This window comes from Arvicola amphibius, chromosome 12, assembly GCF_903992535.2.
Source record: "Arvicola amphibius chromosome 12, mArvAmp1.2, whole genome shotgun sequence".
NCBI lineage: Eukaryota > Metazoa > Chordata > Mammalia > Rodentia > Cricetidae > Arvicola > Arvicola amphibius.
The window spans coordinates 128309700-128381788 of record NC_052058.2 but is presented as its reverse complement, the minus strand read 5'-3'; positions in this window follow the sequence as shown (position 1 = coordinate 128381788).

Below are 72089 nucleotides of genomic sequence, written 5' to 3'. Positions count from 1 at the left end.
TCCCCACCAACGTTCTAAGCCAGCTAATAAAGTAGAGATGGTTCTCCTCCCACCCACAGAAGAGAAAACCAGCCGAAGTGAGATCCGTCAGCCTTCTTACTGTTTCCCCAGCTGTTAGAAACCCAACTGGCATTTAGGTCACGGGCTGAAGACTTCAAAGCTCTTCGTTCCATTTGTTGACCGTATTTGAACTGCTCTCTCCCTACTAAAACACATTTGGAGGGAACATTAGATCCATTCTGCTCAGAGAGTGTGCACCAAGGACCAGTAGCACCCACCCACGAGTCCGTGCTAAAATGTAGAACCTAGACCCCACTACAGACTCACAAATCAGACCCTGCACTTGAACAAGATCCCAGGATGTGCCAACACCTACTAAAGCTTGCAAAACAAACTGGAGATCTGACTTTGGGTCGGCAACTGCTGGCATACGTCTTAGCAGAGGGCAGGATGCAGACGTGATCTGAATCCTTGGCCATGAACCAGATTCCAAACACTGAATCCTAAGATTCTCCTTTATTCCCTAGGTTGATGTTCTTTGGACTTTAGGGAGATGATAAGGGAGCCAGCAGCTATTCTTAGAATCCCTTAATGTCAGGTCTGAAGAAATGGCTCAGTGATTAAAAGGATTGGCTGCTCTTCCAGAGGTCCTGAGTTCAATCCCCAGTAACCACAAGGTGGCTCACAACCATCTATAATGGTAGCTGATGCCCTCTTCTGGAATAAAGTTGATAGAACACACATATACATAAGGGCACACATATACATAAAATAAATAGATAAATAAATCATTAGCACACAGTAGGACATGGCCTTGGGCACACAGATCTTGCTTTTATCAAGACTTATAACAGGCCCAGAATGTAGCTGGTTATTTAGGACAGTGGAGGGTTAGATTAGCAATCACATGAGCCTTTGATGAACTAAAAGAAAGGACAGCAACAGAAACAGAGCTATGCATCAAGTCCCCTTCAGATACTGAACTTGTTTAGGACAATGACTTTCAAATGATGAGGTCCATAGGATGAAGGGGATTGTAAAACAGTTCTCTGGGGCTAAGAGATCTATCTCAGCAGTTCAGAGTGTTGAGTTCTCAGCACCCATGTCAGGCAGCACACAAATGCCTGTAACTCCAGCCCCAGGAGTCTGATACTGTCTACAGTGTGCCTGAATGCACGTGTGCACGTACACAGGCACATAAATAAAAACAAAATGAAACTGAAAATTTTTAAAGGGTCCCTGATCTGGAATGGCTCCTTATCTCTTGAGAGAGAGAGAGAGAGAGAGAGAGAGAGAGAGAGAGAGAGAGAGAGTCCAGAAACCATGAGAGGCAGCTAATGCCCCATGTGGTGCTTCCTGCCGTCCTTGGCAGCCCTGTGGTTCCAACAGCACCAGCTGACAAGGATTGTGATGCTGGTGACAGTAGCCAGCAGGATAAACTGCCTACTCTGTGTGGTCTAAGCTGACCTCATGCCACCTCCGGAGGGTGGCCTGTTGCTGTCACCCTCTCTTAACACTGAGGAGAAGTGAAAAGATTTGCCCTAAGCTTTCTGCTTAAAGAACAGCAGGGGCTGGGTTCCCAGCCAAGCCTCCGTAGCCCCTTCCTTTCCACAGCCCCATCCCTCTTGCTACCCAGATCCTGTCTGTTGTCTGTTGTCCATTTGGCTGAGCCATCTCAGTGACAGGTTTTGGAACTGGCTAACTCTCAGCAGCTGCCAAGTAGACTTTGTCTCGTCTTTCTGTTTGGTGAATTTGAGACAGAGCTGTCTTTATTGTCTGTCTCCAGGCTGGCCCTCCTTAGTACTGAGTGCAGATCACAGGTACAACCAGTCTAGCCAAAGTGTGTGTGTGTGTGTGTGTGTGTGTGTGTGTGTGTGTGTGTGCTGTGCATGCTACTTGTGTACATGCTATATGGCCAGAAGTTAGCTTCATTCCTTTGGTGCTATACATTTGTTTTATTTGTATGTATGTATGTATGTATGTATGTATGTATGTATGTATAGTTTTTGGAACTCATTCTGTAGACCAAGCTGGCCTTGAACTCACAAAGATCTGCCTGCCTCTGCCTCCCAAGAACTGAGATTAAAGGTGTGTGCCACCGCTGCCCTGCTTACATTTTATTTTTGGAGAAAGGGTCTCTTGCTGGCCTGGCCTCACTCGGTTAGACTGACTGGCCAATAAGCCCTGGATATACTGATCTCTGGCCCCTCCCCTTCTGGGATTACATGTGTGTACCACCACACCAGCTTTGTACATTGGGCAGAGCATCATGCATTTTTTAATTTTAATAAATTAAATTCTATTAGCATCTAAAGACTCTAGAATCAATGACTTTATCTTGCTTAATACAATATTCCAAAAATTTAAAATTAAGCTTGACATACTGTGGGTGTTTAATAATAAATGCTTGGTGGATATATAGTGAGGCGCTGACTGGAAAAAAAAAGGTAAAAATTAATAAATAAGCTAATGGATGAATATTTAAATATGAATTAAAACAAATCAGGAGTCCTGATATTTTCATCGTCTCCCCTATGTCTTGTGTCTGTGGTGTTCAGTAGCCTGATAATCTACAAAGCCACAGTACTAGTCTTGTAAGCCCAGGCTTCGTAAGGTCAAGCAGAGCAGTCTCCCTAAGGTCAGACAGAGCAGTGCTCTGCAGTCTCGGTATATACAGCTATGTGCAGGAGATGTGTGTATATAAGAAGAAGCTTTATTTTCTACTTTTTTCCAAAATTATCTGACCCAAGAAGATAACCTTCTGTGGGAAAGAAGGCAGACCCTCCTCCATCCTGAATCTTGCTGGATGATTTGCTCAGGAGTTCCAGACTGCCACAGTGCCAAAGGGTCTGAAGGAAACACTGGTTCTGAGGGAGTGTCCTCCTAAACTGGGGAACTTTAGACACAGGGCGCTTCGGGGTTTTACCTCATGTTAATTCCAGTTACAGGCAAAACATTCAAGTCCACAGGCTTGTGGGGGGGGGGCAAAATCTGTTCCAGAGGAAACAGTACATGGGGTAACCTGATTCCCCTCAAGGCTTTTGAAACATTTTTCAGTATTTTTTTCAGGCCACACTGAACAAAATCGATGGATCAATTTTTCTTGTGTTCTCTTTCCAGTTTGATATACTTTAGTCAATGCAGCTCAAACATTCTTCTCCACAGTCCCACGAAATCTTTATTCTAATTATATTTAATCATAATTTTATTTCATCTTATAAACTGTGTATTCTTTTCTACATCCATTGGCATAACTTCTGCACCCATCTGGTGACAACCTTTAGCTACCGAGTTAAAAAGACGCTTAGAGTTCAAACCATTTTCTTCATTCTTCTCTGGGGGAAGGCAGCAAAGGGATTGAAGCCCACAGAGACATGCAGCCATGTGGAAAGCCATTATCTGCTGCCATTTTGATTCAAGATCAAATGTCATGGACATTTGAAGCCTTTTCACTACATCTGAACGTGATGCAATCAGTGTCTCCCCTGAAAAGTTATCAAGAAGCAGACAGGCTACAAACGCTCAGGCCTGAATGGTTCTCTTGAAAGAGGTCTCCCTGTGTTCAGCTGATAATCAACCCACTGGCCACATTGAGGCAGCCACCACCACCGTGGGGAACCCACTGTTGCCCTTCTGATAGGAGCGCATAATCCCATCAGCGCCGATGGGAGGTATGTGCCTGCTTCACTGGAGACAATAGGCCCACAGAAAGGGACACTGTTCCCAGCAACTGAGGGAGTAAACACGATTGGCTATTCCCAGCCACCATCCATGAAGGCCTTGCTGAACTCTCAGCCCTTTCTTTGTCAGCTTGCAGAATGGGAGACTCAGCCTGCCTTGCCTTACTGCGTGGCTGCCACCCACCTTCCCTGAGCACAACTCTCCCAAAGTCCCACCAAGACTGGCCTCTCACCCCTTGCTTCTTCTAGAGATAAGCCAGGGTCCCGTGTGCCGAAACTGTGACCTGCGTTTCCATGACAGGGGAGAAGCCAGGTTGTTCAGTCTTTACAAAGAACTCAAAGCAGTCCCAGCAATACGAATTACAACCACCTACTGGGCACGCGTTGCTTGTGGGCAGTAAGCATCTTTGAATATACTTGCGCATTTTGCCACGAAGTCTGCAAGCAGTTCTGTAAGGCCACTGCTGTCACCCCCATGAGATAAGGCAAAACTGGTCAAGTGGCAGGTGATAAATACATCGGGTGAACTACAACATCTGGACACAGAGACTGTGTCCCAGGAGGCAGACACATGGACTGTGGCTTTGGGCTCAGGATGATGATAGGGTATCAGAGCTAAGTCACCTTCAGGGCCTGATAGACCCCACATTCTGTCATCTACTATATCACATTCTCTACCCAAAAAATGTGACCTGAGTTTCCATAGCATGGCCAGAGCTGAACTCTTCTATAAGATAGGGAAGGGGAGATGGAATGGCGGTGGGGCTGAGATGCAGGGACGGGGGTGTGAACATAGATTTGGGTGCCAGTCACGTGGTCCAGCTTTGGGGAGCACAGGGAGCTGATATTAGGATCATCTTGGCAAGCTGGATGTCTTTGGGGCTATCAATAGCAGCAGGCTGAGGCCAGGACTCCTCAGCTGTGCCCTTGGGCTCCACTCCGGCTGGGTGATGGTCCCCAGATCTCCTTGTCCCATTGGAGAAAGGACTTAGTCCTCAGGCATCAGGCTGACTGCAGGGTCCAGACTGACATGGGACATGCTAAAATGACATGTCATAGGGATTTGTGGGCCTCGCTGGAGCTATTTCCCCCAGGGGGGTCTTTTTATTTAGTTCCAATTGGACCCTGTGATTGGTCTCATCCCTGGGCCAGCTGGTGTCCAGGCTCCATATGGCAATGGCTAGGAAAATGCCATGTTCCAACTGAAATATACTCTGCGGTCCTAGGGGTCAGTCTGTAATTTGCCTCTGGCTGGAAAAGGGCTTTGATTTTTTTTTTTTTAATGAAGCTAGGAAGTAATTTCTCCACTCTGGATTTGCTATAGGATGGGTCCCCATTAATTTAGAGAGACATAGCATGGAAAAGACAGGCGGGGCCTCAGAAGCCAGCAAGGCTCAAGATGGGTTTAGTGTGGGGATCCTTACAACCTAGCCTTGACATATGGTCTCAGCCTCTGTCACACTGTAGCTAATGTGCTGCTGTCCAGCTCTTAGTAAGTCCTTCCGACACAGAAGTACTAATAGCTGCACTTTAAGGGATACAGTCTATCTGCCACATACCGTTCTTGGCATTTTTTACCACATGGGTGCCCTCCAAGGGAGGAATTGTGATTGTACCCATTTTATAGATGGAGCAAAACAAGCCACGGAGAGTAAAAGAATACATCCACAGCCCCATAGGCAATACACTATTGCAACAAAGGTTACTCTGGGGCCCAAGCTCTTACACTTTTTGCCCTGGGCCTTGTTTAAGAGGGGCGGTCACCTCTGGGCTATTCCCCGGGAGGCAAACTTTGCTTAGTGTTCTACAGATTCTGTCTGCTTTCTGAAATACTCATTAGAGCCACTTTCGAGGTAAGGACCAGACAACAGCCTGAGAATCAGGAATTCAGGTCATGGTCCTCTGTGCACTGGAAGTCGAACTGCCAGGAGATGCCCAGCTCAGACCCTGAGCTCCTCTTTGCTCTTCTGGTCCCTCTGTGCTTCCCTAACACCTGCGACGGCCTCTCTGACATGACAGGAAGTCATCCCTCTTTAGTAAGTGCTCTTTTTCGTTGATCAAGATTGGCCAGAGAAAGATGGTCCCTTCCCAGAAGTTTGTGCTTCCTTCTAGATCAGTGATCCTCAGTTCGTTGGTCGTCACCTCTTTGGGGGTGACATATCAGACATGCTGCATAGCAGATATTTACATTATGATTAATAATGGTAGTAAAATTACAGTTGGGAAGTAGCAATAATGAAATAATGTTATGGTCGAGGGTCACCACAACATGGGAACTGTATTAAAGGGTCGCAGCATTAGAAAGGTTGAGAACCACATCACATGTTTCCACCCTTAGTCCCTGGATCTCAGGAACAAGGAACCATGTCTGGAGCTGCTAGTGCCAACTAACATTAAATGGTCACTACTGTCTATAATAATACACTGCACTGTTGTTGGTTGTGTGTGTACATGTGGCCATGAACGTGTGCACAGAGGCCAAAGGCAGACGTCTGGTGTCTTCATTAATTACCCTTCACCTTTAAAAATGTCATTACAGTTTTATTAATTATTCATCATGTATGTGTGTATGTGTGTGTGCATGTGTGTATGTGTGTGTGCATGTGTATGTGCATGTGTGTATGTGTGTGCATGTGTGTGCATGTGTACGTGCATGTGTGTATGTGTGTCTGCATGTGTATGTGCATGTGCGTATGTGTGTGTGCATGTGTGTGTGTGTATGTGTGTGCAGCACACATGCCTCTGCACAGTCATAAGACAGGGTTCAGGGGTAGCAGTGTAGAAAGCTGTGCCCATACAGGTCACATTCAAATCTCAAGTACCAGATACTTACGATTCCTGCGCTAGTGTTGCAAGCAGGCACCGAGACCTGAGCTGCACTCTGTCTCCCTAGACAGAGAAAATCAAGGCCAGACCAGGCTTGGTCGGGCGCTACTGTACTCTGGTGCACTTGGGGAACCTGCTCCCTGGAAGGCCTGGATCTCCTGTGAATCCTCATCTTACCCCTCACCCCTGACTGCACTCTGCCACCTGGCCCAACTGGAGATGGTGACAGAAAAGCAGAGGCAGTTAGATGAGGGAACACCCCCCCTCCCCCCCGCTTTGGAAGTGGGCAGAACTGGAAGAGAGCTGCCATAAAGACTTCCATGTGGGTCCTCCCAACTCCGTCAGAATCCGGGTCACTGAGACCCTACAGAGGGTAAAACTCACTGCTGTGGTCCAGCTCCTTCCCTAGTAGGGGTCCCCAGAAAGACAATCCTGGCACCCTCAGTGTGGAGCACAGTGGTAGGGGTTGAGCCGCGAGGCAGGAGCAGTACTGGCTGCTGGGCAACACAGCAACCCTGCAGTAGCCCAGCCGCCCCCCTCCAGCCACCAGGAGGGTAGTAACTTCGTGGAATCGGAGGGAGGGGTTGGTTGCCCTGGAAACCAACTCTGGTGTCTAAACTCCAGCGCTAATCACCCCAGGCCTTCAGAAGGGGACTCTATTGTTGAAGCTGCCTTGAGAAGGTGAATGCTCTCTTTCTGTCTCTCTTTCTCTTCTCCCTTTCTTTCTCTGCTGAAAATTACTTTAGCCATCTCCACTGTTTTGGTTTCTCCTTTCTCTTGTCCTCCATCTCTCTCTGTCTAGCATAAGAAGCAACAACTTAAATACACTTTACTTTCTGAAATTCCAGGCGCAATCCTTTACTCACATATAAATAAAGACTCTAGATGCTTCCATCAGAACTTCTGTCTCACCCTTAGCTCAGGATCTGGGGGACTAACTGAGACAGGCCATAACTGACACTTAGATTCTAAAAGCTGGGTGTTTGGAGTGGGAGGTGTAGAGTCAGAGGCAAGTACATGTGAAAGACATCCTATTGCCTTTCAGTTAACATTAGCCTTAGCGTAGCTGATCCCTAAAGCAGCTTCTCCTGCCCTGCATACATCAAGGACAGTTTAGGATCCCACTGTCACTCTGCTCAACTCTCCAGGTTAGCTGAGACCCACGGCCACCCAGGATGACAAGGTTACAAAGCAATTGCAGAGACCCATGGAAGCCAGAAGCAGATCCATGGAAACAGAACCTGGAAGATGTTGGGATGCTTGCCATCCTCGTGTGTCCACCCCCAAATGGATGTTAGTGTCTGTCACACCAAAGCCAGGCCTGACCACGAACGACATGCAGAGCTGCTGACAGGAAACGGCTTCTTCCTGGGTTGTCTAGTTGCAGACTCTGGATTCATTCTTTGAAGCCAGCCTCTCTTTTTCCTGCCCTCATGCTGCTATTCCAGGCCTTTCCTTGGTTGCAGGTGTCTAAAACAGTTCTCACATTGCACACTGGGTACTCGGGTGTAGAGTGGGGGGCATGGGGTTTCCAGCTGCTTTCTGTCTTTGCTACTTCCTGGCTTCCCAAGCTTCCATCCGTGTTGCCTGTCCTTGGCATCCTTTATTAAGGAAGCAGTAGGGAAGATGGAGAGCCAGGGAAGAAGTAAGATTCCATCCATTCTTTTTTTTTTATCTACATTTGATTTGTTCAATTCAAACTCAGGGACTTGTGGATATCAGGCAAGTGTTCTACCACTGAGTCACACCCCTAGATCCTATACATTTTTATTAGCTCCAATATTTTCACTTTGGAAAAAAAATAAAATATCCTTAATTGATCATGATGGTGGTTGTGGTGGTGATGATGGTGGTGATAGTGGGTTTGGTGATGGTGTTAGGCTGCAAATGGACTTTTATACAAGGAAGGAACTGGATTTTAAGGTATTTCTGAGCTCCAGGTCCATGTATTTTTAAGCAAAGCAATGGTATTCTGAATGATACAAGCTGAGGTGCCTGGAGCTTGGTAGGTGTACAAGGAAATTGTGGGGATGGAGAAGGGTAGTCAGCATGGGTGTCAGTCGTCTCTGACTGAGTAAGAGACGGGAACATTCAGCCTTCAAGTGCCCACCACCTGCTGCAAGTGGCCCATTTGTCGTAGCAGAGGAGTTTAGTCAAGGGGACCTTGGCTTTGGATTCAGTCTCAGGTCCTGGCTCTCTGACGCCTGTTTTTCCTCTAGGTATCTCAGTTCACGGAGTGCACTTAGCAACGGTGTATGCTGCCTGACAGGTTTATCCCTTATCCAAGGGAAAGGAGACAGCTGGAGGATGCGGTCGCTGCCCTTCGTCTCCAACAGCAAGCACTTCTGTGAGCCCTGCTCTGTGCCCAGCCTCATTCCAGGAGGCCAAACTATATGCTAGGAAAGAGAAAGGTCCATTTCCATCCTAGCCAAGAGACAGACTATCACTTGCTCTGGTCTAGGCCACCACTGCAGGAATGGGGCTTTATGAACCATGTAAGGCCACGCAGAGTGGCTCATGCCTCTAATATCAGTGCTTAAGAGGCAAAGGCAGGAGAATCCGTGCAAGTTCAAGGCCAGCCTGAGTTACAAAGCAAATTTGAGGTCAGTCAGGGCTACATGTCAAGAGATCCCTTTGCAAACAAACAAAACCAGTGAATCCTATTATTCCGGGCCTTAGTTTCCCTTCATGGCCAGAGCATGCATGCCCTTGCTATCACACAATAATATATATCACAGGTAATAAAGTCAAAACCATTCCAGACGATCTCCTCTTCGCTTGTGGGTTTGTTGTTGCTGGCTTGTGCTGTGTGGTTGGTTGTTTTAAGACAGGTTCCAGAATTTTGCATTTTTAGCCCAAGGTGACCTCAAATTTATGACCTCAGCCTCTTGAGTGCTGGATCACGAGCATGTGTGTGAGTACTCCAAGCTAAACATTCCAGTTTGTCTACACTCCTCCAAGATACTGTTTTGAATTAAGGTAGCTTTCTCCTCCTTTCCTGCATCTGAGCTGGGGCCACAGATAAGAAAGGTCGTCTACCTCTCTTTAAATCGTTGCTTCCCGGAGCAAGAAAGGTCTCTCCCTTCATCACCTGCAGTCACCGTCTTGTTTCTAAATGGCACCAGGAGGGGCATTTCTTATCTTCTGAAAAATGTGGGCTGAGTTCCCAAAGCTGAGGATGAATATTTACTTTCTAAAGACAAGGGCTGGGCTACCCTCATCAGACTGGCTGAGAGGTGGCGAAAACCAGCCAGGCTCCTGCCTGCAGGGGTGGCTTGTGAGAAGGGAGGTGCGCAGATGTTCTGTAACAGCCGAGAGAGAATGGAGACTTTGGGGATGGGTGTGATGTGTTGGAGAAGTATACTTAGTTAAACTAGATGTCTAACAAGGAGCGGTACCATGCATCTGAAATCCCAGCTGTTGAGAGACTTCTGCAGGAGGATCTTGGGCTTGAGACCATAGGGGTTACAGAGTAAGACTCTGGACACTGTCCCTGTTTACTCCTGGTTGGGTATTTGCTGGACCCTTGGAAATATTTAACATTCCTCCCTCAGCTTGAATTATCTCCTGGCATTGATAGAATTTGGGGGTCACCTAATGAAGATCCCTGATAAATGTGGCTACTTCCAACTGTAGAGCAAAGTAAGCAGGCACCATGGGAGTGATCTGACAGAAAGTGTGTGGACAGAAAGTGACAGTGACTGGTGACCAAGCTGAGCCCACTGGGGTGACTCACCTTGGAGGCTCCCAGACAAGCTGAGGGCTCTCTAGACACAGAAATGCGTGCAAGCCATGCAGGCAACAACCCAGCGGAACGAAAGGCTATGCCGCAACCCCTCCTGCGCCCCCCAAAAATACACGGTATGTACACAAGCACCCAACCTGCTCCCCAAGCTACCTCGCTTGGGGCACCAGAAACCCAGCAGGTAACAATACTGTTATGCCTATGAAATCTACCCTTCTCTGTACCCACTGTCTGTGTCCCCTCCCCCTTCTGCTCGGGACAACAAAAGAAGGAGGCACAGTAAGACATCAGGCCAGCCTTCTGGTCTGCCGCAGATGGCAGCTTGCAGCCGCCCAGACAACTCACAGGGTTGGACAGGAGCTCTGAGTTGAAGGTTAGACTGAACTGGACTTTTATCTCATCCCCCAAATCCGATTGTTCTCAGACCTGAATCCAACCAAGAAAACCCAGACCCTACAAAGGATCTTGTCTAGAAACAGGTAAGGGGAATTCACACAATGGTCCCTAAAGGAAGAACACTGTTGTTTCCAGTATGCGTTTCATAAAACTGCCCTTGGAAAGGAAACCGGTGGCTGAGAAATCCCCCGTTATCCCCGGGCTCTCTGTTGTCTAAGTGGAAAGGACAGGGAAAGGGGTACACACCTAACTGTGTGCAGGCTGGGCTAGAGCCTAGTATTCAAGCCTCACTCGTTCCTCCTGGTAATCTGATGCAGTCCTGGCCATTTCCTCCCCGATGATGGAGCAGAAAGTCCCCTGGAGGTCAATGGACTAAGCCAAGGTAGTGGGTGCATAGTAAGTTCTAGGACAGAGACTTTGGTACGCAGCCCTGACCACTCAGGGACTGAGACTACATATCCATTCACCATCGTCTGCAGCCACCCCATCTTCAAGCACCCCCAAAGAGAGCTCCTTTCTTCTCACATGACCCATGGCTTCTCAGAGATTAGCATGGCCCACTCCTATCACTCTTCTTACTGTGAGTCCCTTGAGAACACGATGCGGGGAGGGGCTAGCAGGCTTATTTGGAATCGCAGTCTTATTCTCTACCCATGTAAACCAGACTGTGAGTGCCATAGGGGAGGAACCATAGGGACCTTCTTGGAGATCCCAGAAAACAGGCTCTAGAAGGCAGTGTCTGAAGCCAAGCTAGCCTTACTAGCTATGCCTGAGTCATGCAAGTCCCCTTTGCTGTGTTGCGGCCCCAGGTGGCTGTCCCTGGCCAGCCAAGAACATCCACACTCACCCATCTCTTCATCTACTCCCCTCCTGGTCTCGGTACCCATCAAGTTCACAGTCCCCCTATCTCCTCATCCACCCCACCTCAACCGCACCCCCCGCCTCAGCACCCACCAGGTGTGCGCTTTCTCAGCTTTCCGAGTTGTCTGCTACTGGAGCTCAAGAGGTTGCACACAGGGTTTAAGAATAGCAGCTTTAGCAGATGTCTTGTCAAAACAGAACGAGAAACTGTGAAGTAGTCTGTGAAGCCAGCCAGGTCCTGCTTCCTGTTTCTGCAGGAAGGCAGCGGGTGGGAAAACACCCAGCCTTTCTCTCTTGAAGCACGCTGAACTTCCAGAACTATTCTGGGTTCGAGTTATTGTCCTCCTTACCCTTGTCCCCCTCCTCTCTGCTTTCTCCCCTCCTCTCCTCTCCTCCCCTCCCCTCCCCTCCCCTCCCTTCTCCTCTCTTCTCCTCTCCACTTCTCCCCTCTCCTCTCTTCTCCCCTCATTTCCTCCCCTCCCCACCCCTCTCCTTCCCCTTCCCCTTCCTGTCCTCTCCTCTCCTCTCCTCCCCTCCCCTCCCCTCCCCTCTTTTCTCCTCCACTGAGGATGGTAATCCAGGATTCTACTGCCCCACATTCTGGGAACTCCTGAGTCCCTTGGGTCCTTTACCCTATGTCTGTGGACTAAGAAAAGTGAATTACTGATGAGGGGCCACGCTCCTGTGGCTAAGCTAGAGTAGCCCAGATCGTGATAAAGGCAGCACAGAGCAGAACCCTGTGGAGAGCAGGTGGCAAGGAAGGGGTTGGAGAAAGGCTGGGTGGCCATTTGCCACTCCCTGGGGCTGGAAAGGGCAAGAGCCAGAGTGACAGAAATCCTGGAGCAGATGGAGCCACCGGAGGGTGCAAGATGTCCCCTGGGAGTTCACAGTTCATAGTCACTGAGGGTTCAGGCCCTCCCTTGGCCTCTCTTTGACCCAGCCTCTAGAAAACTGGAGCAGGGCCAACCTGCCTGGGGGTGCTAAGAGCCCAGCACCTGCCTCAGTCGGCCTGGGGCCGAGACTTTCAACCAATCTTTCTCCTCTGCCTTGGCTTGCCTCTTCCCTCTCAGCCTCCCTCCTCCCCTCAACTTTCCTCCTCCTCTTCAGCCTCTTCTAGGGCCACCCTGGCATATCAGAGCCTGAATCCCATATGGACCAGAGATCTGCTCATCACAAGGCCGAGAAGGAACTGCTTCATGCCGTGAAGGATAAGCAGAAAACATTGTTTTTCAGGCTCATATACATACATATATATATGTATGTATATAATTGGTATTTGGAAGAGAAAATGGGAAGATAAAAAATAGCCAATTTCTGCACTGTTTGGAAGAGCTGTGCATTCATTGGCCAGTAGCGTGCCGCGAGGCACTTCCCCTGAAAACGGCTGTCTCTGGAGGGCTGTTTCCCCGGCCACAGCTCTCCCCACAAAGGCATTTCCCAGCTCTGTGGTGTGAACGCTGCAGAGTGAGTGGGGGGGGGGCGGCAGGGAAGGGGTATCGGTGTTGAGACCACTCTGCCTACGACAGTGGAATGAACACAGAGGGAGAACTCTCTTCTGTTGTTTATCATGTCCGAGGCAAGAACAGAAGGGAGGAGAGAGGATAAGAAAGGGAAGGGGAGAAAAGCATGGGAGGGGGGAGAGAAAAGATAGGAAGGAGAAGAGAAAAAGAAGCAAAGAGCCCTAGATTTTGAGCTCCGTGTATTCATTGTGACTCCCACATGCTCTTCATGGACACATTTATGCAAGGACATGCCCCTTGGTAAAAAAAAAAAAAAAAAAAAAAAAAAAAAAGGCTGTCCCTGCCCACTGAATGAAAGACTTGAAAGGGACCCAGGAGGGCCACCTGTCTCCTTCACGGCCAGCTCTGTCCAGTACATGGCTCTCCTCTTAGAGTCTCCCCCAGAAAGCTCAACCCAGGCACCTGGGGTCTGAGACACAAGAGGCCAACAACCCTTTCCCACACATGCATCCCAACTGAGAGACCTCACTTGTTAATTTCACTGCTGGAAGAACTTAGTTGTCAGGGGAGACATGAGCAGTTAGGTCCTGGAATTTGGACCAACCCTTGCTCAAGGGGAAATGGTGGACAGTGCACCCTGATCCACCGAATCCCCCTTCCCAGGCATGGATAGTCAGGTGAGGGCCTACATCAGACACACACTGGCTCCCCACAGCGCTGTGGGAGAGGAAGGACGATGTCTTCTAGCACAGCACAGTGTCCAGCAAACGCTGAGGTGGAGATGCAGGAGTTTCAGTCTCCAGCCTGAGAGCATTTCCGGTGAGCTCGGGCACCGCAGATTGAGTATAGCCTGCTAGTCAGCCATGCCCCTTCTGGGGGCAAACACAACTCCAGTGCTCCCAGGCGGGAGCTTGGAAGTAGTGCCAGCCTGACTGTGGTGCCAGCCAGTGGGAAATTATCCCATGCCCCCAGAGCAGCAAAGCCCTGAGGGGATTCGGCAGAGTGGTGCTGCCCCCTGCTGGCAGGTGCAGGCTGAGCCAGCGGGTGTGCTGGGCTATCTCCAAAGCCCAGCTGATAAAAAATAGGAGGCCTGAGTCCAAAGGTTTCTGGGTTTTGGCAATGAGGAAAGAGTGGAGAGTTTCATACTGACAACCTCCATGAGTTCCTTCTCATTTTAAAACCTGTCCTTCACTACAGAGAAACCCTTTCTGGAAATTTAAAAAAACAAAAAATATGGAGAATAAAAAATAAAATAAAATAAACTTGTCCTTCAAGATCAGGAGATAAGTGTTGGGGGCACCAGTGAGAGAGTGGCGGCTGCTGTAGAGTCTATTTGTAGCAGACTTACTATGCCTGTAATAAACATGAACTGGTTTGTCTTAAATTCTAATCTGACGAGTTGTCTTTTGTCAGAGAATTGCTAAATTTTGTTTTCATGCTGAGCTAATTTTATTGTTATTTAAATGTTTTCGTTGTGGCTATTCCTTACACCCTGGGCTCGTTCCATAGGGACATTTTTTTATATACAAATATTAATACGCATGGAGCATATTCATCCCACACCCCGCCCTCACCCTTTCGCTCCTCGAGGCAGGTCCCCTCATTCCCTATACAGTCGCACTTTTACTTAGGTTATCTACACACATGGCTTTACTTATCTATATTAAATCTAGGAATCTTGTAAGAAAGGGAACACTGTCTTCCTGAGACCGGCTCAATTCAGCTATTATAATGACTCCAGTTGCATCCAACCGTTCTGTAAGAACAAGACTGTTCTTCTCTATGGCTAGAATAACTTCCGTTGTGTATACAAACCACACTTCCTTAGCCATCCCCCTGTTGCTGGACACCTAGGCTGGTTGCATAGTTTCATGCCTGTGCATGGGGTGACAGTAAGCATTGCTGTGGAATTGTCTATAGGATGAGTCAGTTTGGATCCTTTGGATAAATACCCGGGAGTTCTGTGGCTGCGTCATGTGGCAGATTTGCTTTTAGTTTCCTTAAAGATTTTTACTTACTAGAGTGTTGTATCTATGTGGAGTATGCGTGCATAAATGCAGGCCCCTTGCAGAGTCCTGAAGGAGGCTTCAGATCCCTGGAACTGGAGCTGCAGGCAGCTGTGAGCGACCCAATGTGGATGCCCGGGACAGAACTTAGGTCCTGTACACAGCAACTACTCACCTTTAATCACAGAGCCGTCTCCCTAGCCACTAGTTTTGGTTTTAAAGGAATTCCCACACCTATTCCCGTAGAAGCTGCCCTGGTTTACACTCCCACCGCCAGTACCTAAGGAGGTCCCTTTACTCCATGTCCTTGTCAGCCTTTGTTGTCGCTAGCATTTGCTTTCTCCACATCTGCTACCTGGTGGGGTCTCCGTGTCGTTTTCATTGCGTTTCTCTGTTGGCAGGCGAGGCGGAGCACTCTTCCAAATGTCTAGTGCAAATGTGAGCTTCATCTTTAGAGAGCTCTGGTCTCTCCCCGAGCTCCTTTACTGTTGGCTTTATCTGACTGTTGTTTAGTTTCTGGAGGATTTTTGCATATTCTAGCTAATTCTCCTCTGCTGGATGTGCAACTTGCAAAAGTATTCTGAAAGCTGCCTCTTTAGCTCGTTATGCTGTATGGAAGTCCTCTCACTTTGGGAGGTCCCGTTTGCCAGTTGTTGGCGTTATGTCCCAAGCAACTGGAGTCCTGTCAGAAAGCCCTAGCCTGTGTATGTCTTAAGGTATTTCCCTGTTATGTCCTTTCCAATGATACATGGTTGTTTAGAATCGAATTTCCCAAGAAATGGCTTCTGCGATAGAGATTCGCACACAGGACATTGGCACCACCCATGAAGGGTGAGCCAGTGACACAGGGAAGCAGGAGAGGGTGGGCTGTGGTGCATCTGTAACTGGTCCCTGACAGCGTAGAACTGGATGGAGATGCCCAGTGTCCTCTGCTTAACAGAGGGACTGACTGCGTTGGCATATTCCACATCACCCGAGGTAAGAAGACCCCTTCAGTCAGGCCAACACACAGTGGGGAGAGACTAGAACACAAGTGAGTGGGGAGGAGGCTGTGTCCTTCAGGGGTCTGGGTGGCACACCACAGCACGCACTCCAGTGACTTTGTGTGCTTAGGAAGGGACACATAGCCATGCTCCCTAACCTGTAGGAGTATTACACACAAGTCCTCTTGAAGGCGAATGGGAATCCTGCAGCCCAGATGAGCTAATTCCAGAGAGTGGGGGCACTCACTGTCCATGTGGGGGCAGCACTGAGTCAGTGTGACTGAGGAGCTGTAGTCTGCCTGACACGGAGCGGTTGGGCCTAAGGGATATTGTGGGGGACTCTGAGGGTGGCTGGTCCTTGACAAAGGGCCTTATAACAAGCTTGTGAGTATACACCCCGGAGTTAGCTTACTATTTAAAACCCACACGACATTCGTTGTGTAACTCAAACTTTCTGGGCCTCAGTTTCCCCCTAGTAATGATACAAAGAGCAATTTGATTAACATGTCATTTTCTGTTGCACAAGCACTCTCAAAATAAAGGTCTTTTCAGCTCACGATTCTGCAATTTGGACAGGGACCAGGGTGTGGCAACTTAGTCTTTAGTGGAGCCTAGCTGGGGGGGTCAGAAGGGGTGGGTGACCGGGAGGCCAACCTCAGGTTCAAGTCCTCAGCTCGGGGCCCTGGTGGCTGTCTCCCTGGCAGGGTGGCGGGACGCCTTGCCTGTGGTTCTGAGCTTTGAGAGAGCGGAAGGAGGAGCCGGCCTTAAGCTCCTGTGTAAGAAGCGGGTACAGCTTTCACCATTCTCCAAGTCAGAGCGAGCTCCACAGTCAGACCAGGCTGGAGGCCGAAAGAGATGGGACCATCTTTACCAGCAACGGCAGGCATTGCAGGGAGCGGTGCTGCAACCAGGCTCCTGCAGCAGATCAGAGCTGAGCCTGGCACCCAGGGGCCCATCTGTGTACCCAGCATCATAGCTGAAGAGACCAAGAGCCCTCTGACACAGGGTCACATGGGGCTGTTATCTAAGTCCAAAATCTCAAACGTCAAAAGCCATTCACTTATCATACCGCATCACCAGCCGTGAGCTCTTAGCCAAGGCACTGAACCCTTCTGAGCCCCCATTACTCCTGTGATAGCAGCAGGCGTCATGGAGACAATATGGGAACACTACAGATGCCAGTGGGGAAGCACCATGGTGGACAGTCTCCCCATGACCACCAGGACTGATTCAGCTGATCTGGCTAGGCAGGTGTCCCCTTCCGCCCTTGTTGTTGCGTGTGCGTCCACCCTGAAGCTATGGCCTGGAAGAAGGCAGCTTTCCTGACTAGGACAGGACGACCCTTCACTTAATGCCATAGAAGTAGCTGCACTCTCTGCTAGAGCCTCCAAAAAGCCCCGGAGGAATCCAAGAAGGGCATCTTAACCAGCGTGCTTTGCAGAAGTACAGGTTAGTTGGAGGCTATCAGTTGGAGCCTTGTTCATATGAAACTGTCTCTTACTGCAAGGATGTGCATTTGTGTTGACCTCTCCTGGCTCCAGCCAGTCAGCTGGGGAACTGAGGGAGCAGCAGGAGGGACCGTGGGTCCCCATCCACCAGCAAGCCTTCCAGTAGCAGTCACTAAGAGGCGTGCAGGACAGGCCCCTAGCTCCCAGGGGCCTGGTTACACAGAGGAGACTCCAGCCCTCCCTCTCCCTTTCCCAGACTATCTCCCTGGTGAGTCCCCAGGGCCCCTTCCCAGTAATCCACATGGTGCCAGAATCCTGTCCCTAGAGGGCAGGAGGCTAGGCCACTGGAGTCTGCCTTCCACCCCTGGAATCTCTATTCCCCAACTGGCTCTTCCTCGGCATTCCTCACTCTCGTTCCGTCCTGGTACTAACAGGATCTGTGTCTTTATTGAATTTGTTCCTCATCAGAATCGCATCTGGTGACTTCCTGATTAGCTCTCTGTTGAAGCTGGCTTTGTGGCTTTGCTCAGATTTGGCGATGGTAAAAAATATCCTATAGTAAAATCACCTCTGTGTTCTCACTGTGTTGACTTCCTTTGCTCCCAAACTCTCAAGACAGGTGGAGAAAAAAAAAAGCCTGGATGTGTTTCTGAAAAGTCCAAGAACCGCTCACAGGCTTTAGAAGGTGCCATGGTACCAGTTCTACAGCCACAGACACCTGTCCCCAACTTCAGGAAAATGTGACTTTTAAGCTAGAATGGCTGAGACTGGGCTCTGAGGGCATGCCTGGGTTCAAATCAAAGATTTTCTGAGCCTCAATGCCTTCATCTCTATGGTGAGCAAGCCAAGTGTATACCTGAAAGGTGACCTGCGTAGCTCAGCTGGGAAAGAATACCTGTCGACACCCTGGCCCAAGCACCTTCCAGGGCGCATCCTCCACAGCGTAATGGCTATGACGAGCAAATGGCACTCTGGGAAACCAAATGTGTGCAGAGCGAGCCTGCTACCACGTAAATACCAGTAAAGAATAGCTAGCACATGACCAAGGGCCAGTCCCCCTGTCTGGGTTTGCATATTCAGGTACCACCAGGAAGCAGGAGCAGGCTGGGAACGAGAGAAGTGGGCCTGACAGAAGGTGTGTCACACTGATCCTTGCAATGGATGGCCCTCCCCTGGGAAGGGGTTCCCACGGTAAATCAGTTTGGGATACTTTGGGTGCCACAGTTTGAATCTGTGATGTAGAAATGTCCTATTGGACTGATGTTTTAGGAAATTGCTTGTGGTACTACTTTATATTGTTATTTGCGTGTGTGTGTGTGTGTGTGTGTGTGTTTGCATATGTGCATGCACCACAGGTATTCCGGTGCTAAAAGAAGCCAGAAAAGGGCACCGGATACTCTGGAGTGAGAGTTACAGCTGTGAACCATCAATTGTCAGGAACTGACCTTGGGTTTTTGTTTTCTTTTGTTGTTTTCGTTGTTGAGAGAGGGTTTCTCTGTGTAGCCCTCCTGTCCTGGAACTTGCTTTGTAGACCAGGTTGGCCCAGAACTCAGAGATCCACCTGCCTCTGCCTACCCAGTGCTGGGATTAAAGGTGTGCACCACTACCACCCGGCTGACCTTGGGTCCTCTGGAAGAGCATCGAGTGCTCTTAACTGCTGAGCCATTGCCAGCCCAGAGGCTGTGGGACCGTCATGGGGGACCTGTGAAGGTTATACTAGGGCCACACTGCCTGTCACACTCTGCTTCCCTTTCTACTCGGATGTGAGCAGCCTCTGTCTTGGGTGGCTGCTGCTACCGCTGGGGACTGAATTGCCCTCCTGGACCGAAACCCTGACTCGGAATAGCTTCTTCTTCCATCAGGTTGATTTTGTTGGGTATTTTGGTCACAGGCATGAGAAAGTAAATGAGACACTGGGTTAAACAGAATAGAAGCCTTCAGTCTAGACTTCTCAGGGCCTTTAGAAGGTGCTGCTGTGGGGATGTATCAGCAGGCAGGAGAGGCCGTCTGCGTGGGGCTTCTGCAAACGTCCCCACCACCGACCCTTTCCACTGGATGTAACTGGCCAATTCTGGGGCAGCATCTCACCCACCTTCCCGGCCTGACCTTCAGTCTCTGAGGTCAGTCAGGGATGTGTGTCAGATAGATGACACAGGACATGGAGTTCTGTCCCTTCATTGTTGACGTTCACAATTATGTCTGATTCTATGTGATTTGTGGCATGGCCTAGTCTGGGTGTGGATATCCCTGTGTGGCCAGAGTGGCCCTAGGCAGGACATCAGGGAAAGGAGACAATGACCGGCCCCTCTGTTATTTAGAGACCAGGAAACTGCCCTGGCTCTTGTTCACTGAACCCAACCTTGGTGTAACACATGTAGGGTCTAGCAAAAGCCACTTCTTTCGTTTGCTCTTCCAACCCTTTTCTTGACAGCGGCAATTTTTCTACCCATCTTGCAGATTTCTGTGTGGAAGTTAGCTAGTAAAAAGTAGCAAACCCTCTCTCAAGTGATGGGTAGGAGCCTGTGCCAAGACCATCCCTACCGACTATCCGTCCTCACGGCATCAGTCCATAGGAAACCCCACAGCACCCTCTTATGGGGCAAAGCATAACAACCCCCCCTCTAGAATGGTGGGAAATCTCGCTGGCAATCAGAGTCACTCCTGAGGACTTCCTACAAGCTTTAGGACATCACTAGGGGCCGTTTGTCTTTAGGACAGAGCAGTCTTAGCACAGTCTCTGATTCTGAGAGCGCTGCTGGACTTCGCTTGACCTCTGCCATCGCCGTCACTTAATACTTTTCTTCTTTATCAGCCTCAAGTTTCTGTGGCTGTAGAGCTTGGCTGACAAACCAGCAACAGGATAGGATGCTAACCCGTGACAAAACGAGGGGCCAACCAGAGCAGGCTGGCCTGAGGAGACGCGGGGTTCAGGAACAACGGGGCCAGGCAAAGGTCAGCAATCTGTAAGGGAAGCACCAAGGGGCCCAAGCTGGCAAGGATTCATCAGCCTGAGTCCCCAGATGCTGTCCCGTTGTAGACTAGGGTGAAGTCCTGCTAAGGTGCTTTACATACATAGAGGTGACAGTCACCTGGCATCTGGGCACAGCAGGAAGTGGGATCCTAGACAGCTGAGATGCTGGAAGAACTCTAAGGCAGGGGAGGAGAGGGGATGGAGAGGAGAGGTGTGACAGAGGCAGGGCAGGGAGAGGGAAGAGTGCACAGATCGCGGTGTGGCCACAAAGTAGGATCAAAGAAAAGCAACCAGTCCCATCCTGTGGTCTGCTCAGGGGCCCCTCTTGCTTGGCATCACTTCCACAGTGCCCTCCCCCCACACGATAAATCTCTGAGCTGCTGCCAGAGGGCCATTGCAGTCCAGCAGAATTTAGACACAGAGGGACCATCCTAGGCCAGAGTCGATTACCACCTGCCTGTCCCTCTGTGCACACCACATCCCAGGGGACCCTCCTAGGCCAGAGTTGATTACCACCTGTCCTTCTGTGCACACCACATCCCAGGGGACCCTCCTAGGCCAGAGTTGATTACCGCCTGTCCCTCTGTGCACACCACATCCCAGGTGACCCTCCTAGGCCTGAGTTGATTACTGCCTGTCCCTCTGTGCACACCACATCCCAGGGGACCCTCCTAGGCCTGAGTCGATTACTGCCTGTCCCTCTGTGCACACCACATCCATGAGTGGATCCAATCAGATGCTCTGTGAGCACCATCAATGGTCTGAACTACTACTTCCAGGGTGACGTCACCTCTGTGCCTGTTATAATGCAGATTCCCAGGCTTACTGAGGACCCAGACCACCTGGACCCTGGACCCCGCATTTTAACAAGCATCGTAAGCTCTCTAAAGTCACAGAGCCACCAGTGAAATGGCAAAGGGGCCCTAGAGTCTGGCTCGCCTGGTCTCACACCCCAGCCCTGGACAAAGCCATCGTGCAGCTCTCAGAAGACTTCAGCGCTGCCGAGAAAGTAAAACCAGCTTGCAGACTTACGAGAGAGTTGAGGAAGACAAGTCAAAAAAAACCTCTTTGGCATAGGGAAAATAAACTCTGCCCATGAATATTAAGTAAATAAAGAGAAGCAGATAAACAAATAAATTAAGCATATATGGTTACCAATCCTGAAATACTAAGCAAATAGAGAATAAGCTGGTACTATGATATTATTTGAAGGCATTCTCAGTTCTTAACTGTCTGCATGGAGGCCAACAAGTCACTGCAATGCAGAGTCCAGGAGTTAACGTTCCACTCCAACATCCACCCCTGCTAGGGAGTTGAGCAAGCGTGGGTACAAGTCTGGCTCCTCTATGGTTGCAGGCATTGGGTAGGTGCAGTAACAACTGTCACCAGCAGAGGGCAGCATAAACATAAGTTTCAGAGTAGAATTCGTTGGGAGTCCTGAGGGTGAGAGGCTCTGTGGGGTAGTATTAGGCTGTAGGCTGGGATCAGCATTTGTTCTAGAAAAACCCTCTCCACACATCTACACACGCACATGCACGCACGCGTGCACACACACACACACACACACACACACACACACACACACACACACACACATGTAGAAAGTAACATCCAGAAAGGTTCGCCAGGCAGAAAGTGTTTTCCTCAGGTTGTCCAGAAGCCGCCCTGAGCCGGCTGCACGCCCGTGTCTTCCCCGAGGGCTCAGAAAGCAACTCGTTAGCTGTTGATTTTATTTTTGCCACCCAGTCTGGCCCTGGCAGGCCGTGGGCAGAGCGCTGGCTGCATCGCCTTTCTAGGGAGGCTCTTGGCCGAGCTCCAGAGTGGGGCTGCCTGTTCTGTTTGAGGGAGAGCTGGAGTAGGCGCGTCACCCAGCGCTCTCAGCAAACTTTTCTTCCCTGAAGAGTTGGAAGGGTGAGAATGGGTGGGGTGTTAGGGTGGACTCACCAGACGACGCTCTGAATGGGGGATAAGGGTGCCCGGGGCTGGAGTACATGCTGCGTGCCACTCACCCCAACACCCACGACTTCATTAACCTTCTACAGAGGTAAACCCTGAAGGCGCAGGGAGGTCAGGTGACTCACCCAGAGCCACACAGCTAGTGAACAATCAAGATGATGATGGTGACATTTACCACCCAAATCCATGTTTGATTAAAAGTCTTCTCCTTCTTCACCCAGTCTCACCCCACTGTATGGCTTGCGCACATTTCTGCTGATAATTGCCAGTCCTGAAGATCCGGACGCCTTGCTAGCCTCTGCCCCCAGCGGTCCAGCCGAGGGACAGTGAGGAGGGGACACACTGCTCACCCATCTCACCTGGTTATCTGGGACTCCAAAAAGTGTAGTGTTCAAAAGGGATGAGGTGATGTCCTTCTCTTTTTCTCCCACAGAAAGCGGGGCCAGCACGGCCATTGCTGCCACCCACCCCTTGCCCCAGACGCCACCGTAAGAACCCGTGGCTGTGCACGCAAATGCTTGTCCTGCCCAGTTACGCAGTACACACGGCACCATGCAGACATGACACTTGTTTTGGGTGGGAAAGGGAACTCTGGCCCGTAAAGATCTTCCTGAGATAAAATCTAGCTGGGACCGGATTCCATCTTCACCTTCGGGTCTGTCCATAAGCTGCGAGTTCTGTGAGGACTCCATTGCTGAGATTCTTTCTGTTGCCTTGGCAACCACCACCTGGGCGTGGTAGACAGAGTGAAAATGTTTGGGAACTCCCAGCCCTGCAGAAGTTCAGCTGGTGGAAGGGAGAAATGGCAAAGGAAAAAAAATCCACTCCGATGAACCAAGAAGACATTAGTCTGGGCAGCGTGACAGGGACAGGCCTGAAAAAGGAAGCTGGCCATTGTCACCTCAGGGATAATCCTGGCTGCCCCATTGTGCGACCAAACACACGGCAAGAAGCAGCTTGATAGAGGAGGGCCTTACTGTGGCTCCCAATATCAGGGGACACAGTCTGTCACAGCAGGGAGTCCATGCCTGGCCGCATAAGCCTGGTGACATTGCATCCACAGTCAGGAAGCAGAGTAGACAGGAGTGAGGCCAGGCTCCAAAACCTTTAGTCCCGCCCCCTAGTGTCTCACTTCCTCCAGCAAGGCTCCACCTCCTAGAGGTTCCACAACCTTCCAAACAAGGTCCAGAGCTGGGGGACTACGTGTTCGAACACACTGTGGGGGACCCTTCACCTTCAGGCTCTAGCAGGTTGCTCTGATTATTTAGTTTGTGAAAAGGCAGCTACGAGCTCTCTTGCCGTCCTTTCTTCAGCACCGGGGATGACTTCCTGGTAAGGAAAATCTACCTCAGACCAGAGCCTGGAGAACGGAAAGTTTATTTCTGTAATATTTATCCCTGCAAAATAAATATTTCCACCTCCGTCCGGACCCAGACTGTCCCCGCTGACAGCTTCCTGGGCCCTTCTGAACGTCCAGTCACTCCGGGGGCAGGGAACAGGGTGACCGGGCAACCGGTTCTTTTTCATTTTCACTGGGTTTCTGGCAGCTGGAGAAGAGGCTGCCAAATGACCTGCCTAGGAGGGTGGAGCCAGGGCTGGGAAGGGACAGGAAGCTCTGAGTGTGATCCTGGGACAACACCCAACCCCAGAGAGCAAACTGGAGCTCCCCACACACGGGTTTGGAGCAATGTAGCTGCTCCCTGGAGTCAGCCTGCAGATCCATTCCCATGTTTCCCTTAAGGTTCCTTTCTCCCCATCAGCAGCTGCTCAGAGGGGCGGATAACGTGCCTGGGTTGAACTAGTAAGGACTGAGAGGGGGCATGGGTTCCACACTCTCTGCATCCTGGTCCATGGGATGAGCTACTGCTCTGAAGCTGGACTGCCCTCTAGGAACCAGGCCAGACTTTGTCCTCAGCTATGGCCCTAGGGCATCTTTCTATGGCCTGTCACTCATTACCCACGGCGTTTATTTTAGGCCTTTCAATGTAGAGGCTCTTCCTTGTCTTTAGACTTTGCACAGGCTGTTTCTACCATCTGTGATCTCTCCCTGTCTCCCTCCCTCCCTCCCTTCCTTTCTCCCTCTCTCTCTTCTTCCCTCCCTGCTCACAGAGGATCCCCTCCACTGTAGGCTGCCCCATCACTGACCCCCCCACCCACTCCATCACACACTCTGCCTCGTCACCCCAGACACCTCCTACTCCCACTGAGCACACTGGCCTACATCTTGGTGTTCATTTCGTTTTCCATGCCCACCCCTCAGCTGCATCCTCTGAGAGCAGGTTCTTCAGAACAGTATCTTGGTCAGGGCCTGGTCACATGGTGTGCCCACTGAATGTTCAGCACTTAAAATTAGGGCTGAGCAGGATGAATCCCACCCCACCCCCACCATGTGTCATTTGGTCTGTCACGCCCTCCACCAAACCTCGGCACAGATCACAGCCATAAAAATTCTTTGGCCAACTCCTCTCTGAAAGCCAGGAGGTCAAGGGACTCAAAGGGATTTAAGTTTAAGCCAAGGATGCCCCGTAAGGGGAGTGTTAGTATAAGCTGCAGTTCGAGGTCCCAGGAGAACAACTGTGGGCCTGGGTCGGGCACTCAGCTTCCACCTACTCATGAAATTAGGGGTGATTTCTCTTGTTTTTGCACCTTAAAAATCTTCAAGAATGAAGTATATGTTTGTTTGGTTTGTTTTAATGGGAGTAAGGAAGGAAGTAGCCTGTAAGGCACCTAGAGATTATCGGTCCTTTTCCTGGCTCTTGTTCTGGAATATTCTTCTCTTCCTTCTCTGCACACTGACATCTTCCCTACTTTGCAGTCGTAGCTCTGGTGCCAACTCTGATTCTAAGCACATCCCTGGTTCATCATGTCCCTGAATGAGAACCCAAGGAGGGCGAGGGGCTTGCTACCTGCTCACTACCTTCACTTTAAGACCCGTGGAAGTGGGGCATGAAACTGGGGGTGGGGTCACGGTTCAGTGTGGTGGCTGTGGCTTGGGGTGGGGTGCACAGCTGGGGGGGTGAAGGGTGCTCCTGGGGGTGGGGGCTGTGACTTGTGGTGGGGAGCATGGCTGGGGGGTGGGGGCGCCATTAGGGGTAGGAGGGTCTTGGCTGGGGGTGGAGAAAGCACCTGGGAGTGGAGGACACGGCTTGGAATGGGGGACCAGAGATATCTTCCTCAGCTGCGCTCTATCTGATTTTTTGAGATAGGGTTTCTTGAGGAACCAGGAGCTGCTGTATAGCTGAACTGGCTCCTGAGCCCCATGGATCCTCCTGTCTCAGTCTCCTGAGCCCTGGATTACAGGTGCATGGGCCATACCTGGCTTTTTTGACATGGGTTCTAGGGACTAGAAAGAGTCTCAGACTTGCAAGGCAAGTACTGTTCTGACTGGGTGCATTGGCTACTTGTTCTCTTGCTGTGACAAAATGCCATGACCAAAAGGCAACTTAATGAAAGAGGAGTTTTTTTTTGGGGGGGGGGGGGCTATGGTTCCAGAGGGATAGAGTCTTCCTGGTAGGAAAGGTATGACACCCTCACAGAAGCTGCAAGCGAGCTGATCACATTTCCATCTATGTGCAGGAAGCAGAGAGCGAGAAGAGGAAGTAGGAAGAGGCTGTAAAGCCCACCTCTAGTGATGTACTTCCTCTGGAAGACTCCATGTCCTAAAGGTTTATAACCTCCCCACCTGGCACCACCAACTAGGGACCAAGTATTCAAATACATAAGCATACAGGGGACATTTTCTCTCCAAATCACCAGTCCGGGCCGTACAGCCAGCTACTCTAGATACTTTTTTAGTAATTCCATGTGCATTCCTCTTTGGCATCTTAGTGTCCCTTTTGGTCCCGCAGCTCTCTCTCCCTTTGGTATCTAATGGCTTGGGAGCTGTTCACAAGGCTTATTTCTACAGCCCACAGCCCACAACAGGCTTCAGGCTGTGAGCCTCTGTTTACAAGCCTGAGGGCAAAGGCTCAGATTCCCTTTAGCTCAGAGTGCGTGGCATTGCAGCTCACTGCTTCTCTGAGGTGAGAGCTCAGAGGACAGGGACTGCTGATTTTAATGCCAGGCTTCGTGTGGGGGGAGATGGGGGCATCTCCCAAGTTCCACTGGATGGAAATCTGGGAAATAATAAAGAGGCTTCCAGAGCTTGCCCCACTGTGGTGTTTATCTATGGTAGAAAGTTGCAAGAATGCAAGTTGACTGCAGGTTGAGCAGAAGGCAAAGGCACCTTTCCCTTGGGATGAGCCTGATGGCTAGTCTAGCTGTTGTCACCTAACAGCCTGCCCCCACCCCATCCTCACACAAACCAGGATTACCCTTGCAAATTCACCTGTAATCTATGTGCTGCAATAGGCTGGCCCTTTGAGAAATAGCCATGCTGTGGACAATGAGGGAACTGGGGGACGGAAGGATGCTGGACCTGGGCAGCAAAAGGACAAACATCTCAGACCCCAAGGATAGAGGCATAGGAGCAAAGCCCTGCTGGTGTTTGACACTAGCTGTGTGTTCTCTTCAAGTCCTGACCTCGATAGAGATAGCAAGGGTGCCTGTTTCTGAAGGGAAGTGGTCTTAGGGTTTCTGTTGCTATGATGAGATACCATGACTATGGCAACTCTTATGAAGAAAAACATTTAGTTGGGGTGGCTTGCTTACAGTTCATATGTGTAGTGGGAAGCGGCACTCCTCCATCACATATGTTCAGGCCATTATCATCATGGTGGGGAACATGGCCATGTACAGGCAGACATGGTGCTGGAGAAGTAGCTGAGAGTCCTGCATCTTGCAGGCAACAGAAAATGCTCTGAAAATCACACTGAGGGAAGCTTGAGCAAAAAGAGACCTCAAAATCTGCCCCCACAGCAACACAGTTCCTCCAACACGGCTGCACCTCCTGGTAGTGCCTTTTTATGAGCTTATAGGGACCAATTATATTCAAACTACCAGAGAAGCCATTTCAATAAGTTGTGCCAGGAAAATGGATAGCCCATGTGCAGAAAATAATCAAGATCCCAGTCTCTAACCATATGCAAATCAACTCAAAAGGTTTAAATATAAGATCCCGAGCTCTTAACTACCAGGCAGAAACAGAGAAAAAATGCTTTAGTCTAGGCAGATTGGGAATAGGATGCCCTTATTGCTGGTAACAAAAGCAAAAGCAGATGGATGGATTCTGTCAAATCAGAAGTCTTCTTCATAACAAATGAGCCAATCAACGGGCCAGAAAGGAAATAGGAGGAGGCATTTGTGAACTATGTGTCTGGTAAGGGGTTAATACCCAGGGTTTATGAGGCTCTTAAAGAACTCAACAGCCTCAAATTAATCTGATTAAAAATGAGAGAATGACCTAAATAGATATTTCTCAAAAGAGGATATACAGCAGAAACAAAAAAAAAAAGTATGCTCAAAATCACTCATCAAATTCAAATGAAAACTAGAGGAGAAATGGTCTAGCCCCAGCAAAGATGGGTATTGTCAAAAAAAAAAAAAAGAAAGAAAAGAAAAGAAAAGAAAACAGCAATGCTGGCATGGTGGCACAGGTCCTGGGAGAGTGGGAGACATGCACACCCAAGCCATCCTGCCGCTGGGTGTAGCCAAGAAATGGAATTTGTGAGTTAAGGAGACATTTAAACTTGAGAGCTGACTATGGCACATCTTACTTAGCCTCGTGTAGATGCAACCTCAGTTTTTATTGGATAGATAAGGAAAGTGATTTCAATAAACATGAAATAGCATCCAGGCATAAAGTGAATTGCTACCTGAAATGCTATCATTTCTAGTAACACAGATGAATCTGGAGGACCATGTATAAAGTAAAATAAGACAGGTCCAGGAAGCCAAATCATGGACCTCAGAGAAGCGGAGGATGGAATGGTGAGTTACTGGATCCTAGAAAGGCTATTGGGGAGGGATAGAGAAAAGACTGGCCGTACAGGGTACAAGGAGTAGGAGGTGAGTTTATATTATTCCATTGCAGAGAAATAGCATATATCTGAAGTGGCAGTCCCCCTTCAGGATCACTGCACATTATGTGTGTGTGTGTGTGTGTGTGTGTGTGTGTGTGTGTGTGTGTGTAGTACACTGCATCTCATCATACGCAAATCACCATGTGCTGGCTTTGTTTCTTTACTTATTTTGGTAGTGCTGGGGATGGAACCCAGGGCTCTATGGATGCCAGGCAAGCAGTCTGCCACTATGCTACTTCTCCGTCCTTTGCCTTTTTGAAAACTATTTGTTGGAGCCAAAGAGATGGCTTTGGAGGTAAAGATGCTGTTGCCAAGCCTGATGACCTGGGTTCAATATCTGGAACCCAGGTTGTGGGAGGAGAAAGCTCAATAGGCCATCCTCTGACATCCACAGGCATGCTGTAGTGTGCACACACTTACAAACACACAAATAATAAAAATATAATTGTTTTAAAGATTGATCAAAAAGTGTTAAATAAAAGTCAAAATGAATGTTTCAAAAGTTCTGACCCTTTGTTTCCAGCTGGAGAGGGTGATCATGTGATCCCTTCTTTGGAAGGCCTCAGAAAGATTCAGTGTAAAACATAGCGCACAAACCTCTTAGGATCAAACATGGAGACAAACATTCATGACCCAGAATTCAGTAGGGGATTATGAAACGTGACATCAAAAGTAAGAGCGGCAAAATTTACAGAAAGAATGCACACATTGGGTTCCATCAGCAATGAACACTATCATGGGGAAAGAATTTATTTCACCCTGCAACTTCTGGGTGGCAATTCATCATTGAGGGGAGTCAGGGCAGGAGCCAGAAGCAGGAACCTGAAGGCAGGAACCAAAGTTGAGTCCATGAAGAAAGCTACACATTGGCTTACTTCCCATGGCTGGCTCTGCTCGTTTTCTGTACTACCTCAGGCCCACCTTGCCCGGGTGCAGCACCACCCACAGTGGGTTGGGACCTCCCACAGCAATCATTAATCATAAAAATGCCGTCCAGACATCTCCGTGGCCCAGCCGGCAGATTCCTTCCCAAGTGTCTCCAGTTTGTGTCATATACATAGGGAGAAAAATGAGACATTTCCTACTGTTTGAAATATTTGACAGCACAAACTATGATAGACAAAGCTTGCCCTATGTGGAAAAGGGGAAAAGAAAGTTTAAAATCTTAGGTTATGAAATTGAGAGTTGGCAGACAGGTTTCTGCAGCTTGCACTTTTCCAGCTGATGGTAACGCTTTGGTTTTTGTTGTTGTCGTTGCTGTTTTTGTAAAATAAATTTATTTATTCATTTATTTTACATCCTGGCTGCAGTTTCCCCCTCCCTCATCTCCTCCCAGTCCCTCCCTCCCATCTCTCCCCTCCTTTTCCACCCCCAAGTCCAGTCCCCCTCCATCTCTGTTCAGGAAAATGTAGGTCTCCCATGAGTATCAACAAACATGGCATATCAAGTTGCAGCAAGACTACTCACCAAACAAAGAAGGTATTTGAAAATCCTATATATGGAGAAGGTCTAGTATCTACAATATATAAAGAGCTTCAGTATATGAAAATCTCAATGACAAAAAGGCCAAACGAAAATAATAAATAAGCAGTCCAAAAGTGAGCAAAGAATTTGTACTAGACACCTTTCTAATGTTCAAAATCACTCCATCAAATGCAAATCAAAGCCAGAGGAGAAATGGTCTAGACCCAGTGAGGATGGGAATCATCAAGAAGGAAGAAGGCAGCAAGGCCAGCATGCTGGCACAGATACAGAGAGAGTGGGAAGCCTACTCACAGAAAAAAAATGTATTTCTGAAGGAGAAATGCCAATCGCCAAGGAGTCTCTGCAATAGTGGATGATGCCCTCAGTCAGTTGAGGAACGCAAACGCGACCATAATGAGAAGCCACTGTACATGCACTGACATGGTTGTGGCTTCTAAACTGAAAATTACAACAGTTGGTGAGGATTTGGAGAAACACGAGCCTTTATACAGTGCTGGTGGGGATTTACAGGGGTTCAGCTGCTGAGGAAGAGTCCGAGGGTACCTCAGAAGTTTTGATACATAATTACATACAATATTGTCCAGCAACTTAACAATACACCCAAAATATCTGAATATTTTAAAAATTGAACATGAATGTTCATGGAAGTACTACTCATAGTAACTGAGAGCTGGAAACTACCCAAATGCCCCTCAAAAAATGAGGGGATAAGCAAAATGTGGTATATCTATTCAATGGAATGGTATTCCAGCATAACAGAGGCAAAGTACTGATAAATGCTGCAACATGCATGAATCTCAGAAACATTGTGCTGGGGCGGGGGGAGAAGCCAGACACGGGGGATAGCATACCATGTGGGCCTGTTTCTATGAAATGTCCAGGATGGACAAGTAAGTTAAGATGCAAAGATGGGAACTGATTTCTAAATAGGTAGCAAGGTTCCTTTTGGGATGTAAACAATGTTTAAGAGAGACTGGCACTGTGGCTCTGAAGAGCACTTTCCTAACATGTGCAAGTCCCTGAACTAGATAAAGTGGTTCATGGACAACACTGTGGATGTTCTGAACATCCTACAATGGCTAGTTTTGTGCAGCATGAGCATTATCTCAATTTATAAAAGTAGCATAATACAGAGGTGGCAGCTGGGAAGGTGTATTCCTTAGGTTTTTTGTTTTGTTTTGTTTTTTTCTATAGCCAAAGACCCTGACAAAAGCTACTTAAGAGAAAGGGGTTTTGGGGGGACTTACAGACACAGAGAGATAGTCTATCCTGGCAAGGAAGATGTGGTAGCAGGTACAGGAGGCTGGCTTGGTCACATTGCACCCGTACTCAGGAGGCAGAGAATGGACATGAAGTGGGGCCTAGTTACAGAACCTTCAGGGTCTCTCCTTCAAGCCCCTTCCCCCACTGAGTTTCCACTTCCCAAGGCTCCATAAACAGCTCCACAAACAGCTGCAAACCAAGTGCTCAAACACAGGCATCATTTTACATCCAAACCACAACAAGTGTGGCTTCCCATCATCCGTTCTGCTATGTAACCTCCCCGCTGGAAACGAACCTTCTGTAAAAGTTGTGGGGAAAGGGTGATGGAGGAGGGTCATCTGTCTGTGTGTTACTTTCATTGGTTAATAAAGACACTGCCTTGGCCCTTTAATAGGACAGAAAATTAGGTAGGCGGAGTAGATAGAACAGAATTGTGGGAGAAAGAAAGCAGAGTCAGGCAGATGCCTCAGGCAGTCGCCAGGATTCTCCGACCCGAGACAGACGCAGGTTAAGATCTCTCCTGGTAAGCCACAACCTTGGGGTGCACCACAGATTACTAAATATGGGTTAAAGCAAGATATGAGAATTAGCCAATAAGAGGCTAAAACTAATGGGCCAGGCAGTGTTTAAATGAATACAGTTTCCCTGTAATTATTTTGGGTGTAAAGCTAGCTGGGTGGCGGGACGCAGCCCGGCCGCCTCACTACTACAAAAGGGGACACAGCTTCAGTTTGGTCTCCCTGACTGCATCAGGAGCATCCTATGGGCGAGTAGCCACACAGGTGTAAGGATTTTCCTTGCATTCTCAGAGAGCAAGTGATGACAGACACTAGGGGATGAAGATGGAACAGGGGCTGTGTTGAGCCATTCTATGGTACCAAGGCTTAGTCCTCTCATGGTGTGAGAGGCTCCCAGTGTGACTTAGAAACCTTAGAAGGCAGGGCCTAACTGAAGGATCCTTGGGGTACATAATCCTGGGGTCACCTCCTGATGAGAAGAGCAGCTTCCACGTACTCTTGTGTTACCCAAGCACACGAGGCCAAGTTAGCATGGGCTGAGTTCTCTGAAACTGTGAGCCCAAAGCAGTCTTTCTGCTTTATGTTGTTTCCATGGGTAACCTGGTCCCAACAATGCCACAACGACTAATGATGGAATCACAGAGGTGATGCCCGAGAGAGAAGTGAGGGAGGCTGCTACCTAGATGCCAGCGAATGGTGAGGGTTACCTCACAGGCAAAGGAAAGAACACGTTCACACATAGAACCCTAGAGCAGGAGAGCATCCTCAAGGAAGCTCAGAGACAAGGCATGCCACAAACAAGGCCACGAGGAGACGACGTCCTGGCCTGATGCATCCGTGGGCAGTTGTCCCCTGTCGGCTCCATGGTTTGCTGTTTCTGGGAGCTAACCTTGATGAGGTCCAGTGAGTAGGCTGCCTCTGGCCATCTGTGCTACCCCACTGTGCCCCAGGAGCAATGGTGTCTTCTCAGAATGAATATCTCAGAGGCACCTTTTGAGGAAGTTCCGACATCCACTGAAGGAAGACCAAGCATTTAGAACTCTAGCTTGCAGGGGCCGTTTTGGATTCAGGGCATAGCAGCAGCACTCCCTTCAAGACCCCAGTCCCCCCCATTTGGATCTTCTTAGCTCCTCAGGGGACACTCGCATTTTCATTTATTTATTTGGTTGCCTATCCCTCCCTTTCTAGAAGGTTTCTCAGGGATTGTGGACACTTCTGTCCTCTTCCCCAGTCACAGAACACACCCAGGCACACAGTAGGTCTCAACGATTGGGTAGCGTGTGAGAGAGAGGATTCGCTGATGGCGCTGGATTTTAGAAGTTACCTCAGCAGGCGCACTGATCTGTACAAAGCTGTCCCTGCAGCCCGTGCTGGTTGGTGCTTGCTATTTCATTTTTGTTCGCCTGTGCTTTAACTCAGAGGGGTGAGGAGGCTCACTGTCACCAGCCTACCGGTCACAGAGCCTAAGGACAGAAAGTGACACCTTTGTCCTCCCCTCCCCCCAGCCTCCCTGGGTGGTTTCTGAGCTGGTCTCATGTGGGGCTCATCGCTCTTCACTTGCCCTCGTGTGGGGGTGGTTCTTGGCAAGGGCCCAAGTCAGGCGCTTGCCCTGCTTTCAGCACCCGGGGGTGGCAAGCTAATTAACGGCCAAGCAGCTGGTGGATGTGCCCAGACCGTCTGAACAATTTGGGCAGGCAGCAGGGCTCAGTCCACCAACTCCCTGGGGCGGGGTGGGAGGCGAGACCAGGTTATCCTTGGGACAGCCTGAGAGGTGGCTTCCATCAGAGGGGAATGCAGGACAGGACTGGAAGGCCTTTCGTCCCAGTCTTGGCCTGGCCACTAATTGAGTGAGATTGAGAATGTTCCTGAACCCTGGGATGTCAGCAGTAACCACTTACCTCCTGCAGAGAAGTGGGAGAATCAGGCAAACCACTTAGCCTGGGTACAAAATCAACACTGGTGTGTGCGGAAACTGTTCACTGTTCTCTGCTTGAAGAGGCTCTGCTCAGAGGCCACAGGCTAAGTGCCCAGTAAGGGCAGCACCTCTGCCCCTCCCCCTCTCCATCCTGCATTGGTTGCAAATCCATGACACCTTGTGTGTGTGTGTGGGGGGGGGGGGGTGTCTAACAGCTCTGGCCCAGCCTTGGAGGTTTTCTGTGGATTCCATAACGAGACCTCTTCCCAAGCAGCAAGGCTGGGACTGGAGTGTGCTGCTGCTTACACAGTTAAGCATCCGCCTCCCTTCTCCGTTTCTCCCTAAGAAGTGGCGGTATCTTGGAACAGACTGTGTTCTTCATCCCAGAGGGGCCCTGCACCCAGGAAGCCCCCATTCAGATTTGTAAGAGACCAGATGACTTGAATGGCATCGTGCTGGCAAACAGCGCGGATGTACTATCATCTCCATAGCCCCATGATGCCGCTGTGATGCTGCGCTTATATTGCCTGCAAGAGCAGAGACTCAGAGAAGCCCGAGCAGCTAGTCCAAGGTCACGAGGTTACAGAGCAATGGCTGGTACACTGGCAGCCTTGAATTCCCGAAGCCCAGCTTCCACCTGGTGTCCTCTGACATGCCACGTGCTGCCTTCCGCAGACATGGATCGGAGGGGAAGGGGGCCACAGCTGCCCTCCTTCACATTTCTAAGGCCAGAGAGAAAGCAGAAGCTGGAGGCAGCCGAGGTTAGGGCTCAACATCCGCGAGAGCCATTCTTGCTACCTGCCTGTCCCAGCTACTCCTGCCCTGCCCTGCCGTGGCCTGGCTACTTCTTCTGTGTCTGTCACACCCTATCTTGTTCACAGCTCCGTTTCCCCTCGTGTCAACGGATCGCTCAACAAAATGTTTTCCATCCTTGCCAGCTATTTTTATCCCTTTTATCAGAGTTATTTCCTTTGTGAATGGCTTCCTGGCACAGAGTAGGCAGCCTTACTCAGTCCTACCAAGGACCACGGGGACAGGGAGGGTGCGAGCACCTAGGGAGGGAGGGAAGAGCGGAGCAGTCTTGGGCCTGACTGGCCTTGGGGACTCTGATGATGGCAGCAGGGGATGTTCCTTCGCTCCACTTCCATTGTTGGCGCAGTTCTTTGAGCAGGCAGCATGTGCACAGGCCTCGGAAACATACAATTAGCGACAGGCGCCCAAAATAGACTCGAAATCAGCAGCATTTTGTTTAGCTCAAGGCTTTTCATGTCCACAGGGGAGGGCATTTTTGCTCCCAAATACACATCTATTTTACAATAAAACGAATGCTTCATCCCCCTGCTGTTAAATCCAGCCGCATGCCCTTCCCCACCAGCCAGCCCTGCTCCGGAGTCCTCGCCAGCATTTCCTTTTGTGGCTGCAAGAGCTGCTCGCACGGCGTAGGCTCCCAATCTGCAGTGCAATTAGCGTTCACGCTCACGAGCTGGGTTTTCATCAGCGAACAGGGCTGCTGCAGCTATCTTAACAGCCCGGTTCCAGAAGACGCTACTGATGCCAACCTTACTGGAGAGAAGGACCCAGCACAGTGCTGCTGGAAGTCTCCCTGCCCTAGAGGTTGCCCCAGGCCACTGCAGAGAGCCAGGGCTGCTCTCAAGAGTCTGGCCCATCGTCACTGAGCTTCCAGGAATCTCATGAACTTCCCAAGGAGTGGAACTGGGGATTGAGTCCAGACAGATCGTGAAGCCTGAACTTAGAATCCCCACCCCTGGGTTTACAGCCTCAGTCCCATGACCCTGCCTGCTCTCTTTGCAACGTTTTCACATGGAATGTAATATTTTGGTCCCTGTAGATCTGGAGCCAGGGCCCTGAGACTATAGGGTCACATCTGACCCAATGGGTTGCTTTTCACACTGTCTGAGGCTGCTTTGGTTCCTTGGCAGGTGTAGTTACCAAGCAGAGTCTAAATGGCTGCCAAATCTGAAATCTCTACTGACTGGCCCACTATGGAACAAGACTGCTAACCCCATCCTGGCTAGCAAGTCCTGTGAGAACAAAAACCAAGTCCCCTCCGGGAGGCTCAGGAGCATGAGCAAGATCACTCAGCCAGTGATTTAAACCTCAGAAACAATAAGAGGTGTACCCAGAAAGTAAGATTTTGGCAAATTAGAAATTTATCCTGAGAAGAAAAGCAGATGTTCATGTAGATGTGCAAGCTGTCCAGTGAGTTTCTGTCCAAAAACTACGGAGGTAGAGTCACCACCTCCTACCTGTGAGCCACAGTCATCTCATCTGTCAAATGGGTATAATAACTTGGTGTGGCAGGTACAAGGACTTAGCATAATTAAAATACCATGCTCTTTTTTCTTTTATTGAAGATAGATTTCTTTCATACAGTATATTCTGATTATGGTTTCCCCTCCCCTTACTCCTCCCCATCTCCCCTCCCATCCAGATCCACACCCTTTCTGTCTCTCCTTAGGAAATGACAGGCATGTAAGGAATAATAATAAAATAAGATAAAATTAAAACAATCAATGCAGAGCAAGGCATATACAATCAAATGAAAAAAGAGCCAGAGGGAAAAGCACAACAAACAAACAAACAAACAACAAAAGACAGACAGAGACTCAAGAACACACATGTACCCACACACAGGAATCCCATAAAAAAAAAAAAAAAAAAACCACAAAACTGGGCCGGGCAGTCGCGGCACACACCTTTAATCCCAGCACTGGGGAGGCAGAGGCAGGCAGATCTCTGGGAGTTTGGGGCCAGCCTGGGCTGCAAGAGCTAGTTCCAGGACAGGCACCAAAGCTACAGGGAAACCTTGTCTCGATATATATATATATATATATATATATATATATATATATATATATACACACACACACACACACACACACACACACACACACACACAAAAGGCCTGTGTAAAAAAATTGCCCTGACTTAACATTATGAGACAAAAAATCTCCCAAAGAAGCCTTTGAGTTCATTTTGTGTTGGCCAGCTACTGCTGGTGTGTTTCCCCAGTGAGATTCCCTTGGAGAGAATGAAATTTTCGTTTGCAAGTGACAATCCGTTGGAGACAGCTTCAAGTTAGAGATTAGACATGTGTTCACTTCCCCTTCCAGCTCTAGGACCCCATCTGGTGCAGACCTGTGCCGAGTCTGCATCCGCTGCCCTCAGTCTCCCCGAGTTCCTACGTACATCAGCCTGGTTGTGTCTAACAGGCCTTGACTCCTTGAAAACACCTGATTCTTTCCCAGACCTGGCTCCCCTCTTTGGTCCTTACTGACAGTGACCCATCCTGTGGGACCGCTAGCTCCTTGCCCTTCCCAGAACAGCTCACGTGGCTGCAAAGTGAGGATGTGCATCCTAGAACTCACTGTACACAGGTTGGGATGTTAGAATAGCAGATTTAAGTTTAATTGACCCTTGACCCTGCTACTCATTGAACCCTGTACCCTCGAGCATATGAGTTCCCCTCTCCACACCTCACTTCCTTCCCTGAAAGATGGGAGCTTCCTTGTAGGTAGTAACAAAGATTAAATGCAACAGTGTATATACTGTGTATTTAGGACCAGATCTTGGTGAGCACCTGTGGCAGCCATTGTAAGTTGTTCTCTCCACCTGGCCTCCCTTGGGTATAGTTTCCCGAGTTTGCATGGGAATCGTTCATTTTGGCTGACTGCAGGCTGGCCGTGGACTCTGCTTTAAGAACAGGAAGCCCTGAACGGCCTCTGCTCTGCTACACTAACAAAGCCCAGAAAGACACCTGTGCTTTCCTGGCTCTGGCTCTAACTGGGTAACTGTGGTCTACTGTTCTCACGCTGATGGTCTGACTTTGGAAGCTCCTGAGCTGGAGAATTTATGAACAGACCTTGATTATTTCCTTGTCATGCTGACGTGTGCTGTTGGCCCAAACTGGGAGCTGGGTTTCTGCTACTTGCTAATTTCTCCTTGTTGAGTGGATGTTACTCCACCTGTGCGCAAAACTCTATGGCTGCTCCATACGTACCCCTCGGTGAAGGGCTTCTGGCTGCTTAGAGGATTGTCCTGTGCCTAGACTGATCTGGGAAGGAGACAACGCTTGGGGTTATCTGGAAGACGTACTGGCTTTCTATCAGACTTGGAAAATTGGTTTTATTGCACCATATTGGTTCTTCTTAGCAAAGCCTTCCATGAAGCTGGGCATTGTGATACCCTCCTGTGAGCGTATGGGAAGTAGGAGCAGAAGGGGCAGGGTTCAAGGCCATTCTTAGTTATACAGTGAGTTCAAGATGAGCCAGAGGCATGCAAGATCCTATCTCAAAAATTGAGAAAGGAAATTGGAAGCATCTGACTTAAAGGTGGGACTGACCCCAGCTGGTGAAACATTCCTTTGGGGACTCAAGTTCCAGAACGGGGAGTGGGAATAAGAGTGTGTGAGTACGTGGGTGCAAGGACACATGAGCATGCATGTATGCAGGCCAGAGCTAACAACAAGGTTCTCGCTCCATTGCCCTCACTCTCTACCTATATCTTTGAGACAGTCTCACTGACCCTGGACACCAAACATCGGTTTGGTGAGACCATCCAGCCAGTGAGCTCCACAAATCCACCTGTCTCTGTCTCCCCAGCACTGGAACTCCAGGAGCACGCCTGCACACCCAGCCTTCTACATGAATGCTGGGAGAGGGGCCAGAGCACACAGCAAGTATTTCACTCACAGAGCTACCTCCCTGGCTGCAGGAGCTCTCTCTAAAGGCAGGTGATAGAGCCACAGAGATGTGCTAGACAGGTGTGCCAAGAAGCCTGGTGTCACATAGCATGTGCTAGTTAGGTTATCGGGCAATTTTGTAGCCCAGAAAGCCCAGAATCCATCCAGATTCCAGTGCAAAGGAATGTAGTTCTCATTTTCACCGCAGTCCAGGGCTGACTTTTCTTGGTGGACTGCCTCCTCCACCCACTGATTCAGAAATCCAGGCTCCTTCAGTCCCAAACTCAATACACTAAGAAAGGAGAACAGGGGTCTTGAAGGACTGTTATCTGCAGGAGAACAAATGGATCCGAACTGATGCCATAGAGGTTAAACAGGGTGGCAGACAGATAATGGATGTAGCACCTAGTTGTCTATAAAGGCTGTAAACCTCTGTCTGTGCCCCTCTGTCTGTTAAACACACAGCAGGCGCTCAGTAAATATGTGTATAAAGACCGAGTGGCTGGCTCTCTAGCATCTCAGTCCTATTCCCTTGCCTTAGATTCCAGGCCTGTTCTAAGGTGTGCCTGTTGAACTGAGTCCAAGTCTCCTCCCTTTTAGTTACATGTCCATCGAATAAGTTGCTTTTCCTGCAGAACAGTTTAAATGTTATAAGTGGGATATGGTGGTACTTGGGAGGTAGAAGCAGAAAGTTGAGGAGTTGAAGAGCAGAGTCAGCTACTTGGCAAGTCTGAGGACAGCCTAAGACTACTGAGATCCTAAAACACTGAATGGATGGATGAACGAATGAATGAATGAAACGTGAGACTCTGTAAGCCATTCTGACATAAGGGTTTGGGATCCAAGCCTCCATACGATTCCTTATGAGAAGCTCCTCAGAGAACACCTAGATCTACAGTAGCAAAAATCAAACCAAAAAAAAACTAGTCCATGAGCCAAGATACCTGATCATGGCAGCCCAGAGCTGGATTCCAAAGGGAAGCAGGCTGTGCTTGGTTAGCAGTGTTTGCATGGACGAGACAGGAAATGCTGAGTAAAGTCACACAGAACATGGTAGATTATCTTGTTTCTTCATGGACTGCAGGTGTGGATGAGGCCCAAGGAAGGAGCCTAGCAAGTGACAGCCAGTATAGACAGAGGGTCCTTGGCACTAGCCAGAGCCAGAACAAGAAAGGCCAAGGAAGGCAAACTCCGTTGGACAATGCTCTTGGGGTTAAAGGATTCCTGAGAACAAAGACCTAGCTAGACTGTAGCAGCTGTAGGGACTTCTGAGAGGGAAATCCAGCAGTGGGGGCAGAGCACAGGGGGAATCCCCCCAGGCTGGTCTTCTTTCTGTTCAGATAAGACAGGCTGAGAGGCCTACAGTCATGAGGATAGGCAGGAATCCAGCAGGCAAATGACAGGTGGTGGTGGCTCTCCTTCCCTTTACGGTGCCTCCTACGGAGTCCTGGACACAAAGAGGTACCCCCCCCCAGGTACCAGGCCTCTCTCACCTCTAAACTGGTCTACCTCTGGACCTCCTCTGTGCCGCTTGCTTGGGGTCATGGCTTCCAATCCACACAGACTCACAGTTGGGAGGGAGAGAAGGGGCTTAAGAGAAAACAGATTTAAGACACCCAGTGAGTTCAAAAGCAACATTTTCAGAAATGAGAAATACTTCAAAATAAGTCGGAAGCCTGACTTAGGGAGTGTACTTGATTTTTGTAAAGTAAAAGTGATTGGCACCTGAATGCCAATCAGAGAAGCAGAATCAGTCCGTGGTTAGCCATCTGTGCTGTGCTGTGCTGTGCTGTGCTGTGGAGGGAGGGTGGCACTGATTCTGCCTTAGAAGGGATGCTAGGGATGTTGGGGCCCTGAGGAGTGTGCCAGGCCCATAAAGCAGGAATTCCCGGTCCAGGGAACAGCACAAACAAAGGCGCATGGTCTTCCTCATCTGTATCAGCAAGTGTACATACAGGTGGGGCTGGAGAGACAGGAAAGACAGACTGAAGGGCCCCAACTTCCATAGCTGGGACTTGGAACTGTGACTCCAGGCCAAGAGTGCCCCGCTTCATAGAGATCAAGTCCTGAGCAGGCCAGCCATCACGGTAATCTCCTGCTGCGCTCAGTGTGGGAGCACAGATGCTGGGTACCATGGACTGTCTATTTAAAGACTCTGTGACTAGGTTCCAGAAGGCACATTGAAGGGTGGAGGATTGAGGGGAGGGGTAGATCATGAGGAAGAGGCAGCTGGGGGTAGGGGAATAGGGAGGCTGGGTGCCAGCCTGAATCCTGCTCAGACCCCACTGTGGGAGCTGGGCAAGTCTGTGTTTCTCTAAGTTTCCTTGGTACTGTATAGTAAATCCCACCGGCTAGGGACTGGCTGGGTTCGAGGCTGGGATCCATCGCTACCCATCCAATTGTGCATAGGATCTGCTCCTTTCACCTCTGTCCTGCTTCCTCCTCTGTAGAATGGAGATGATCCGCAGTGCCTCCCTTTGAGAGATAAACTGTGGGGAACACTCTTAACCCACCTGACCCGTAACAAAGGCTCAAAGCTTCTGGTGAAATGCGTTCTGTTGTTGTAAGTGGCGCTGGATGAGGTACTGGTTGCTTTTCTCCTTGCTGGCAACGGTGAGGAAGGATGTGTTTATCTTGGCCCACCTGGTGAAGGCGTACAGCCTGTCACACGACTCTCTGGCAGTGGGAACTTCTGGCTAGGACCCCCTGCCTCCCCCCCCTCGCTTCTCACATCTTAGCAGAACAGAGAAAAGATCCCAAGTCAGCTATACACCTCAAGTCTTCTCCCCAGCAAGCTTCCTCCAGCTGGGCTCTGCCACACAAAGGCTCTACAGTCTCCCTAAACAGTGCCACCAGCTCTGTGGACCAAGTATTCACACACGTGACCTGTGGAGGACATCTCACACCCAAACGGGAGTAGTGTTGAAGAAGCTGGGGGGTCATTCCTTCTCTGGGGGCACTCAGGAACCTTCGGAGTTCATTCAGAAAGCTCAGCTTTCAAGCAGTTATCCCAGAGTGTCTTCAATATCCCTGACAGTTGCTCTTTCTAATCCGATTCTTTCTCTCTAAAGCTTGAGTGCATATCTGGAAAAGCTCCTTTTCAAGGCAAAATCCATTTTCCTAGCATCAGCTGAGCCAGGCCCGAGGGGACAGTCAGACAGAAGCAATCCACAGTGGCTGCAGTGAGGGACTGCCCAAGTAGCAGTCCAAGACAGCAAAGAGCCAGGATCCACCAGGTGCCGCCTCTTCCTTCTTTCGGGTTCATCAGTCTTGAAGGAGTTTTCTGAGGTGTGATTCACTCCACTGCCAATTGGAGTCACATGTTTTCTCCAAACTCTGAATCGAGATGGGCCTGAGTAGTTTCCCTTTCCAAAAGAAGCCTTTCCGTGTCCATAGCCACCTGCAGGATTTCCCCTCTGGCTTAGCCGCCCTCTGGCTTCTCCACCTCTGCCTGGAGATACTGGTGCCATACTCCAGAAGTATGCACCTACAGTCCTTAGGTTCTGGTTCCTTCAAATAATTCGCTTTAAGACCCTAGAAGTTGAACCATAGAAAATTTTGGCTATTTTATTGATGTATTCCAAGTCATGAAGTTGTACCATTGCTGAATTTTCACTCATAGACTAGACAGACCTATGAGGAGTCTCGAAGTCACCATTTGGCTATGGCAAAGCATTCCCTGGGTTCCCATGGACACGGCCACTGGACACTAGTCTCCTTCAGAATGAGGCTTCACTTCTGTTTTCAAGAAAGGCCAGGCAGATGTATTGATTGTCTACAACCCAGGCTGGTTTCTTCTCCCCTTGTCTCCAGAAGGGCAGGCTCTGCCATTGTGCTGTATGCTATCCACCAAGCTTGCTCTTCCCCTGCGGAAGGGGCTGTGCTCATTGTTTTGCCCCCAGCCTCTGGGACAGAGTTGAGTCTGGCCCCTCTATGTAGCCAACTCCAAGTTATATTCAACAGTGACCCAGACAGATCCTTGACCTGACCACACAATCGATAAATAAGGTCTGACAGATTGGGACCTAGGGTTGAAAGATGGATGTTCAATGTTCTCAAACCCACAAAACCCCGTGTTCGCCTTCAGAATCTGCTGGGGGAACCTTAGATAGCTTGAAGGTTTTTAACGGTCCTTCTTGCTTCTGGGACCTAGGACCCACTGCAGAGCTCTGCTTAGCTCTTCAACCCAAACAGGCAGCTAGCCTCTTGCTGTGAAGTAGCCCCAGCAACTTCACTGCCTCTACGTTTCAGATACCTGCTCAGCTCCCAAGGCAGGCACCAGAGACTACAGCGGGCAAGCCTGTTCTGGCCTGTCTTCCACTACTTTAACACAGTGCCAGAGGCTGAGTTATTTATTTTTTAAAAACACAGACAGATTTATGTAGCTCATGATCCTGGAGCGTGGGGAGTCCAAGAGCCTGGCTGTGAGAGCTAGTAGTGCCCGGCTGTGTGTGGTAGGAGGTTGAAGGGCAAGGGAAGACAGGAGTGGGGAGGTAACCAGGCTGACTTCTCACAGTAGCTAACCCACTCCTGAGACACTCTCAGTCCAGGCTCTGTCCTCCTGACCTAGTCACCTCCAGCGCCACCTCCCAGCACTGTCACACGAAGGCTAAGTTTCTAGAACATGAACTTTGGAGACACATTAAAGCAGTGCCGCAGCCAACCCCTCCATCACCAACCACCTCTGCCTTTCTTCCACACACTGCTGCCTCCCCAGACACCTTGGCCTTGGCACTGTCTCCATCTTGCTCCTTCCTGGTCATGGTCCTGGTGCCTGCAGCAATGCCACCCTCCAGGGCTGCCAAACTCCTACAAGGTCTCCTGATCAGTTCCTAATGCCCTCTCTCTTCCAGGAAGCTTCCAGATCTCCTGGGTTAAAAGTTTTGACCTGTTTTCTCTCGGAGCTCACACAGAACAAGTGACAGTCTCTTTGAATTTGAGCTGAATCTCATATTATCCCAAAGCTCAGAAAGCTCTGTCAGAGAGCATTTGTGTCAGGAAGCTCAGAGAGGGCAAAGCTTTTCAGGTTTCTTGTCTCTGCAGCACAATGCACGGTGTTTTGATTCCCAAGTCTTCTTGGGTATGTGAGCCTTGGTAATTTGTCTAATAGGACTGTGTCCCACCCCAGAAAGGGAAATAAAACCCCCTTTCTTATAGCCGTATCGTGACCCTGTATGAAGTAGCGATGAAACTGAAATAGGAACCAGCGCGGATATTGACTCAGGGCTCACATGAGCGCTAGTCTAAGCTCTTTCCAGACAGTTCACTCAGAACGCTTTTGAAAGTGTTGGAATTAATTGTGCAAGAGTCTGAAAAAAAAATAGTTCAGAGAAATCTCATGTGCCTTTCTCCCAGCGTTCTCCACTGGTTACAGCTCACAGAAGTAGAAGACCAGGAGACTGATGGTGGTGTAGCATGTGGGTACACTTCTCTGTCATATTGTCATCTACTAGAACTGTGCCAACAGCAACATGACAGAACACCTCCATCCCCACAGGGCTGCCCTGTGCCATCCATCCAGTATCACACCCCACTTCCCTTCCCCTCTTCCGCTGCTGGCAACCACTAGTATGCCTTCCATCTGAAAATGCTGGTCTTTTCCACATGACTAAGTAGAATGTCAATGTGTGACCTTTCAATACTGACCTTTTCCACTCAATAGAATGCCCAAGATTCATTCAAGTTGAAGATCAATAATTCGTTCTCCTCTGTTTCTGCTCAATACTGGTCCACAGACAGACTATCATCCCCCAATATCAGAGCCCAAGGGATTGGTGCAGGATCACTCTCAGACATCAATCTCTGCAGAAGTTCAAATTCTGTGCTGATCAGTGTTTACTGTCAACTTAACACAATTTAGAATCACAGGAAAGAGTCTTAATGAGGATTGTGTGGATCCGGCTGGCCTGTGGGCATGTGTGTGTGAGAGAGAATGTCTTGTCTGTGACACCATTCCCTAAGCAGAGGGGTCCTGAATTTTGCCATCAAGCAATTCAGTAGGCCCGCATTCATTTATTTCTCTTTGCTTTTGACCAAGGGTATGCCGTGACTAACAGTTTGAATTCCCCCCTTCACACCTACATATGAGGGTCCGCAACTTGAGATCATAAAAGGAATAAACCGTAAGGTGCTTTCTGTCAGAATATTGTATCACAGCAACAGAAATGAGATTAGAACAAATCCCTCATAGAAAATGGTATAGTAACTGCCTCTAGCCTGCTGCCGTTTCCTTTATCCTTCAAATAATCCCTGCGTGATTTATGATGCCTTATTAATATAACATGATTGCCAAGCATGGAAGTGTTATACTGTACTATTTAAGGCATAACGACAAGAAAAAAAACCTTATACAATATAAACATCCCCCCACCCTTGAACATTTCCAGCATACAGTTGGCTGAATCTGGGGATGAGGACCTTCAGACATGGAAGGACTCTGGACCACACACACGCTTTCGCGGCCGGTCATCTGGCTTGTCTCTGCGTTTAGCTATAATATGTAAAGCTTCTATCAACTTTGTACATATCCTTTACGTGAATATAAGTCTTGGTTTCATGAGGAGGAATGCTGGGGGCGGGCACTGTTGGGTTACACGCTGACTGTGGGTTTAGGTTTCGGAGAATCAGTTAACCTGTCTCCCAGCGGGAGGGTAAGGGTTAATGTCAGCCCTGCGGGAACATTCACCTAATCTTTGCCTGCACTGGGCGTGGTCACTAGCTTTCACCTTAGCTTTTCTGACAGGTGTGTAGTGGCACCACACTGTGGTCTTATTTCCCTAGTAGCCGTGCTTCTGAACCAATTTTTCTGCTTATTGGCCATCTATGTATCGTCTGTGGTGAAATGTCCCTGTGTCTTTGCCTATCCTCTGAGTGGATTGCTTGTCGTTCTTTGTAGGCGCTGCTTGGAAGTCCTCTATATGTGCCAGACAGGAACACTTTCCCAGTCTGAGCATTTATGCATATTCTTTTCTAACCGCCATGTAACCCGCGCAGAGGATTTGAATTAGGATCACCTCAGTCTGGCCGATGAGGAAGTTGAGGAAGGAAGTGGTACATGACGTTTGACTGTCCCCTGGACCTCACCCTGTACGTAAGCTGAGGGTATTTGCATACTCAGGAAAGATGGTACAGGAAACCTGAGCTGTCCACAGGACTTAACTGGCTCAGGAGACATGGGTGCCAGCATCCCCATGTCACAATGTTATTTACTCTACACACAAACAGGTACTATCATTATCCCCAACTTACAGACAAGTAAACTGAGGCTCAGAGAACCTGACCACTGGTAAAGGTTCCATAGTCAGTCTCATTTGAGAGTCTAGGCTTCTACTTCAGGGCTTTCCAGAGTTTTGTTAAACCATAATCCTCCGTAAAAATACATTGGATACTGAAATCCATCTCCTAAACACGGTCGCACACACATTAAGGAATTGACACTTCCACAAAACAATACGCACCCTCCCCACGTGCCATGCCCTCTGACATTTCCTCATTTTGAAGTCATGCTATTTTTAAAGAGGCATTAGTCACCCCCTCAACTGTGTCCCCAATCCAGTCATGAACACACGCCATGGTGCGGGCAGAGGCAGGGCTCTTGCACTGCCTGTAGGACAATGTTGATGGTGGGGATGCTGTCCTGGGCTGGCATTGCGACCGGGACCTGGCAGGAGCCCAAAGAAGCTGACCTCCTTTGGTTGGACTTCTTGGCAAACTGGCGGTCCCAGGCACTGCCTCCTAGGCTCCCACAGAGCCCTGGGCTGGCTCTTGTGTCTCCCATTGTGACCCAGATTTGCCCCAGTGAGATCTACTCTGCCTCCTCCCTGGGGATAGTCACCATCTTGAACTATGTCTTTCACGTCACCAGCTCCTCAGAAGCCAGTGCCTCTTGGAAGGTGAGGTTATGCCCTGTCCCCACGATGCTGTCACTTCTTTCCCCAGAGTCTTTCTGTGTGGGGATTGTTCCCCTAATCAGGATGGAGACTTGGCTCATTACAAGCTGGTGAGGCAATGGCTCTGTGCTCCAAGCCGAGACAGGCTGTCTGGGAGCTTGGCTAGCCTCCCACTGCCCCGGACACCAGGGCAGCGGCCTCTGCATGGAGCCAGCCTGCTGGGTTTGTCTGCCCCTTCCCCAGGGACACAAGCTGACAGACACTGTTTGCTGAGACCTCTGTAGTGTTTACTATTGTAAAATCTCAGCAATGACCATACAGTGAAGTCCAAGCCTCAGCTACCTCTGAGCTGAGCTGAATGGCACCTAGAACCAGAAGTGACCTTTAGGAGGAACTTACTACGTACCACACGTCATGAGGAGAGCTGCCCGGGGATGTAGTCTTTGACAGCACCGTCACTAGGTGCTGCTGGCCACTCCATTCCAGGATGTAGATATGGAGGCATGGAATGTTTCTGGAACTTGACAACATCTCCAGGCAGCTAGGAAATGCCACCCCAGTGTGGCTCCTGGACCCAATGCTCACCTCACATGCCATTGCTGCTTGCAGCAGCACGACCCCAAGCCTTCCTTTGCTAGGTTCAGCAGTCAGGTGAGTCTCCATGGGTGATGTCACACCCTTCTCATCGGAGCAGCTAGGAAGAGAAGATTAAATGAGTATGCAGTAAAGCCATTCCTAAGAGTCAGCTGGGCTCTTGGTCCTGACAGTGTCCCTCAGGTGTCACATAGGGATCCTGAGAGGAGTGGCCACCAGTTCAGAGGCTGGTGTACCCCTGGGGTTCTCATCCAGAGGCACCATGTACCCTGGGATTCTCATGCAAAGGCCCTGTGTGCCCTGGGATTCTCACGCAGAGACCCCATGTACCCTGGGAGTCTCATGCAGAGGCCCCGTAAACTCCTGGGATTCTCATCCAGAGACCCCATGTTCCCTGGGAGAGACCCCTGTGTACCCTGGGATTCTCATCCAGAGACCCCGTGTACCCTGGGATTCCCATGCAGAGACCCCGTGTACTCTGGGATTCCCATGCAGAGACCCCGTGTACCCTGGGATTCTCACACTGTGTGCCCCACTAGCACTAGGCACACTGACTTCCACACAAAAATCTCCAACATGACAGATACCTTTTGAGGCCACAAAGACGCCTTCTGCTTCCTTCCTCCAGCCTCAGATCCCTCTGAAGGAGATGAGGGGACAGTCCTGTGTCGACTGCAGAGCCTGTGTGGAACTTCTCATTAACTGCAGTTTAATTACTGCCTGCAGTAGAGGTTTTTAATAACAGTAAGTCCCAATTAGTCGCTTGTTACTTCAGAAATAATTACTGATAGTGGCCCTTTGTCTTTGTGTGTGTTATTTCCGGTTTTATTCCCAAGCCCAGAAGTCTACCCAAGCAGGCATCTTTAATGGAAAGAACTGGAGTTCCAGGGCATAGGAGGAATGTCTGCAGGGACTGTGGGTTCAGCAGGGGCATGTGTGTCAGCCTGAGATGAGGGGGGCCTGGCAGTGGCCATTCTCATGCATGAAGACATTTCTGCAGGGAAGAGCCCTGGTCTCTGTCTGATCTTGGGGGTGGGGGGAGAGGCATGCTACTGACCAGCAGGTCACAGGGATGCCAGCCTCTAGCTACAAACTGGGCCAGGCCCCAGCCACTGACCCATGAAAAGGCAGAGTCACCACCCACTGACAACTCCAGGCACAGCCGGATGCAAGGACGGCTTTGGAGGGAGGGGAGAGTTTGTGTAGTCTCCCATGCCAGGGCAGAGTCCCCGCCTCAGCTGCACTTCTGACTAAATGTTCCATGAGGACTTTCTCTAAGTAAAAGGTAGCTTTGGAATGCCGCTCGGGCCTTGGAGTTCACGCTGAGCCTGTAGACCATCCATGTTACTCAGAGGCTGCCCACAGGTAAGCCGGATGTCTGCTTTTTGTTGGAAGTAGCAATGACGTCCTAGCTCCAGGGAGTACCTGTTTAGTTTGACCCACTTTCGTGAAACTTTGTTTGCTTTTTTTGATCTCTGTTCTGTTCTCGGTGGGGACTGGTGTGGGTTTGGCCAATTGTCCACTGACTTGGTTAGTTGTTAGAGCTGACAAGGGTTGGTTACCAACTATAGATGAGGTTCCCTTTAGGATAATTTATACTTACTATTATTGCTGGTGCTGCTGCTGTTGTTATTTTGAGACAGGGTTTCTCTATGTAGCCCTAGCTGTCCTGGAACTTGCTTTGTAGACCAGGTTGGCCTCAAACTCACAGAGATCCACCTACCTCTGCCTCTCAAGTTCTGGAATTAAAGGTGTGTGCCACCACCACCTGGCTTATTTCTTACTCTTTTTTTCTTATTTATTACAACTGTTTAAATGCTTATTTGCATATAATTAAATTCAAATATGCAGAAGATTCAAGTAATTTACCAAGGCCAATTAGCCTGTGGATGTCAAAAGCTCAACACGTCCCTCCCAGCATCCCTCCACACTCAGGCATGTCCTCTGGGGTACCCTGTCACTCATGGGACGTACCTGACCACAGCCTCCTGACTTCATCTGTGGATCTGTGGTTCTGAATGTCTGAATGACATTTTTGGCCAGTTTTATTTTGCTCAACTGTCTTCTCAGAAAGCTTCTCTTGTTTGGACCAGCTGGTTGGTGCTAGCTGGCAGCTTCTGTTATTAGCCATTCTGCATTGAATGGGGTGGCAGGAAAACACTTGAGTCTAGTTTAGAGGTTCTAATTCTGGGTATCCTGATTTGGAGGATCATCCAAATCAGCTCCATCCCAGCCAGCTCCTGGTCCTCCACAGTGCTCTGATCCCCTCCATCATCCCAGCCAGCTCCTGGTCCTCCACAGTTTCCTGTTCCCCTCCATCATCCCAGCCAGCTCCTGGTCCTCCACAGTTTCCTGTTCCCCTCCATCATCCCAGCCAGCTCCTGGTCCTCCCACAGTATCCCATTCCCCTTCCCTCATGACAGCTTGTTAAAGGAAGAACTGCTTACTGCTAAGCCAAGACTTTTATTTTTCCCTCACTATAGTCTTTGGTCTCTTTCCCCTGAGAATCCTTTCCAGTGACATACAAACCATTTGGCTGGAGGAGCCTGCTGACAAAAATCCATCCTTTCTCATGTTTCCCTTTTTACCTCCTGTTCATTTCCTCCAATGGGCCAAACCACAATGTTGTCGTCTTACTGCTCTGAAGCCGAGTTCCTCTGTGTTTGGAAGTCCCTTTGGAAAATCACATTCACAATGCAAAAACGCCCAACTTCATCCCCCACGCAAAGGGTCCTTTGAAGGAGCAAAGGGCTTGAGATTAAACAAACAAACAAACTAGCAAATGAGTGTGGTTTTGAGGAGAGGAGCTGACAGGGCAGAAACAGAAACCTGTCTGTTAGAACTGTCCCTGAGTTACTTTAGACAGGGGATTGTCTTTGTGTTTTTTCTGCGCTCATGGCCAGAATTGCAGGCACTTGTGTGATGCGCTGTAGAGGGCGGGCACTGGCCAGCCTTCCTTGCTGGCCACTCTTTTTGAAGTGTCAGGTGAAAAGTGGGCTGTCTGAGAACAGTGTGTGGAGATCTGACCTGACCCTCTAGTTGCTCAGACATGTCCTTTACCCCTGAGGCTAGTGCGCTCAGTCTCTCCCCAGCTCCTCGCTGGCAATCTATCCAGCATCACCTCAAGCCCCCAGGCTCCGTCCTTCCTTCTACATTCTCCAGAATGACTGTCTCCTACCTCTGTTTTGAGCTCTCCCACTCAGACCCTGAGTGGAATTACCTTCCCTATTGCTGTAATAAAACACCCCTGACAGAAACCAGTTGAGAAAGGTTTATCTTGACTCAAGGTTTAAGGAGTCCTTTCCATCTTAGTGGGAAGACATAGGGATGGCCTGTTTACATTGTGTCTGCAGTCATGCAGCAGAGAGGTTAATACTGGGGCTCTGCTGGCACCTCTTTCCCTCCAGTCCAGATGGAGGTTTCCTAGGTGATCCTAAATTGCCAGATCTGCAATGAAAATTAATGGTGACACTGTAGAATAGGGATGTGGGTGTGCGTGACTTGTTGGGAAACACTGAGAAGGAATGGAGAGTGAGGTTGGGCAGGACAGGGCCCAGTTGTGGTGTGCCTTGTTTGTACGAGCATCCCCTCTCTAAGAGGATGTTGGTGACTACATCCCTAGGCAAAAGGACACTGTCACTGCTAGTGTGCGATCTCTGGGTAAGGCCAGTAGGAGACATCAGATGTCACATCATCTGAAGACCAACTTCTCTAACAATGTCAGCGAAGGACCAAATCAGCAGTATTAACTCAGCCCTCTCCCAAGCTCTGTGGGGACCAATCTCCTTGTCCCCCAAAGCCTTCGAGGGAGGGAAACTGCTGGCATCATGTACACTGTAGCTGTGTGTGACCACTGCAGCCAGAAGCACTGGATTCCCAGGTAACTTTGTGACCTGGCCATACTCCCTAGCCTCCCGGAGTTTCAGCTTGCATTCCTGCCAAATGGCTCATAATATTATGGGGGTGGTTTCTGATGTTCAACAGGTCAGCACCTGGCAGTAGCTGGCACCTGCTGGGAGTTCAGCAAGCACCATGCTGTTACCTTGCACTAATGGAGACGCATAAGCACAGGACAGATGTTACCCCAGCATGTAGCTGCAGGAGGTGAGGGTCAGAGAACACACACTGAGGAACAGAAGCCCTGAATAGACAGTGTCAAAAGGGAAGTAGGGCAGATCACATCAAACATGGCTCTTGAAAGCCTGAGTAAGACCTTGGTTTCACTGAGAGCAATGGAAGTTGAGGGGGAGAGTGTCTGGATTTTAAGGAGAGAGGAAACATAACCTGACAGACCTTGACTGTCTTTATCTGACCCCACTTGCCTGTGCACCGAAGATATGTGGGTCCCCAAGGGGAGAGTAGCAGGGGCCCACTGTCATGGTCAGGACAAAGGATGGCAGTGACTTTAGCTAGGGTCGTGTGGGGTGTTAGACGTGGCTGGATTCAGATTGTGTTGTATGTCGAGTTGAGATGGTTTGCAAATGGCTTGCGTGTTGACTATGAGACTGTCAGAAGGGACTCCTAGAGAAGACAGTGTGGGTTGTGATTTCCTGGGACGAGATGTGGATCTGAAGTAGAAGTGTGGGCCTAAGAGCTTTGAGGTGAAACTCCTTTGGAAATTCCTAGGAGCCCTTTGAGGCAGGCACCTGTAGCCCTGTTTTACAGTCTAAGAAATCAAGGTCGGCAAAGAAAGCCTCTCTCTTGAGGCCAGGCAAGGAAGATTCCTGCAGCGAACCTGAAATTCAGTCATTATTTCTAACTCCTTTGAGCATGTATATGACAGGGGAAATATTGTATTTCTGGACCCCAAATCTGTTCGAAAAAAAGAAAAAAGAACAATTTGCTGAATGCAGCAGCTCATGCCTATAATCCCAGTGCTTGGGAAGCTAAGGCAGGAGGATTGCTACAAATTTAAAACTAGCCTGGGTTACAGAGTGAGATGGGTCTCAACCACACGGAGGGGGTGTGTTAGCATTCAGGCATTATGCTGGCCCACTCCCTGTCACCTGGCAAGATGCACCTGTCAGCGATCCAGGCAAATACTTAGTCAGCCCAGGGTCCTACGGCCCTATGTAACTCTGTCATGCTCCGCGTAGCTGCGTAAGACTCCGAGCTGTTAGCTGAGGCTCAGCTTAGCTGAGGAAGGGAGAATGTGAGGGCAGAATGGGGGGAAGGAAGGTGTCCTAGTGTTAAACCCAGACATCCTGCTTCTGCCACAGCCTCTAAAGAGGAGCTGCCTTTTCTAAGGCTTCTGTGAAGGTCCCCTTAGACAGGTGTCTTTTTTGGTGTCATCAGATTTGGGGTATTAGAGGCACGGGCAAGACCTAAATGTGGTCCTGTTAACTCAGGGGGATCCTAAATGCTATCTTACTGTGCAGTCCAGGGCAGCCCCTCTTGGGGTCCAACAGTAGACAGAGCGGGCCAAGTGTTCCGGAAGTGCAGAGGCCTGTGGCGGCAGACCAGTGTGGACTGAGGGAAAAGATTCATGTGAACTAGCAAGAGCTCTGTATCAGGAGCTGATTTTGAACACTATAATTTTATCTGAGTTCCATTGAGGAACTCAGAGTTGCCTGGAGGCAGTAAAGCCGAGATCCCTGGGAGGCTCTAGCTTGATTGCAGTGTTAGAAACAATCTGTGCCTGGGCTTCCTGGCAGCCCAAGCCAGACTCCTTTGTTTGGCTGTCAAGCCCCTGTGTAGAAGGAGCTATTTGTTATTTTTTCTCCATTGAAAACATATTGGATAGCACACATTACTGTGTGCCAGGAGCTTGCCACAATATCACTTGTGCCGCTGCCTTTAACCCTCCTCTGACCCCTGAGGCCCGGGAGTCACGCAGGTTGAGTAGCCATTATCTCAAACACTGGAATCCCAAAGTGTTTTCAGTTCCGAAGTCTGGAACCTGAGCATGGCTGCAACACCAAGTCCTAACTTCCCAGATGGCTTCTTTGCCTGACTCAGGAGCCCTCTGGGCTCAGAAGAAACACAGCATGGCCGGCCCTAGCCTCCTGTACTCAGCCTGGCCTAAGGACGATTCTGCTCTCTCACCATCCAGAGCTCTGGGGAGACAGTACCACACTGTGCTCATGGTAGAGAGATGCCCTGGTTCACAGGGTCATCTGAGGCGGCAGTGGGAAGATGAGCAGGGCGTCAGGGCTCCATGCCTATCTGCTGGCTGTGTTCCTGCTCCAGAAAGAGTGTGCCACGGGTTCCTCTTGATGGCTGCCTGAACTCTCAGCTTAGCTCTTCCTTGTCAGCCTCAGGGGCTGGGAAATGGGCAGAGCTGGGCTCACAGCTGCTGTGGTGGGGAGAAGAAAAACAGCATCATGGAGCAGGATTTGAGAAGCAAACTCTATTCCAGGTGTCCAATCAGTGCTTGGAAAAGCTTCAGCAACAGGAGACTCTAACAAGACGGCCGACCAAGCACGCTAGTCCAGCTCTGTTAGTCTCGTTTTCACCCAACCCAGGAGCCAACACATGATACTAGCTTCCTTTGATCCCAGAAGTATACACACGTGCATGCACGCACACACACCTCCTATAGCCAGACCTGTGCATTCTCCCATTAGACAGATGGAGAGGAAAGCAGTCCCAAGTACAGTTGCTCAGTCAATAGGAGTCAGAGTTCAAGCTAAGCCTAAGTCCATAGACACTGCCTTCCTTCATATTCCTTCCACTTGGACACCAGCCCATTTGTTGAATGTTGTCATCCCATTCAGGGTAGGTCTTTCTTCTCTGACATGCAAGTTCCATCCTGTATGTCCACCCTGGACATGCATTCCCACTCCCATGCCCAAACAGCCTGTTTGGGATACTTCGGAGCTCTCTGTTTCATCAAAACGTGGGTCCTGGGCCGGGAGGTAGTGGCGCATGCCTTTAATCCCAGCACTCAGGAGGCAGAGGCAGGCGGATCTCTGAGTTCGAGGCCAGCCTGGTCTACAAGAGCTAGTTCCAGGACAGACTCTAGAAACTACAGGGAAACCCTGTCTCGAAAAACCAAAAACAAACAAACAAACAAACAAACAAAAAAGAAAAAACGTGGGTCCTTTGAACAGAATTCATGCTTGAACTGTTCCCCGTATGAGGATGCCTTGGAACCACTGCTTCTACCTCTCCTTTCCCCAGCATGCCCTCTCCTGCACAGGGTGCCAGATGTCCGACAAAGTACAGTAGCTGGCACTTTGATAAGCAGAGCCCACTGCAGTGCAGTGCTCAGAAGCACATGGCCACAGTGCCGCCCCAATGCTCCCAAAGGAGGGCCTTGCAGACCAAGCTCACCCTGCAGGAGGTTGAGAGAAATGCAAGTGTCCACATGCCTTGAGCAAATGTATCCTGAGTTAGCGTTACTCTGGAGGACAAAAGATGTATGTTGGTTTCTGACGAGGTGACTTGGCAGTTAAGAAAGAGTAGTTGTTGCTCTTGCAGAGGACCCAGGTTCAGTTCCCAGAAGATATCTATGTAGTGCCTCACAACCGTCTTTAACTCCAGTTCCAGGGAGCCGATGGCGTCTTCTGACCTTCACTGGCAGCAGGCATGCACGCGATACATAGACATACATGCAGGTCAAACACTCAAGCACATAAAATAACATAAATCTTTAAAAAATGCTTAAGATGCCGTATATAAGCAAGTCTTCACCCCCACATACACACACACACACACACACACACACACATTCATAAACACACACGCACTCACATGCATATCCACTCCCAGCAAGCCCACCCTTATCCACATTAGAAAAATGTCTTCTGTAAGAAACAAGGTTTTCTCCCTGCTTCCCCCCGCCCCCACCAAAGCCTGCTGTATCCATTTTCCTATTGCTATGGTAACAGATTGCCACCAACTCTGGCTGAAAACCATGCAAATGTATTATGTTTTGGAGGTCAGAGTCCAAAGTCAAGGTGCTAGCAGGGCTATGTTCCTCCTAAAGGCTTGTGTTGGGTAGAGGGACAGAACCAAAAGAAAACTGTGCTCTTTCTTAGTCTCTGTCTCTGTCTCTGTCTCTGTCTTTCTCTCTCTCTCTCTCTCTCTCTCTCTCTCTCTCTCTCTCTCTCTCACACACACACACACACACACACACACACACACACACTCGCAGAAGGATGTTTTCTAGCCTGCCTTACACAACAATGGCCATCTATAGCCTAGAAAAGCTGAGCAATGCTGGAGAACAGTTTCCCTAGAGACTCAGTGGTGTTGGGTTCACATTGAAAGGTGGAAGGAGCTGGAGTCTAATGTCAGGGGACAATGATGGCCGTAATGCCACAGTCACTGGGGAAGAACAGAACAGCCACCACGTATGAGGATGTTCCACCTTCCTCCGCCTTCCTCCATCTTCCATCCTTCCTTCAGGCCAGCAGCCTATTTTCTGGGTATGTCTCCGGGCATATAGAGGGTAGACCAATCCTCCCTGGTCACTGTTGCACATTTCAGTCCTGCCTGGACACATGCCCCCTAGACACACAAGTGCAGTTCCCCAGCTCTGGGCATCTAACGTCTAGTTGAAAGCCCAGAGCAGCAAGACAGAAGCTCTGGGAGGATCTGTTTCCTCATCTCTCACTACATGTCAGGCCTCTAGCATTCCTTGGCTCACGGTCCATCCTACCACCCCTGGGATCTGATCTCAGCACCATCACGGAGACTCAGCCCCTCTTCTTCTCTTATTCTTGTGCTCCCCTCTTCCATCTTTAAGGCTATTGTGATGACATCGGGCCCACCAGTTGATTCAGAACCCGTCCTCTGAAGATTCTTAATTTTATCAGTAAGATTACCTTTGCCATGCAAATTGGCCTATTCAATGGGGTTAGGCCATTAGGACACATACACTTCTAGGGATGGCATTATTTTCCCTACCCATATCATCCCAAGCCCTTTATAAAGTAGAGGACACCATGGCATATTGAGTGAAAGTAGACACAGGCATATTTTAGCTGATTGCCTTAATACTAAAAGGTAACAAAAAATTAAATAAAAAGACTCAAACAAGGTTGAAGCTGAGACTTGAGAATGAATTCAGAAAGGATTAAAAGAGGAAGGCATCTGTAGAAACACAGATTAGGGAGACAGACGGACAACAGGTGAAAGGAGGGAGAGAAGAAAGGGATGGGGGCCATTAGAGCAAAGTCAGATAAGCCTGCAACATGAATGAGGTGGTACCCTACGGTCATCATTAGCCTGCAACATGGATGAGGTGGTACCCTACAGCCATCATAAGCCCACAACATGAATGAGGTGGTACCCTACAGCCATCTGTCTGGTGCCTCAGTAAGTGGTTGCTGATGGCATCCTTCTTGACATCCTTGGTTTGTGAGGGCAGAGGCATGTCTTGATATCATGCACTCCAGTGCTTTGTAGAACCTAAGCATTGCCCTCAGCATGATGGCATTGGCTTTCATTGTCTAGAGCCAGTTGGACAATCGATTCTTTAGAAAACCAATTCTTCACTTCCACGTGAATCTCTGCTATCAAAGAGTCTGCTGGTACTTGCCCTCCATGATCCAGGGGAAGGGAGTCTGTCTACAAAACACTAGCACTGAGATGTAAACATTGAGGCAGGACTGCATGAAATCAGCAGAGGTACCAGCTTGCCCCTAGTGAGCTCTAGCTGCAGTCAGAAGTCCCACCACTGTCCCCACAGTGCTGCAGGTCAGGGATAAGTCAAGTCTGTTTCACAGTGAGAGAGAGGGAAGGGAGGGTACCAAGACTAAGGGAGGGTCCCCATCAGTGCAGCCAACCCAGACCCTAGAGCTGCTGCTTGAAGTCTTGTCACCTGGAGAGCAGAGGAATGGCAGACCATGGTGGCCCTTCATCTGATAGCTGTCCCACCCGCAGGGATGTGGGTGGGAACTCCAGGGTGAGTTAGATTTGAGTTTGGAGGCTAGGCTGGGTTCCTGAAATAAATCTTATTTTATATGCATTAGATCAACTCACATCTTCCCGTTTTTTTCTCTGTAATACGATTCTATTCCAAAAACAATTTAAGGAAGCGTAGAACGTTGAAGTTACTATGAGATGCTGAGGAGTATGGAGAAGAAAGTCGAATGAGGAAGGATCGAAATGAGGGTGAGGCAACTTGAAGGGATTTAGAGTCATCTAGGAGACACACTTCCGGGCTTGGCTATGCATTTTCAGAGGTTTAATTGCACACGGAAGACACACCCTGAATCTGGGCACCACTGTCCCACAGACCGAGATCACGGACTGAGCTAAAAAGTGAAAAATAAGCTTCACACCGACATTACCTGCTTCCTGACAACAGATGCAACCCGACCAGCCACCTCACGCCCTGCTGCCATGCCCTCTGGCTGAGATGGACCACACCATACCATCAGACCTCGCGCTAGAATCAGCCCTTCCTCTCGTAGCTCGCTTTTTGTCAGAGCCACGAGAAAACACTATCTAACACAGGGGCCTTCTACACACTGCCAGGGAGCAGGCTCACTCCAGCCCATCAGACTCCACTCAACAGCAAGCATCATGATAGTTACAAACATGTCAGCTGGGGAGGAGGCTCAGCGGGTGGAAGCTTTCTGTGCAAACGTGAGCATCTGAGTTAGACCTAGCACCCAGATAATGAGCCAGACATGGCTGTAGTGCCTGGAGTGTGGGGGCAGAGACAGGAAGATCCCTGGGGTTTGCTGGCTACCAGCCTTTTCCATGTTTGGTGAGAGACACTGTCTCAAAAGAATAAATGGGAGAGTAGCCAGGAAGGACACATCCTCTTCTAGTTTCTACATGTGAACATGGATGCATGCAATCACACACACACACACACACATCACACAAACACATGCAAAAGGAAAAGTGATAAATATATGTTGGTTGCATTTACTATAACTTATTTAATAATTATATAATTATTATGTAATAAGTAGCTTTGCATTCAAATTCAAACTCCAACACTGACTAATTATGCACTAACAGATTCAGGGAAACTTAGGTCCACTGGGCTTCTATGTCCTCACCTGTATAATGGGTATGCTCTCCCTGGACACGTGATTATTGTGGAAATCAGATGTGTCAAACCCTCACACTGCCTGCCTAGCACGGCTGTGCTGGTGAGCTCTGGCTTGTGGCTGCTGTTCTTATCCACATTTCACATGACTGTACTATGCAAACCATTTCTGAGCTATAGTGAATCAGCCTCAAGGGGGGCAGCTAGGGTTGCAGGACAGTGGTGTGGGCCCTCTTGGTAGAGTGGATCTAGGAGCTTGATTTTTGCCACTGGCTTACAGAGGGCCTGGGGTGTGCTGGCCAGGCCCTGCGGTTAGTTAAGAGGTAGCCAGTTGGATGGACTCTTTAGGTTTTCAGCATGAGAAAGCTATAAGGCCCTCAGACACGCAAGCCAGCTACCTGTCTCTGCTCTCTGCTGTTGAGGACCTCGCCCTCTACCCCTGTCCTCACCCTGGAAACCAGGTGCTGTTTCTCTCATTGCTTCAGCCTGAAGCACTTTTACAAGCAGCCCAGCATGGGAAAATTGGCATATTGACTCTATTCTTTTTGCATTTTTTTCCACAAAATACAGCCCTGTGGATTGAATATCCACACTTAGGCAAATGTCCCAGCAGAGTCCAGAAGCCCGGGGTACCTAGTGTTGAATCCATGTTTTCATTTGAATGTGGGCCCGCCTCTTATCAGTGTTCAAAGATAATCACTTTTGCTGTGTGAGTGTGTGTATATGCATGTGGGGTGTGTGTGTGTGTCTGTGTGAGTGTGCATGTGTCTGTGAGTATGTGAGAGTATGTATGTGAATGTCTGTGTGTAAGTATATGTGTGTGAGTGTGTATGTCTGTGAGTATGTGTATAAGTGTATGTGTGTGAGAGAGAGTATATGTGTATCTGTGAGTATACATGCATGTATCTGTAAGTGTATATGTGTGTGTGAGAGGGAGTGTGTGTGTGAGAGAGTGTGTATATGTCTGTGAGCTACTTGCCTACTAGTAGCCAGGGGCTTGCTCTTTCCTGGACACCAGCATACCCCTCTCCCAAGGTTGCAGAGATACCTGTAAACTCCTCCTTGGTCCTGGGAGAAGAATGTGAGCTGTGCAGGGGATATGTGGGAGGCAAACAGATGGAGGCTCCCTGGGGAGCACCCAGAGAGCTGGACCCAGGCTGGCCTCAAGTGTCCTCCATGGTAGGAAGGACAGACCTGTCCTCACATGGCCCTGAACCTAGGTGCGGACTGCTCTTGCCTGGGCAGTGTTGGCCCTGGACAGCTCCTCTGGCCCAAGTACAGCGAGGTCTCTAGGCCAATACCACCCTGTGGGGACTGGCTCCTGATCGTCCTTGTTTTCTGTTCTTGGTTCCTCTCAGCCCTTGGAACAGGTTTCTATGCTGAGTTAAGGACAAAGGGTTAGTGTAGTGTGGAGCTGCAGGCGGCTTCCCGCCGCCCTGCTCTCGGCCACAGGCTAGCTTAAAACCCAAAATAACATCACACAAATTGTATTCTTTTAAACACTGCCTAGCCCATTATTTTCAGCCTCTTACTCACATCTTGACTAACCCATATCAAATAATCTGTGTAACACCATGAAGTGGTGTCTTACCAGGAAAGATTCAGCATGTCTGACCTGATGGCTGGCTTCATTGCATCTGGCATCTCTCTGAGGAGAGGCATGGCAGTCTGCCTAACTTAAGAGAGGCGTGGCATCTGACTGAGCCATCTACCTCACTTCCTTCTTCCTGTTCTGTCTACTCCACCTAAGGGCCGGTCTATCAGATGGGCCAGGCAATTTCTTTATTAATTATCCAATGAAATCATCAGATAGATAGAAGACACACCTACATCAGGTTAGAGCAGAAATGGAAAAAGAGCATGAGTCTCGGCACCAGGCCTATCTGAGGCTGAGCTCTGGTTTGCCACATGCTAATCATGAAATCCTGAGCCAGGGTAGTAAGCTGGGTCTTCACCTGTAAGTCAGGTCCAGCAGTCTTCCGTAGACACAGTGTGAGCATCTGCAGATCCCATGTCATTCTCCCTCCTGTCTCTCCCTGCGGTCTCTGAGTAGTGGGGCTTTCTGCAGGGACCATAGTGCACTGCAACGCACTTCTAGGAACTAGCAGCTGTGTTTATGGACTGCCTGGGAAGTGGGGGTGGGGAAGGGGGACTCAACTTTCCACACGTTCTCCTGCTTACTGTAACTTGAGTTTGTGTTCATATTCCATTTTCCTGAGTGCTGGGTGGGAAGGGGGCACTACAGGATGGTGGAGATGGCTGCAGTAGGGGAACCAGAGAGAGAATCCATCCATTTGCCTCCCTAAGAGGCTCCGGGCTCCCTGGAGTTCAACAAGGTGGGGTGTGCTGGCAATCAAGGGACTGGCTGGGAGTGGGGGGAGGTGCTGCCTGAGAACTGGGAGTTGGGATGCTGCTCCAAGCTCTGCCTCACAGGGCTCTGCAACACACCAAACACTGCTCTGGGCTGTGCAGTTTCCATTCTAAACAAGGTAGACATGGGCCGCTGTCCAGGAACTTCTGCTCAGTGCTTGAGACAGGGGAGTCACGGGAACCGAGGAGAATCCCCTCTATCTGGCTTCTAGACAGTGGACGGGGCGCAGAAGAGGAAACATGGCTGCAACAACACGAAGCCCATGGGGAGCTGCTGGGGTGCCACCTAGGAGAAGAGCCCTCTTCAGAGCCAGCTGTGGAGGAGACCTAAACTCAAGGCTGCAGAACAATCGTCTGGGAGGGAGACCTGGTTAAATCCCTTCCCTGTTGAATGCACCTTAAGGAAGGGTTGCTTTTGTCTCATAGTCTGAGGATACGGTCCATGGTGGTGGGGAGGCCAGCGGCAGCTGTAGCAGGATGGGAGATCCACAAGCACTAGTGCTCAGTGTGCTTTCCTTTTTTTATTCCACGCAGACCTTCCCACCTCAACCTAATCTAGATAATTCCTCACAAGCATGCCCGGAAGCTTGTCTCTTCAGGACTCTACAGCCTTTCAAGTTGACAGAACAGGACCTTCTACCCCCACCCTGCACCTAAGCCTGCAGGCAGGCTTCGGACTCCTGTAGGACCTGACTTCCTCCCTGTCTTCACTGCACTGACCCAGCCAGTCCCACCCCACCACACTCTCACTGACTCACCTTGGGGCTTTTGCACCTGCTGTTCTCTGATACTTCCATTCCTCTGGCTAATTCTCTCCCTCAGGTCTTGACAAATAGTCACCTATGTGGTGGCCTGATGGCTCTCTGTCTCTCTCTCTCTGTCTCTGTCTCTGTCTCTCTCTCGTCATCATCATTCCACTCACCTTGCTATTTAATTATATTTACTCTTATCATTTTGTCCTATAAAGGCAGGCATTTTTGTCTGCTTTTAGTTTTGTATGCAAACAAGCACCTGGAATGGTGATTCGAACACAGTGGATGCATAATAAATACCCACGTGCTTGCTGGCTGCATGAATGATCTCTTCTTTGTCTCCAAGAGCAGCAGTGGGTAGAGCCTCCATCTGGCCATGTGCGGGGCTAGAGTGGGGAGCCATCGACTGGCATAGAGATGGGACAAGGTTAGGTTGGGACATCAGCTCTCTTAAAGGAAGCATTAGGTGGCCTCTGCAGACCATAGGATACTGAGACAGGGACATCTGTGTGTGGAAGAGGGCAATGAGGAGGATGATCCTCTGGGCCAGGAGAGATGGCTGCTTTATCTAGAGATGAGGGGTCAGCATAGCAGGAAAGGAAGCAGAAAGAACAGCGCGCGCGCGCGCACACACACACACACACATGCAGGCACACGTACATGTGCATGTGTACACACACAAACACACACACACACACACACACAGCTCCACCATGCAGTCTTGGGTGTCCACACACATACCCACAGTGACACTCCTGTGCAGCTGACTCCTTCATATCTGCCTTTCAGTGTCTGTTCTCAAATGCTCGTCCTCTGCGCCCTCTTTTCTCCCAGGAAGATTACAGAGGCTCAGATGGGATCCTGTAATGATTAAGAACCTAGCCCCAACGCCAAGTATGGTCTCTGTGTCCCTGGGAAAGTAACTTAAGCCATTTGGCTCTGCTCCCCGGATTGTAAAATGGGAATAATGCCAAGCTCATAAATGGTTATGGAGGTTAAATGAGATGATAGACGGGGAGTGTAACATACACCACACGTGGTGTCAAGTGACTACATGGCCAGACGTGTAGCAGGCCCTGGGTGCTAATGGAACATTTAAAGAACACGTGGCTAGTCAGGCATGTAGTAGTCACTGGCTGTCAAAAGATCTGTCTGGGGCTGGAGAGACAGCTCAGTGATTCAGAGCACTGGCTGCTTTTCCAGAGGACCCGTTTTCAATTCTCAGCACCCACTTGGTGACTCACAACTGTCTGTACTACTGGTTTCAGAGAATCCAACACCCTCTGCTGGCCTCCGCTGGCGCCCATTTGGAGACCAAACATACATGCAGGTGAAACATCTATATAAATAAAGTAGTCACAATAATAGTAATAAAACAAAGAACTGCGTGTCCGTTGGCTTTGGTACTGTGTGAATTGTGAAAGAAGAGGGGGCTTCCTGGCTGAAGGTCACTCACCAGCCACTGGTCACAGAAGCTGCAGTTCTGTGCAGAGGGAAACAACTTGCACAAAGGCCACCATGCCCCGGCCATTTAAGCGGGTCCATTCCCCAAGTGGGAAGAGGAGTTGCAGGTGTCTCCTGGCCCCTCCCCACTCTTGTTGTCTGTTTGCTGGGATTAACATGTGGATGCACGTTCAACTATCGCCCTACTGCTGGGTTGTATCCCCAACCCCGCTGGCTTCTCCAGCCCCCTTGCCACAGCCTCGTACACCCAGCTTCATGACTTCCTAGCGGACAACCCAAGTGGGCTAGAAAGCGTAGGCCATCCTGAGCCTTGGTCTGTGCCAACTGAGAGTGATGGGAAGAGTAGGAAGGGCCCTCAGATGCAGTAAGCCACTGGGGTGGGACCAGTTCTTAGCTTGAGCTTCTGTCTCCTTGTCTGCCAAGGAGAGTTGATGGTGACTCCTACAGGGAGGGTCATGAGAGGTCTAAATAGAAGACATGCATGGGAGATTAGAGAAGGTCCATGGCATGCAGTGACAGTACTTGCCCCAGGTCCAGGGAGATCCTCTTGGGTTGCCCCCACCTCCCTTGTCCCAGCTCCAGATCTTTGGTACTCCCTGTCATAGTCAGGAAGGGCTTCACAACTACGCAGCAGGAAAGCTGGCCTCCCAAGGCAGGGGCAGAGCCAGTGGGCATTATGTCCTTCCCCATGAATGGGAAATGGGGAGGCTGCATTCATCTTTGGTCCAGAGTAGGCCCTCACACAAAGATCTTGAGGCTAGCAACCTTTGCTGAAATATAAGATGCTAGGACAGCCATGTGCTCCTAATCTGTAAAGGCCATCTTGGTCTGGGGCTCCCTGCTCTACCTCGGAGCTCCCACCCTCACCCCTCATCAAACCCCCTTGCTCCACCACCCACCCTGGCCTCAGCTCCACCCCCAGCCGTCCCTCATCAAGCCTCAGGGAGCCCAAGTCTCCTTTGAGGCAGAGCAACTGAGCTGTCTTATTTCTCCTCTGCTTCCAGACCAGCACCCCAGGAGGCGCTTGAAGCCCTTTTCCTAGACAAAGAATAACAATAATCAAGAAACTATGTAAGAAATCCTTGGAACTGAGCTGCGTCTCACAGAAGGCAGAAGTGGCTTCAGACCGTGGTTGATGCCAGTGATTTGTTCTGACATGCTTACACTTACACATACATGTATAAACACACAAGCGCCCTCAGCCTCAAAGGATTCATTCAGTGCCCTCTCTTCCTCCTGTTCCCATCTTCAGAGCCATTCTAGAGAGTGGGGGTCTTAGCTTTCAACTGGGGCAGGGAGAGGGCGGCCAGACAGGCCTGCTAGGAAGAAGCAGAAAAGGGCCTGGGTGAGTTCCTGTTTAGAAGGCACCTGTGTGACCTGAAACCTGTATCTGCTGTTCCGTGGTTCAGCCTGCCCCTCAGCACCTCCCCTGGTATGGCCCCATAGCCTTCAGTCATGCATACCACCCCTCCTACAGCCGTAGACCCTGTTGTCCCCAGGAAGTTTCTCCCTTTCTTACTCTTTGTAGGCTGTCAGGGGCATCTCCACTAAACTCCTCGCCTTCTTGGGGGGCAGCCTTGGGGCCACTGTCCATCTCCCGACTCTCTTGGGGCATTTGGTGGTGTTAAAGCAAGGTCTTACTATGTAGCCTTGGCTGAACTGGAACTCACTGTGTTCCGTGGTTGGCTTACCGGCTGATGGGTACGGTTGTGGTCCCTGGGAGTTGCCCTATGAGCAGCGACCTGGTGACCACCAGAGTTCTTAGAGATGGCTGTGCTGCTGGACATCAAGTCTGGTATGTGGCTGAGGTTCACAATCCAAGGGGGAAGATTGCCTACAGTTAGAAGACTGTCTTGCCTGCCGTGAGGCCTCTAATTAGCCGCCATCTTCCCAGGAGACAGCTCAGTTGTGTAATCTTATTTCCATACTTTACACCCCCTCCATCAGTGTGCGGATCTGAGCCCATCTTCTGCCAGGCTCGTTGTTGGTTTGCATTCCAGCCATGCCAGGTGCCCCCTTCTCATCTTTCCTCAGCTCCCACCCACCAGGTAACGTGCCTGCTGGCAGGTGGGGGAGGCTGCAGAGAAAAGCTTCCACACTGCCTTAGACCTAGCTCCAAGGCCAGTGCACTGTGAACACATGGTTGCTTTTTTAGGGTGGCACTGGGCTCAGCCGTGACTCCCCTCCCCTACACCCTCATCATCATCTGTTTGCAGGGAAGGTGATGGGAAGAAAATGGCAGTAGAGCTGGAGATAGGGTCTCTCTATGTAGACCAGGCTAGCCTGGAACTTACAGAGATTCACCTGTTTCTGCCTCCGGAGTGCTGGGATTAAAGGCGTGCACCATAGCAATTTCGTTTGCCTCTAAGCCCCGCCCTCACTGACAGTGTGGTTGGGATCCTTTGCACAGGCATATTCTTCAACTTCTTTAACTGGCATCCCCCAGATGAGAGGACAGCTAATGCAGAGAATGTTGACTCAAAGTGCCGTATAAATAGGCTTTGTCCTCACAAATGCAACTGCCCTTCCCCATCCAAGGGGCTTTTATGAAGCCTGGATTATCCTGCTTCGTCATTGGGAATTACTAGACAAACTCTGTTACACAATTTGACTTCTGTCGGTTCAAAGAAGTCAGCCTGGAGAGATGTTTACCCTGGAGCCCCTGTGATGGGCCCTGTTCTTTCTCCTCTAGATCCATGCTATGCTTCTCTCTTTAGAAAACAGCCACGTCCTCGACTCTAGGTAAGACACCATTCACATTCTCTGGAAGCCAATGTCCCTGACTTCTACCTGCTCCATTGAATGGAGAACAGAGTGTTAGCCACACGGGGAATTTGACATCAGCTTTTATGAGGCGATGTCATTCATATGACAGACGAGGAAACTGAGGTTTGAAAAGGTACCACTTGATTAAGATCATACCGGCAGTAACAGTGGAACCTAAGGAAGCTGGGAACCTCAGCGCCTCTGACATTGTCCCAAGCTTGTGTCCCCTGCCTTGGTTCCCCTGTTCCAGCTGTGAACTCCTGGTGTGTGTGTGGCGGTGGTGGTGGCGGTTGAGGGGGCACACAGAAGTCATGTCCATCCATTCCTGGCAAGGCCCCATTAAGGCTCTTGTGATAAAGAACATAGTTCATTGTAGGGTCTGGCCTCCTCCCATCTCTCCCCTTTGGCCTCTCCTTCCGCATCTCATTGCCAGGAGCACATCAGGGGCCTCTGCTTGGATGCCAGGCTGCTGAAGCAAGCAAAGGCTTGACCTGGGCCTGGGGCTACTGGCCCAGCTCCTTGCCCTGCCTTGCAGACAGAGTGGGGCCTGGCACCCAAGACCCCCAGCCTTTAGCTGCCAGCAGGGGCAGGCAGTTGCTAAGCCAGCCAAGAGGCCGCCATTCGTAGCCACTTGTGGAATGAGCCCAAAAGGCCAGATCAGCAGTTGTCTGCAGACTGGGAAATGTTCTGGCCCCAGACGGGCTTCACCTCGGGAATCAGGAGAACCTGCTGAACAGCCTAGGCTTTGTCTGCACAGTGTCTGGGCTTCACAAACCAGGCCTGCCTGTCTTAGCTCAGGCCTCTCGGAACAGCTGCTTCTCAGCCCCACCATCCACAGCACTGACCACTGCTGGGTCACTCATGGGTGGGCCGCTGGGGTCTGCTGGGTCTCTCTACCAGATGTCCCAGAGGAAAAAAAAATCCTTTGTCTCTGGAGGTGTGCTTGGAAGAGCTACCCCACCCCCTGCACCCAAGGGACAGATGGATCTGGATTCCAAAGCCTGCTGCTTCCCAGCTGTGTGGCTTTTAGATTGCCACTTGACGTCTCTGAGCTACATCTTTAACTGCCAGAAGGAGATATTCACAGAAAACTTAACACGGCTGTTGTAAAAATAGAGTTCTTTTTTAGCGGTTTGTATCATTTTTCATTAACATGTATTAAGTATACATACTAATGAGGTTCAGTGTGGTATCTGAACACATGCATTCTTTATGCACTGATCAAATCCAGCCTCTCTTTTACCCACCTCCCCCAGGACTCACGATGCCAGATTCAGGTCCATGTTTTACCTTCTGCCACCCACGTAAGAAAGGATGAGCATGCAGTCCGTGTCTCACTCTGTATCTGGCTCATTCTGTTCAATACACTGTCCTCTGGTCCCATCCATTTTGCTGCGTAATAGCTGACTAGTGCCCACCATGTGTATGTGCCATGTTCTTGCTGGTCACCCGTCTGCTGACTCCGCACCTCAGTGGCCGATAATCGTCCCACAGTAAACACAGGCATGCAGGTGTTGCTTGTGCTGATTGCATTTCCTCCAGGTGCCTGTGCAGGAGGTGAGAGGCCAAGTCACGCGGAAGTTCTAGTTTAGTTCTGAGAGAAACCTTCTCGCTGATTTCCACAGAGGCAGAACTATTTTACATTCCTGCCACAGTAATGAGAACTTGATTTTTCTCAACTCTTTACCAGTATTTACTTGTTCAGTTTGACTTTGGTGGCTTTTAAATCATGGCCTCTGTACCCAGAATCAGATGGTATTGCCATTTTGATTTGCGTTTCTCTGATCGCTAATGATGAGAGACATTTCCTCATATATGTGCTGTTTATGTGTTTTTGAGAAATATAGTCAATCATGTGCCCATATTTAGTTACAAGACCTGGTTGTGCATCCAGATGTTAAACCCTCATCACACACAACAGTAGCAGATGTTGCCACCATTTTGTGTGAGTTTCCAACTCTTGCTCCAAGGCCGTGGTTGTTTGAAGGAGAGATGTCCCTCACAGGATCATGCATTTAAACACTTGGTCCCAGTTGGTGGTGCTGCTTAAGGAGGCTTTGGAACACTCAGGAAGTGCTCTCTTTCTGGAGGAGGTGTGTGTCACCAAGGATGGGCTTAGAGAGTTCATCAGCTCTGCCTGTAGATGAAGTTTCTGTCCCATCAAGTCCCACTGCCATTCAGTCCCAAAGAAACACACAGAGGCTTATATTAATTATAAACTGTTTGTCCTATTAGTTCACGCTTTTTACTAACTAGCACTTACCACTTAAATTAACCCATAATGCTTGTCTATGTTTAGCCACGTGGCTTGGTACCTTTTCTCAGTAAGGCATTCTCATCTTGCTTCCTCTGTGTCTGGCTTGTGACTGCATCCTTACCTTTCCTCTTTCCAGAATTCTCCTAGTCTGGTCAACCCACCTACTTCCTGCCTGGCTATTGGCCAATCAGCATTTTATTGAACTAATATGAGTGACAAATCTTTACAGTGGAACAAGAGCTTTAACCTATAGCAGTTCCCCTTCTTTTCTTTTCAAAACAAGAACCCTGAATCTCATCTCCTTCGTTTACCTTTCTCCTGACCATCATCTATAACAACTTGTAACCAGCACTCTAAACAAAGACAAACATTTGTTATCCATTTTTGGGGAATGCGAGTATAGTTTTCTAAGCTACTTCCTGCTGTTTAGGGGTGCTAATAATCTTATGGGAACTCCAGTCCTGATTGGAGTATTCTGTGAGGCTAGGTCATCTCAGCCAGCAGCCTTGAAGCTTTTCTGGATGAAGAACTCAGAAGAAACTACAGCAGAGATGCTCTGAAACATCTGATCATCTGGACCATCTTTTTCCACTACAGATTTCTCAGGGGGTCTTCCTTGATCAGCCTTATCCTTCTTAACCCAGAATGAATCCACAGACTCTCATTTCCTGTGGAAACAAAAGCAAAGCCACTTCTCCAAAGTAACATATCTTTTGACTTCAATTTTGAAGTCAAGGCATTTTCAAAATATATGAATTGGATTAATCCAGCAGCATTTATAAGCAAATGTCTTTTAGCAGCTGTTGCTCCTTCCTCAGCAGTCAAACAATTCAAAGACAACACAATATCTTACAGTATCCAGATCCTCTGTGTATTTTCCATCTTTCCATGGCTTTTTTTTCTTACTCTATTTCTTTTATATTTATTTTTTTTTGAATTTTTGATTTTTTGAGAAAGGGTTTCTCTGTGTATCTTTGGCTGTCCTAGAATTCACTCTGTAGACCATGTTAGCTTTGAACTTACAGAGATCCACCTTCCTCTGGCTTCAAAGTGCTAGGATTAAAGGTGCATGCCACTATACCTGGCTACTCTATTTCTTTGTTTTAAGGACTTTCTTTATCCTTTTCTTTTCTCTCCCAAGTCTACATATATTTTTAAACACACTGTAACCATTTAGAGTTCTTTTTCTGTCTGAATCTGTCTTTACTATATATCTCTATCTTTTTCTGACCACATGAGTCTTTAATCTGCTAAGCAACATGACTAAGATTAAGGCTGTGGCTTTAACTGTTGGCTTCACCCCATTCCTTAGCTTTCTGAGAGTCTAGCTTCATGATGGTGGTATTTTTATTGCCATAACTCTGTGGAATTTCAAGGTTCATGCCACCACCAAGAAGCCTGTCTCTGGATGCTCATAAACACCATTTAAGTGTTTGGTGACATAGCCTCTTAAAAGAACTATGAGGTTTTGCCACTAACACTGAATCAGGAAGCCTCTCTTAAAGGAGCCACACCTCTGCTTGACTCTAGTAAACAGAGCCTACTGGAGTAAAGATGGTTACCAAGAAGTTGTACTTGACTCTGTTCTTGTCTGTCTAGAATCCTTTATTTAAAAAAGAATTTTAAAAAGTTTTCTCAGGCTTTATATGGAAATTCTTGGCCCACATTGGGTGCCATTTGTAGATGGAAGTTTTTGTCCTACCAGGTCCAACCACCATTCAGTCCCAAAGAAACACAGAGAGGCTATATTAGCAATAAACTGTTCGTCCTATTAGTTCAGGCTTATTATAAACTAGCTCTTACCACTTAAATTAACCCATTTAATTGCTTGTCTATGTCTAACCACATGGCTTGGTAGCTTTTCTCAGTAAGGCATTCTCATCTTCCTTCCTCTGTGTCTTGCTGGTGACTGTATCTCTTCTTTTCCTCTTCCCAGAATTCTCCTAGTCTAGTCACATCACCTATGCTTCTTGCCTGGCTACTGACCAATCAGCATTTTATTAAAGTAATATGAGTGACAAATCTTTACATTGTACAAGACCATTAACCCAGAGCACTGACCCATTTCCAGTTCATTCTCTCTGCTTTTTCAGGCTTTAGATGGAAATTCTTGCCCCACATTGGGTGCCATTTATAGACAGAAGTTTCTGTCCTGCCCAGTCCTACAGTCATTCAGTCCCAAAGAAACATACAGAGGCTCTCTTCTTTCTGTGGCTGAGAGGTGACTTTTCTGCTTCCTGTTCCTGTGACCCTGCCTGCCTGCCCTGATGAGCTTTTAGTCCTCTGGAAGTATAAGCCAAGACAAACTCTTTATTCCAGAAGTCACTCCTGGCTATGAGAACTCATTCATTCATTTGTTAGAACCAACTAAGGCTTAAACAAACACTCACTATCTTTTAGTTATTTTATACTATAAAAGTTGTTTCTTAGTTAGGCTTTGTGGGGCACATTTGTAACTCAAGCACTTAGGAGGCCAAGACAGGAAGACATACCTCTCAACCCTACCCTCTCAAGAGCTGCAAAGTGAAATCTGGTCTCAAAACACAAAACAACAGCAACAAAAACACATGAGGGCAGGTTCCTGTTCCTTTGTGGTCCAGTGCTGGCAGTCTGGGTGGTCAAGAAGGTGCTGTAGAGCCTCAGAATCCATCACTCACAGCCATATCCCCAGGAGGAAAAGTAAATGGCTTTGGATGTGTGTAAGGCAGTCTCTCTGTTACCTATGAGATAATTTTCTAGGAATTGGGGAAGTTGAACAAAGAGTTATGTGATAGGAAGTGACAAGAGATAAGATTGTGCCTGAAGGCAGAGCAGAGCACTGGCCATGTAAGCCCAGCTATGCAGTTCCTGTCTCACCCTAAAAATAGTGTGAAATCATCAGATGTGCTTAGACAGTGTAGGGATATGAACAGATTTTCCTTAGAGTCTGATTGTTCCTCCAGTGTGTAGAGAGAGAGACTGGAGGCCACAGAACAAGACAGAAAAGCATCCTGGTACTCCAAGTTGCTTGCTTTAGGATAATGGCTCTTAACCTGTGGGTCTCAACCCCTTTGGGGGTCAAATGACTTCTTCACAGAGGTTGCATATCAAATATCCTGCATATCAGATATTTATATTTTGCTTCATAACAGTCACAAAATTGTAGTTCTGAAGTAGCAATGAGGTTAATTTTATGGTTGGGGGTCATTGAAACATGAGGAACTGCATTAACGGGTTGTAGCATTAGGACAGTCGAGAACAAGTGAGGAAGGAGTACTGGGAAGGAGAAGAGAGGTTGGCAACTGTCCTCACAGGCACCAAGGGTCATGGATCGGGGTCGGCACTCCAGTGCCACCTCAGACAGAACTTGATCCAGGCCCATTCACTGTCTAATTAAAATTGATGCTTGTGAAAGTGCAAGAGGCACGTGACTTGGGAGCTCTGTACAAGTTTGAACCTCAGTAGTTAGGGTCCACAGAAATGAAATGACAAACTTTGTACCTGGGAAACAGAGCTTTCTGGAAGCAGGTTAGAATCTTATCTGTTATGGGCCTGGCTGACACACTTAGTTGTTTTGGGACATTTTGGGTGAAATCACAAATATTTTTCTTTTTCTTTTTAATATTCAGTTCTGTGACTGTGTACTTTGCTGCTCTCCATCCCTATATCTCATGCCCTTGTTGCTTCCTGGACATGCAAAAGTTTGCCCCTGGCCACTAGAGGAAGCTTACCTTATCCTTAAAAGGGACTTGGGGTAGGAGAGGGGTGTGTACAAGATGACTCAGCAGATAAATATGCTCACAAGCCTAACAGTCCTGAGTTCCATCCCTGGATTCTTTTAAAAGTGGTAAGAGACTCAGCAGTATTACTCTTTTTAAATAATTAAAAATTCCAAACCACAGCTTTTCCATTTATTCACTGGCATTGGTGCAAGGTCTATTACCTCCTTGGCAGGGTTTCTAGCATATTAAAAATAAGAACATAATACTTCTATGAAAGGGTCTCCCAACATTAACATAAAATGTATAAGCACTGACAGAAAAAAATGATAAATTTTTCTCATAGAGCTAGCAGTTCAGAGATGACTCATACAAAATGAGTTTACACTATTCAGTAATACAAAGAATCTATAAAGAAACATAAGATATTATATTAATTTTTATATTTATCTTTACATTTAAACATTATTTTCAAAAAGATTGGAAACATCTTTCATACAATCATTTTTATTAATTTAATTTTATCATTCATGTTGCTATATTAAGTGCAAAACTAATAAAAATTGTCTAATGGCTCAAAGACAATTAAACATTTGTCTTCTGGTTTCAGAATGTACCAGACTTTTTCTAGATAGAAAATTCCATTTCTCTTCTTAGCTTAAATGAAATAAAATGTGTGATCAAAGATACATTTTGAATCAGCCAGGATTGTTTGGATGTTAACAGATATGAAAATGACTCTTTTTTTTTTTTTTTTTTTTTTTGGTTTTTCGAGACAGGGTTTTTCTGTGGCTTTGGAGTTTGGAGCCTGTCCTGGAACTAGCTCTTGTAGACCAGGCTGGTCTCGAACTCACAGAGATCCGCCTGCCTCTGCCTCCTGAGTGCTGGGATTAAAGGCGTGCGCCACCACCGCCCGGCCGGAAATGACTCTTTTTAACAGATTGACAATTTATTACATGAAATATGTGATCACTTATATCTTTTGAATCTACTAGGATTGTTTGGATGTTAACAGGTATGGAAACCACTGCTCTTAACAGGTTGAAAATTTATTACAGTCTGGAAAGAAGAAGTTTAAATATTATTGGTGTGCATTCCCCAGAACCTCTCAGCAACTAAGATAGTTCTACATTGTACCCAAATTCTCTACAGCAAAAAAGAAGGAAGAAT